A 72,089-nucleotide genomic window follows, 5' to 3' on the forward strand; every position below is an offset into this window, starting at 1 on the left:
AAAGTAAACCTCTGGGTTTTTAAATATTCATCTTTATTAATTTTGTCCTCAATGTGAATAAGAGGTGTTCTGGATCAGAGAGAGATTAGTTATTAGTATTTCCATAATAATAGCTGTATTGTTTCCTTTGCTCCACTCTTACCCCAAGACAATACAATGAAAGCCAGATGGGAAAACTTATTTGAGTGGTCAGATACTCCCTAAGCAAGAAATGGAGAAAAATGGATTTTCTCAGCTGTCTCATGGCTGTCTTTCTCTCCAGTCCAAAAAGAAGACAGAAAAACCTTTGTTCCTTAGAGACAGGATGGAAAAGTTTCTAAGTTCTTACTCTAATCTTTTGGAATATAAATATATCACTCCAAAGGCCAGAGATGCCCCAGACTTTCAGGCTTCTATGACCTATAGATATACCTCCAAGGTCCTGGGTCTCATTTTCCATTGAAATTTTAACTCATACTTGTACCTATGGAATTAGATAAATGTCACTGGAGTTCTCTCACTCTCTATACTGGTGTATTATCTTCTCATGGCTTATTCTTAGGTCAGAGTACAAAATTTCTACAAAATTTATTCAGAAGATCCTTGATCTGCAGAGACACAAAAACATTTTCTCTATATTGCACAGTCATACAATGCCAAGATCACAAAATGTATATGAACAGCGAAAGTAGGAGAAAGTAGCTCTAGGTTAAGTCCTTGAAATTTCTCTTTTAATAAATCTCAGAAATCAACTAATTTCCTAGTTAAGAGACTCTCTCTTTAGAGTAAAATACATATACATAAGTCCTGTGCATATACACACACAGAAAACAACCAAGCAGAAAAAAAATCCATTATTTTCACTCAAAAAAAGTGACTATGTTTTGTTTTGTTTTTGTTTTACTTCCACTTGGGAAATTAAAATAAGCTTCACAGAAATTAGAGAACCAAAATATTTTGTTGTAAAATAGAGAGAAAAACTCATTAGGTTGACGTAAATGTTCTTTTGATTTTACTTTTTCAGATAAAGGGCTGTTTGCCCAGGGCATGTTATTGAAGTCAGATTTCCTTATTAGGAACAGAGCACTTTAGAGCTAGAAGAATCCTTCAATATTTAACAGCCCTAATGGAATCAGAGCTAATTTTAGAAAATGTATGTCTAGGATACATATTGATTTGTAGTACTGATGAAGTTTGTGTTTCTTCAGAATTATATATTTCCAGTTACCTTTCTATGTTCTTATTACCCAGATGGGCTTTCTAACTGCTTTAAATCATAAATCTTTTAAAATTAGTATATCTTTTTAAAAATTTAATTTATTTTCTATTGGAGTATAGTTGATTTGCCATACTGTGTTAGTTTCACGTGTACAGCAAAGTGATTCAGCTATACATATACATATATCCATTCTTTTTCAGATTTTTTTCCCATATAGATTATTACAGAATATTGAGTACAGTTACCTGTGCTATACAGTAGGTCCTTGTTGATTATCTATTTTATATAAAGTAGTGTGTACATGTTACTCCCAAACTCCTAATTATCCCTCCCCCCCACCTTTCCCCTTTGGTAACCATAAGTTTGTTTTTGAAGCCTGTGAGTCTGTTTCTGTTTTGTAAATCATAAATGTTGACAGGAGGTAGATGCTTGGGATTTTTAAAAAAGGTATTGACCTTTATTAGAGTCAGTGTGATATCCTGAAAAGCACTGGCTTTGTAGAATATAGACTTGGTTGGAATCCTTACTCTGCCACTTACCACCTGTATGAAATTGGAAAGTGAGATAGGTTTACTCACCTATGAAATTACCCCCCATTAATACATGAGGACACAGGATGTAGAGGCACTGGATGAAGTATGGTTACATGCTGCAAACTTTTGGCAGTTTAACAGAGATATATAAATTGCTAGCTCTGTGTGTGAGACACAGTAAGCACTAAACCCATTTCTAAAATAGAAATCATTTTTCTCTTTGTTCAATCTCTGATGGACCATCTAAATATCTCTGACTTTCCATAGCTCTGCCTTCTTCACCAACAGGAGGGTAACTCAGGACACAGGTGGAAAACTTCTTGTGCATCTTTTGAGGACTGCATTCGTTTGCATCACTTATACTGACAAGATCATTTACACACTTTCAACAAAGAGTGGTGCCTCAGTGTCCAGGAAAAGAATGCCTAGAAACTTCATTATGAGATTAAATACTCTAAAAGACAAGTTTGGCTTTCTTTCAACAAAAAAGATAAAGCGTTATGTAACACAGTGAGCAAAACAATTGTTCCATTTTTGTTTCTTCTTGCTTTTCTGTTTTTTACTATGTGTGTGTGTACATGTCTGTGTGTATATGTGCAGTACTCTGTAACTTAGGCTATTTGAGAGGACTTCTATTCAACTCTTTTCTCCAGATTTCCATTTCAGTTCCTCTTAAGAGCTCTGATCAGTAAAATGTAATGCAGCAACCTCAATACTATTAATATTTATCTCCTCAATGGTTCAAAACTTTAAAAACAAACAAAGGAAAAATACACTGACAAAAACAACATTGCCTAAGACACAAGTTGGTATATATTTTCTGTAAGGGACTAGATAGTGAGTATTTTAGGCTTTGTGGGTCATGTGGTCTCTGATGTAACAACTACTTCTCTGCAGTAGCCATAGACAATACATAAACAAATGGGTGTGGCTAAGTTCCAATAAAATTTTATTTATAAAACTGGTGGCCCACAGACCATCATATCACAACCCCTGGCTCATAAAATACAATGGATGCAATTTTATTTCTTAATTTTGTGGAATATCACAGAGCAACCTTCCAAATAGTGGGTTACAAATCATTACATTTAATATTCCACACTAAATACAGCTGGAATATCCTGTCTCTAGCAAGGAAAACTCCCAGGAATAAAATCCCTCCATCTGAGGGATAGGATTGAAATTTACCAATGTGAGTGAAAACTAAATTAAGATAAAACTGATAAAATTCTCCTTCCTGGTCAGAAGATCTGGTACAATCAACACCATTTTCTCCTTTCTCCACTCCAATCCATCATGCCAGATGTCCTTATCATATGAGAAACAGGTCTGACAATATTTTTTCTGCGTTTAAAATTCTAACAGCTATTGTCTTCAGGATAAAGTATCATTCTGTTACTCTGGCAAACTGACTTCTTCATATTCCATCTTCAACCTACCTGGAAAGCCTTCTTTCATGGCACAATCCACCTCCCCAATCCCATTTAACATGTTCCATTGTTAACATCTCCATTGATCACCCAATCAAAGGATCTGTCAGAATTTTAGATATGAGTTGACTTCATCTACATTGTTTTTAAACAATTTCATTTAACTTCATAGCAATACTCTCCTAGAGAGTTCATACCTTTGAGCAAATCTCATCATTCCATTAATATCCAACTAATTTTTTTTTTTGTCCTGCTTAAAAGACTATTACAGGGCTTCCCTGGTGGTGCAGTGGTTGAGAGTCCGCCTACCAATGCAGGGGACACGAGTTGGTGTCCCCGTCTGGGAGGATCCCACATGCCGCTGAGCCGCTGGGTCCATGAGCCATGGCCGCTGGGCCTGCGCGTCCGGAGCCTGTGCTCCGCAACGGGAGAGGCCACAACAGTGAGAGGCCCACGTACCACAAAAAAAAAAAAAAAAAAAAGACTATTACAGTTTCTACAAGAATGTATTACTCAGTTGAAGCAACTGAGAAAGTTCAACAAAGGAATGGCAGAAGCAAAGATTAGAGGGGCTCCAGCCGTAACAACAAACAAAAGAGGAAAACATAACACAAAAACAAAACAAAAGCATACTTCCTCACTTCATAGGAAGAGAATGAGAGTAAATAATTTTCTTGGGTGAAGTCTCCTTAAGAATTAGGGAAAAATAAGTATGATTCTTAAAAGAAGAAACCAATGAAAAAAATTAAAACTCTCAATCTCAACTTTCTCTTTCTATTTCTGCTTCTAACCATGGCCACTAGCAGGCAGCAGGACCATCACCAACAAAGCACCGTGGAAAGCAAAGGCTCAAAATACTCCATATTTGTATGGCACGTGGCTAGAGTTTGAAACTGGAAGGGAATTTCAAACCTTATGCAGGGGCTGGTTACTTTGAAAGATTAAAAGTATTTTTTTTTTGAGATTATCACTACTGTAGGATTTCTCTGTTATGCTCAGAAGTGAGAGAGCAGGATAATGGGAACCTCACACATTGTCTAAGGGACTTGGGCATACACAAAGCTCCACCATTTGCTGATTACCCTTGAATGGGTGAATTTCCTTTTTGAGACTCAGTTTTTTCATCTGTAAACTGGCTAAATTATTATTTAACTACCACATACTGTTAACACTGAACGAGCAAGTGACTGACAGAGTGAATGCTCAGGGTGTAAGTTTTATTTCACCAAGCTTTTAATTTCAAGGCTGAATCAAGACTGTGCATTCTGAGTTAAGGAATATCCAGGTGCCAATACCCCTCCCTCCCTTAATGTTCTCTTTGTGAGGTGACAACTTTGGCCCCATGCGGAGCTTCTGGCACAGGTTTGAGGGCCATTCCCAGCCTCTGCCCCACGATTAATGAAGTGCTGCTGGTACAGTAACATCGAGATCAAGCTGTGCCGGAAGGTATTACTGTGGGTGAAAGCAGTCTACAGAGTTTGAATGGGCAGACTGCAGAGATGGTATCACATTCTTTCCCATTTTCAGAAGAAAGGCACGATCGATATCCAAGTTATTCGAAATATTACTATGACCCTGACTCCTACTACTTGATGGTCCATGAATAGCCCTTAGTCACAGTGATTAGGGGGCTTTTAAGCAGGCTTAGGTTAGCTACACAGAGACCCAAAGAAGCCCCCATTTTCAGGAAAATGAGAATTATTGTGAAATTTTTGTTCAGTCCCAGTGAATCCATAATATTTATCATCTGTTCTATAAAATGAGGGTAGCAATAATGTTATGATAAATTATAATCAAGTTCTTACATTACTATTTATTGAGTACCAACAACATGCAAGGTCTGGTCCTGTTAGACTCCGCAGGTGACATGTGAACGCTCACCGTGGTCTCTGTCTTCAAAGGGCTTGCACATATTTCAGAAGATAAAGTGAAAATTATACTAATAATTTCTATGACTGCGAATATTTGAGAGCAGTGATAGGCAGAGGGTAACTTCAGATATATCACTTTATTAAGAAATAAACAAACAAACTTACTCAATACTGTGGATTCCACTATATCTAGTCTACCATAACAAGCAGAGAGGAAAGACTCACTCAAAGGTACTCACATACCAACATGCAGACTGTAGAGCAGAGCTAGGCAGGGTATTAGGAGTCAGGGGAAGGAAGGAGCAGCGCGTGCTATGCTGGGAATAGGGGTAATAGAAGTATCATGAAGAATGTGGTACTAGATGTGTTGGGTTCAGGGAAGGTAGACAGGGGATGATGGCCCCTCACCCCAGACAGTGATTTATTATATTTGCCAAATTGGAGGCAAAGGGTGGCATAGAGTGAAGCATATGATGAAACCACAAAAGATTGACAAGTATACTCTGAGTTCTGTTTAATCAACCTTGAATAAAGATGTTTCAGCTGAAATTGTAGGCAGATGAAAGGAGGGCCAACTGTGTAGGAGAACTCCCACAGGCATGCTGATAAAAGGAGCAGGGGCACCAAGAACTGAACGGGCCAACCAACCAAACGGTCACTTGGCTAAAAGTAAAGTCCTTACACCGTTTTGCTGATAATCTTAAAATATTGTGCAAACAGTGGCTAGATAGGATAACTTATGTCTCCTTACATATGACCATCCATGCTACTAAGAAATCCTCTTCAGAAAGGCAGAAGAGGCCAGAATCTCAGTCATTCATTGGTAATACTCAGTTTCTTGAAAAGAAAATATAAGCTATATGGACAATACCCTGAAATAAATGGTTAATTTACACAAAAAGTTTATTGAGAGTCTGTTAAATGCAAGGAACAAGCCTAAGCATTGGGGGTATAGTACCAAATAGAAAAAAATCTCTACATTACATTTTAGAACAGGCAGAGGATGAAAAATAAATACATGAATAAAAGTCTTCACTGACCAGGTACTAAGAAGCCTTCATTCACCAAGTGGGAAAGGGGGGTACGGAGTGCTTAGATATTTGTTCAAAGAGAGGTGCAATCTAAAATAGAGTGAACAGAGAACGTCTTGGTGAAAAGGTACTGAGGAAAGAGCTAAAAGAGGTGAGGGAGGGAGCCATAGGGATGTTGCCTTGAAGCGACAATGGGCTAGCGTGTCCATCCTGGGTACAGGGAGAAGGACAGAGTAGCTGAAGAGAGCTGAGAAGAGCCAGTGATGAGGTCCAAGAGTAACAGGGCTCCAGACCATGTAGGGACTTGTAAATCTCCACAAGGATTTAGCTGCCACTCACCATCAGACGGCAAGCCACTGGAGGATACCAAACACAGGAATTGACATGGCATTGCTTCCATTTTAAGATGATCACTAACTACTTTTGGAAAAGAGACTACGAGGGAGAGGCAAGGATAGAAATGGTGAAACCACTGGTCAGGAGGTTACTGTAGTAACAGACTCTGGATTTGCTCAGAGTGGTAGCAGTGGAGGAGATGAGAAAAGATTAGATGCAGAGTATATTCTGAAAGAAGAGCTTCTGGAGCTTCCTGAGAGATGGTGCATGGAATGTGAGAGAAAGAGAGGTGCCCAGGCCAACATCAAGGTCTTTGGCTTGAGTAGCTATTTTGATTGACAGCATTGTCATTTCCTGAGATCAGCGGGATGTGCGGAGGTGCAGTTTTGGGGATGAAAATCAGGAGTTTTGTTTCTGTGTATACTGGATTTGTTATGCTCACTAGACATCAAAATGGAGATGCCCAACGGACAACTGGAGTCAAGGAAATAATTCTGGGACCTATGAATTTGGCAATCAACAGCAGTGCAACAGTTTTTAAGACATGTGATTTGCTGAGCTCTCCAAGGGAATAAGTATAGACAGAAAACAGAATAAGTTCAAAGAGTGAGACCTGAGACCCTCCAATGTTTAAAGGTCTGGGATATGTGGAGAAATGAGTGAATCAAAGTGAAAAAAAAAGCATCTAACGAGAGAGAAAAAGCAGGCCTTCCTTTCCAGTAAGGATAGTGTATCAAAAAAAAAAGAGAGGGTCAAATGACAAATCGAATATGACCAAGAAATGAAATTGGGACTGAAAATTAACCACAAATTTAAAATATGGAGATCACTGGTGACCTTGATGAGTAATTTCAGTACAGTAGTGGGTACAAAAGAGATTGTCTCTTGTACCTAACTGGAATGGCTTAAAGAGAGAATGAAGAACTGAGAACAGTGATTATAGATAACTCCTTGAGAAGTTTTTGCTATAAAAGGAAAATAGCAAGGTTGCTGGAAGGGCATGAGAGATCAAGAGAGTTACTATAAATTGTTTAAAAATGAAAATTACAGTTTGTTGAGGAGTGAAGTGAAGGTGTGACATAGTTCTGTAGGAACTGGACTTATGGATAGGATCATGAATGCTATCACTTATGCAACTGGAGAAAATCTAATTGCATTTCATTTCATACCCTGTCACCACTTGGCTTATCTATGTTGTTTAAACATTTTGACCTTCCTGAAGTTAGTGTATTCCCTAAAGCTCTTATGAAACAGTTAAATTGAAGGTGAGAAATAATGTCAACCCTTCAACAAAATTGAGAGTCGTATATGTATTATGCACTATTCATTAATTATCTTATTAATCTACACAGTGATCTTGTGTAGGAAGCACTATTATCTTTAATTTGCCACGAGGAAACCAAAACTCTAGGAATATTAAGTAATTTGTTCAATGTCACTAGTTAAGTAATGTGACTTTCAGAATTAAGAGGTGAAATTTCTATGCACTCTTTTTAGTCTGGGTCTGCCATTCCCCAGGAATAACCTTGTCCTTTTGGGTAGCAGAGTGAGTCAATTTTTTTCTGGCTCTTGTTGCATTTATAACATGACATTTACTATGCATATTAATTTGTGGAAAGTAGGGTAATGAAAAAAAAAAAAAAACTCCGAACTTGTCATTATTCTATCAAGTCAAAATTTCTACTTACAGTGAAGAGGTCTTGGAAAAGGAGAAAAAAATTCAGTAAAAGCATGGAAACATAGCATCCTGATGTTAAAAAAAATCTTAAAGATCAAATAATCTGATATTCCCAATTTATAAATAAGGCACTGGGGCCCAGAAAATAAGTGATTTGTCAGAGGTAGCAGAATTAGTCACAGGTGAACATAGAGTTCCTGATTTTGAATCTAGTGTTCTTTTCAATGCACTTAAAACACAATTAATGGGCTGAAACTAGCTTCTACAAAAAGAATTGCAAGTTCCCCTTAATTAATGTGGTTTTGGAGTACTTTATAATGATATTTCTTTTAAAGTCAGACAGAAAACGCTAACCTTTATTCCAGTATTTCTGTGTGAAGTTTTTGCCATTTCTATTGTAATTTGAATAAGATTTTTTTTTTTATTCACTTCATTCTCTTCATTCACTTGAATTTACTGCCCCTTTTCTTCATGTTTCTCTTGGCAAAGGACATACAAGAATAAGCATTTTGAGTCTGCAGAGTGCGCCGCCGTTTCTGACTTAGAATATATTCTTTATCATCTGTCATGCTTCCTGGGCCTCCACTATTGTGAATTCACTCTGTTAAGTCCTTAAGAAGGGGGGCTTCCCTGGTGGCGCAGTGGTTGAGAGTCTGCCTGCCAATGCGGAGGACACGGGTTCGTGCCCCGGTCCGGGAAGATCCCACATGGCCTGTGAGCCATGGCTGCTAAGCCTGTGCGTCCGGAGCCTGTGCTCCGCAACGGGAGAGGCCACAACAGTGAGAGGCCCACATACCGCAAAAAAAAAAAAAAAGGAAAAAAAAGAAGAGGTGAGGGATTGCTCTCTAAGTTGCTGGCTAGGAGAGGGGGAGGTGGACTGAGGGAAAGAAAGAGAGAAGGACGCTCAGGACGGCAAGGCTGAAGGGGTACCTGGATTGTGAGGGAGATCAAAGGGAGAACGTGGACATGCACTTCACAAAGCTGGGAAGCCCCCAAGACACATACTGCTTCACTACTTGTTAAAGGGTGATCCTAGTAATGATAAGGATTGGACACAAGAATGTACAACCTCCAAACCCCTCCCTGAAACCAAGATGGCATTCGATTGGAGAACCTCCTATGAGAGGTTGCTTCACTAATTTGCAGCTAAGATATGAGCGGACAGAACGTTCTCATATTTGTCTAATTTTTAAAATCTGCTTTTGTCTGATAAGCAGACTTCCCAGAGCCACTTTGACAGAAATCTGCTTCCGGGATCACTGATTGTTTCTAAAGCTTTATATACTTTAGTGATGATGTTAATTTAAACACAGAAAGCTGTGACCTGAGAGTGAGAATAAATTATTAACTAGTTATATTATAATATTGCACTATTCCACACTAGTCACTTGATAGAGCTTTATGAGAAAAAATAAAGTTTCTTTTCCCCTCAAAAAAAGCACTAGTGTATAATAAGAACACAGAGCCATGCAGAAATTTTATCTTAATGTCTGCTTTTCACTTATGGATTATGGGTCATGAGTAAGTTCCAAAAATTTTTCTTCTTTGAAAGTTGTTGGCTGTTTCACCTGGATTAGCCATGGATAATGTCACATCTCTAATCTTATAGACATGCTAGAAAGTTAGCTCAGCCATAACTAAAGGCATCAGACAAATGCCTTTAAGCCTTATCCTTTAACATGACACCATAAAAAATTGGGATTTCACAATTGGTATTTTAAACATTGTTTATTCTAGTTTCCACAATTTAGACTGTAATAAAGGCAAGCTCAATATAGTTCCAACCTATCACCCAATTTAAAATGCTCTCTTTAACTGTCGCTGTGAATGAAGCTGCTAAGTTCCATTTGGTATGTGGATGAGTATTTGTTTGGTGATGGGTCAGATATGCTGAGTACGCCCGTCAGTCTTCAACTATCTCTTGTAATGACCTGAAAGATTATCAGAAACTCTACTGGTAGAGATGCTCATTTGGATTAAAGTTGTTTCAATTACGTTCAAAATTTTTAGAAACACACGTGGATGTAGCCAGATAACAATCATGTTGCAAATTAGGTTTATTTCATTCAACAAATTTATATTGAATACAGTGTGTACATGCAAGGCACTGCTAGATTTGTGGTACCAGAGTAAGAAAAAGCCGTTAGTTTGGTTGAGAACCACCTTGTTAGTGACCGTATATAACATTCCAAGAATCGAGCCCTGGGGATCTGAGGTATTTAGATACTGGGGAGGGAAGGATGATGCAACAAATGAGACTAAGAAGAAGCAGTGAATAAGCATGGAGGAGATCCACAAATGAGCTAAACTCTTCAAAAGGTGAAAGTCATCAACAGTGTCAAAGGTTGTAAAAGGTCAAGTTAGTGAAGATTGAGAATTGACCACTGGATCTGGCAAAGGTGCAGATCATCGGGAACACTGACAAGAAGTGTTTCATTGAGTAAAGGATGAAAAGTATGTTTGGAGTAATTTCAAGAGCAAATGGGGAGAGAGGAACTGTACATTCGTCTTTCAAGAAGCTGTGCTATTAAAAGAAGTCAGGAAAGGAGTAGTAGCTGGGTGGAAGGTAGGGTGATGTAAAAGAAGAAATGCTTTTTGAAAAGATATAAAAATGGCAGCATATTTGTATATATACTAATTGAGAGTATTCAGTCTCGAGAAAGAACTTGCCAGAATGATGATATTGGGGCTAGGGGACAAGAAGAAACGGAATCCAATATATTAATGGTGGGTAGACCTTAGAGGAATGGGCAGTACATTTATAGAAACAAGAGAGAACTAGTCTCTTGTCTTAAGAGACTATTGTCTTAAGACTTAATCCAGACTAATATGAAAATTTCCAATATGAATCTACAAGATGAGCCTGGACAGGGCACGAAATATACAAAATGAGTTGGGAGCATCTTGTAGTTCTAGAAAGTAAGGAAGCTCTCAAACAAACGAAAAAACAAACCCAAACCCACATTGATGGGAATATGTCAAGAGAACACAGGGGGCCAGCTGAAAGATCTCTCAGTGGCCAAAAGGACAATTTGAGCAACAAAGGCAATAACATGGTTTTGGACCATAACACAAAGTATCAGTTAATATCCATGAGCCCATAATGATATAAATAAAAGACTGAACAAGTAAATTAATGAGGGAGAATAGACAAATCTCCCATAAGGAAGAATCAAAACACTGATGTAGAAACGTGCCCCCCGCCCCCGCCAGGAGGAGCCCTACCCTTTGAGCATGGGCTGTGCATAGTGATTTCCTTTCAAAGAGTAGACAGAATAATATGGAAGGAGGAAAAAGTATAACTTTACAGTGGAGAAAGCTGACAAACGCTACCTCAGCAAAGCAGTCCATGGTAACATCAGTAGTAAGTCGTGTTGACAGCATGTGCTCTTTATATGATGTGATGAAAAGTGGCACTTGATTGTGTTTTCTAACAAGTCTCCATAACTCCAGTCTAAACATGAGAAAAACATCAGAAAAACCGAAATTGAGGGAAAGCCTACAAAAAACCTGACCAGTATGCTTCAAAACTGTCAAGGTCATCAAAAATAACGGACGTCTGAAAAGCTATCACAATCTAGAGGAGCCTAAGGAGAAATGACAACTAAATATAATGTGTCCTGGATGGAATCCTAAAACAGTAAAAGGACATTAGACAAAAACTATGGAAATCTGGATAAATGTAGCCTTTAATTGATAATGTCAATCTTGGTTCATTAGTTGTGACAAATATACCAGAGTAATATAAGGTGTTAACAACAGGAAAACCTGAGTTGTGGGGTCCATGGGAATTTTCTATATTGTCTATCCAATGTTTCTCTAAATCTAAAATGCTTCTAAAATTAAAATGAATTCAAAATTAAACAAAAATAAATATAATTCTAAAATAAAAAAGTGAAAATTTTGTTTACTGACAGCAGAATGACAAGATGAAAAGCAATATTATCACATTTAACAATATTAACAACAGTTTCATTATATTAGCTAATATAAAATCCATATTCAAGCACTGAAATTTCAAAAGTTCCATTATAACATCTTGTTACACACACACACACACCCCTATACATATAGTTATGTCGTAAGATGGGATTCAACCCTTCTTATTTGACTGAGCACCTAGTTTCTTGTCTGGCCATCTATGAATTCTGCATCTTTACAATAAAGTTCTAATTTTATATTAAACTTGTAATCAAAAAAGTCCTAACTAATGCGTTCCTCACATTCAACAAACACAAACCTCCCCTCTTCCTCCCTCAAAGCTGCCCCTCCTTCAAAAGATCCACCTTTCAGGGGTGAAAAAGTTAAACAAACCAGAAACCTGGGGCAATCCTTGACTCTTTTCTTTTGCCTCCTCTATCAAGCAATCACTAAGCCTTGAAGATTCTTGTATGTAAATAGTCTTTGGAATCATCTACTCGTCACTATTCCTGCAGCCACTCCCCTGCTCAAATCACCTGTACACTGTCAATAACCTGTAAATTCTTTTTCTGCCTACAGTCGTGATTTCTGCTGATCCATTATCCATAGTAAGCAAGCCATCTAAAATACCAGACCAACCTCTGCATTCTTCTGCCTAAACCTTTTGCTTCTCTTTGCTCTTAGGCTAAAGTCCAAATCCTCCTAAGTGACTTAGTGGGCTGTACATGATTTGACTCTTTCCTAACTTTTCGTTTCTCATTTCTATTCAACTTACACTTGATTTTCTGGCAATATTAAACCTCTCTCTGTCCTTCAAATGTGTCAAGCTTCTTCCTACCTCAGGGCCTTTGCATGTGCTGTTCCTTGCCCCTGACCCCTCTTTTCAATATCTCTCACACAGTCACTGTATTTCTCGTATTATGATGCTTATAATACCCAATTACATTTGCTTGATTTTTTCTTTGCCAAGCTGTGGCTTCCTTGAGGGCAGTGACCTGTATCTTGTGCACCACTGTTGAATAAATGAATAAACATATACCCATAATCCCATCAAGACATACAAATACAAATATGCTCATTAACATTTCACTATATTTATTCCCTATCATATTTCTTTGTCTATCCATTCCTCTATCATCCATCCATCCTCCATCTTATTTTTATGCATACCAAATTATATTGCAGACATTAGTATACTTCCCCCTAAGTACTTCAGCAAGCATATCATTAGAGTTTAATATGTGTTGACAGTTTTTCTTTCGATGTAAAATTTCCATGCAAGGAAATGCACAACCTCAAGTGTACATGCATTGAATTTTGATGAATGAACATACCTGTGTTACCCAAATTTCTATACAAGTGAATTATAAAAGAACTGTCACTCAGAAAATTTCCTCCTCCTCCTTCCTAGTCAACTTCTCTCAAAACCTGTTCACAGAGATTTTACTCATCATAGATTATTCTGTCCATTCTGGAAGTTTTTATAAATAGATTTACACTGCATGTACCCTTTGTGTAAGGCTTCTTTATTTTAGCATTCCATAGACAGAGATTCATTCATGTAGTTCATGTATCAGAAGTGTGGTTCTTTTCCTTTCTGAGTACTACTCCATGATGCGTATGTATATGTATATATATATATGTGTGTGTGTGTGTGTGTATATACATATATATATATATGTATATACACACACACATATATATACACATTAGCATTTTTTTATCCATTCTATTGATGGAGACCTTGGCTGTTTCCAGCACTTGGCTATCATGAGTAAAGCTTGAATGAGCATTCTTGTATAGTCCTTTTATAAATATATGTTTTCATTTCTCCTTGGTGAACGCCAAGGAGTGAAGTTTCTGGATCACAGGGTATGTATATGTTTAGTTTTATAAAAGATTGTCAGATCATTTTCCAAAATACTGCGAACAATGTATGAGAATTCTAGTTGCTCCAAATCCTCTTTGTCATTTTGTGTTCTCGTCCCTTTTTAATTTTAGTTATACTGGTGGGTTTGTGGTGATATTTCATTTTGGATAAGTTTTCAGTTCCCTGTTGAAAACTTTTTTATGTGATTATTGTCCATTTGTATATCTTTTGTAAAGTGTCTGTTTAAATATTTACCCATTTTTAATTGGGTTAATTGTCCTTTACTGAGTTGAAGATCTTCATACAATTTGGAGATTAGCCCTTTGTCAGATATATTTCTTGTTAACTGTTTTCTCCATCCTGTTACTTTTTATATTCATTTTCTTAATATTCTTTTAAAAAGTAAAATTTATAATTTTGAAGAAATTTCAATTTACTAAATTTTCTAATGTTTTCAGGGTTTTAGTTTTGGTCTATTATCATCTTGAATTTGTGTTTGTGCGTGTGTGCCTGTGTGTGCGTGTGTGTGTGTGTGTGTGTGTGTGTGTGTGTGTGTGTAATTTGAAGGTGGGTCAAGGTTCTTGGTTTTGCATATACATAGCCAGCCTCTTTTGTTGAACTGCCTTTCTTTGGATTGGATAGCTTTTGCACCTTTGACCAAAAGCAAATGACTATTTCTGAGCTCTCTATTTTATCCTGTTCACCTCCTTTTCAATCCCCAAGCTATGACCACATTGTCTTGATTACTGCAGCTTTAAAGTAAGTCTAAAAGCCAGTGTGGGTAACTTATATAATTTTGCCCTTCTTTTGCAGAATTAAAAAAAATTCTAGATCCTTAGCATTTCTCTATAAAATTTAGAACTCACTTGTTAATTTTTATTTTTTAAAGAGCCTGCTAGAAGTTTGGTTGTGATTTTACTGAACTTATACATGAATTTAAAAGAATTGATATCAACAATATTGAGTCTTCGTGTTGCATCTCTATATTAATTTAGATCTTTAATTTCTATCAACAATGTTTTGTAGTTTACAGTGTACAGCTCTCAGATGTCTTTGCTTAGATGTATTTCTACATATTTAATGCTTTCAGTGCTCTTGTAAGCAGAATTGTTTTTTATTATTTCATTTTTCTATTGTGAGGTCTTAATCTACGGATTTATCTATTGTTTCATAGATTACTTAGAGATTTTCATCAGCAAGTATTGGCAGTTGTATATCTTTCTTTCTAGTCATTATTCCTTTTATTTCTATGCTTTATTGTAATGGCTAGGAACTCCAGTACAATCTGAGTAGAAATAGAAGAGTTGGCAATATCACAGTATCCCTGATCTTAAGGGAAAAGTGATAAATATTGAATGATTAATATTATATTGCCAATAGACTTGTCATTTGTGTACTTTATGAGATTAAGATAGCTTCCTGAGAAGTTTACTGAAAGCATTTCATCTGTATCCATTGAAATGTCCATATGGTAATTTACACTGATTGATATTTGAATGTTAAACCATACTTGCATCCCTGTGATAAAACTCTCTTTGCTGTATACAGTTCACGAAGATTTTCTTAAGGATTCTGACACCATGTTAATGATAGATATTATTCTGCATTTTTAGTTTTGTGTGTGTGATGTCTTTGTCACTTATTTAATATTAAGAGGTGAATTGGGAAGTGTTCTCAAAAATGAATCGGGAAGTGTTCTCTCTTCCTATATTTTCTGAAGAATGTTATTTTTAGACTGTTGAATAGAATTCACGAATGAAACTACCTGTGCCTTGAGGGACTTTTTGTGTGTATGTGTGTGGAGGAGGTTTTATGATTACAAATTCAATTTTATTGAGAGGGTTATTCAGATTTTCTATTTCATTTTATGTCAGTTTTAAACTGTAATTTACAAGGAAAATGTATATTTCATGTATGTTGTCAAATTTTTGGTATAAAGTATTTCATAATATTCTCTGATTACTCTTTTAATATCTGTGGTACCTTTAATGATAACCTTTTTATAATTTCTAATATTGGTAATCTGAGTTCTCCCTCTTTTTTTTCTTGACAAATCTAAAGAGGTTTATCAAGTTGTTGATCTTTTCAAATAACCACCCTTTGAATTTGTTTATTATTGCTATTATCTGTTTATTTCACTGAATCCATCTATTATCTTTATTATTTAATTTATTTCACTTATTTAGCGTTTACTTTTTTATGCAAACATTTGATCTTTTTGTCATAGTATTTAAAATATTTAAAACCATGACATTTCCTTCAAGCATTAATTTAGATGCAATTCAAACATCTTGACGTCTTTTATTTTTATTATCATTCCTTTCAAAATATTGTCTAATTTCTTTTAAGATTTCTTCTTTGATTCATGGATTATTTAAGAGTGGGTTATTTAATTTCCAATATTTGGTAGTTTTTACATACCCTTCTCAAGCTTTGTATGATATCATTTTTAAAAACATGTATTGCAATTTGTTTTATGGCCAAACTTATGTTCTAATTTGTTAAACATACCTTGAAAAGAATATGTATTTTGCAGTTACTGGGTGAAGTGCTCTATAAACAACAATTAGGACAAAGTGGTTGATAGGATTATTTAGATCTTCTATTTTTACTTATATTACTTGTTTATCTGTTCTGTCAACTGCTGAGGGAGGAATGTCAAGACATTCAATTATGATTTGGAATTGTTTATCTTTTCAATTTTTAAAATATTTTCTTCATGTTTTGGAAGCTTAGCTATTAGGTTATACACATGTACTATTATTTTTTCTTTATGGTGAATTTACTCTTTTATCATTATGCCATTATGGAATGCCCGTCTTTTTGGGAACTGTACTCTACCTGATATCAATACAGCTTAGCTCCGCATTCACATATTTACTGTTTCCATAATATACTATTTTTCATGCCAACCTACCTGTGCCTTAACATTTAAAATGTGTCTCTTGTAAGATGGCAAGTAGTTGGGTTCTGCCTTTTTAGTTGACAATCTGATTTCTAATTGGAAAGTTTAATCCATTAACATTTAATGTCATGAATGATATGGTTGTATTTAATATTGAATTTCTGTTTGCCTCTGATTTTGTTCCTCTGGTTTTCTCTTCCTGCCCTTCTTTGGATCTTTGAATTATTTGATTTCTTTTTTACTCTTATCTACTGGCTTTTTGTTTATCGATTGTTTTTATAGCAATATCTCTCTGCTTTAGCTTAAAGCTTTTGTTTTAGAGGTTACAATATTTACAGTTAATATTGTATAATTTCATGTAAAATGTAAAAACTTTGCAATCATGTTAAATCCATATCTATGTACATATGATACATATATCTTAATACATATTAACCCAACAGCTGTATATTTAGATAAAACATATATAGTATATATATTTATACATATGATACATATACATCACAATTTTTTGCATTAATTTTGGCGCTTAAGGCAAGAAGATTTTTACTTAGATAATATTTTCTCTAGGTTCTTCTCAAAATGATGCCTTGTTAAAACTGCCAGAATCTTTTACCATCTTTATCAAACCATGAAATCTAGGTAGAAAGGCTTTTCATGTGACTGGGATTGATTTTGCTTATTTGCTTTTAGCATAAGAGGATCTTGCTGAGAAGTGAAAGCAGCCTAGAGCCTTCACTCTCACATAATAGGTTTTATCTGCTAACTTTTTAGAATAAGTGAATCTCACTACCTCTCTGCCCTCTTTTCCAGGCAGTTCCTAGCCTCAGATTACAGTGAGACATACTACTCCACAAAAGGAGAGCAGATCACCAAGCATCCTCAGATCATGGTATCTTATGGGACCTTCCTATGTCTCTTCTCTGAAACTATTGTTTCCTCGTATGATTTTTAAATCCCATCCTAGCTTTACAAGCAGCTTCAGAAAGTGTTACATCAGAAATCACTCCTGCATTGACGACCATCACTGAATGATTCTAGAACAGAAACTATGACATTCTGACCTCTAAAGGAGATTGATCACTGCCTAACAAGCAAATCAATGACTGCTAATGTATTTTCCTTTACCACACTGACTTCTATGTACCCAAAATGGGGTTAAGTCTGGAGGAAGGGTAAAGCAGGACACCAGAGAAGTATAAGGTACCATGATGGAATAGTAATTAAGCTAAAGGATAAAACTTCAAGACATGAAACAAGTTTAAAACCTCCATCTAACTGACCCTTATGGGAGTCAAATCCTCTTGCCCTGTCCTTCTGATGCACCAACAGAGTCCTCTCCTTCATTCTCCAAATGAATCTTTGTTCATTAATCATGAATATTATTCCAATGGATATGAGTTCTATTTTTATATTTATTCCCCTTTACAGAACATGCCCACTGCAGCCTTCTAGCCAAGGATGACTTTATTCTCGTCTATTAAATGTATACTTTTAAACCATATTGCCTCTGTTTAAGGCAGCTATCAACTATGAAATCTCAGTCATAATGCAGTAAGTAAAAGAGTAAGTAAAAGAAATCTCAGTCATAATGCAGTAAGTAAAAGAGAACAGTAAGAAAACTGGGTAACATTCTTTTATACAGTGAGTGGTTGTTCGTCCGTGAGAGTCTGAGGTCCAGGACCATGGAAAGTGTCACACATAGGCAGGAGCTGAACATAAGGAACTGATGGAAAGAGAAATTATTTGGCGGAATCACCATGGATGGAACAGCCAGTCGGGAGTAATAAAGATACCAACTTGATCGAAGCAGAGAGGCAGGAGACATAGCCACGAGGGGACCTGGTTGGAGAGTGAGACCTAATTTCTGCAATCATCAAAAATTCTGACTTTATTTCATAGGCAACTGGGGGAAATTTATAATAATAGCACAGGAGGGGTAGTCTGATAGGATTTTAAGATGGATGAAAAAAGTAATATTTCAAAGGAAAAGGGTCACATTTCTGAGGTTAGCATCAACTAACAGACTCTTAAATTTGTGAGAGAAGAATTCATACACTGCTTCACACAAAGTAATCGTGCAATTAAAATAAAAGGCTTCTAAAGTAGCTTCGAAATTTTCCAATGAAAGAATGCAATGAATGAATGCATGAATGAATGCAGAAATGAACATAAGTGTAGTTTGTGAAAATGAAATAATGATGTATTGTGAACATAAAATATGTAGATATTAATATTTATATAATATCAATACATGTACTTACATCAGTAGCCTCTTCATCTATTTTAGGATCACTGTTTTTACCAAGGATCCATCATACATGAATTTGATTGTGCTGCCAGTATCAGCACATGTAACGGTCTGAGGTATGCACCGTATCTTTCTACCTTTATGAGTTTTCCTATGAATTTTCAAAGACATTCACTTCTCTTTTCTTTTTAAGACCTTTAAATAGAAAAATTAATGGAAAAAAGCTACTGTATATTTTCAGCATGAGGATCCACTCCAGCCCATTGTTTATGTTCATTTTTGACAAAAAGATGTAAAGCACAGCCCTAAGCAAGACAAGTTTTTCAGTATATGATCAAGGGATTCAGAGTTGGAAGGTGACTGGAACTCATCCAGCCTGCCCTCTCATGTTACAGATCAGGATACTGACATCAGAGACTTGCTCCTGAGCATTCATTTTGCTGGTGGTTGAACTCTGTCCAAACACCAGGCCTCCTACTTTGTGGGCCTGTGAATTCCCACTGCATCACACCACAACGCTTCACAGCTTTTTACTAAATTAGGCAGTGTTTCCAGACTCTGGAAAGTAAAAAATGTCAGAAGTGAAGCCTATGTTGTTGTCTCTAGATCTTGGGCTCAAGGACAAAGGAAGAAGATGTGGGGAGGCAAAGAGCAGAAGAGCAAGAAACCTGTGTCTTCATTTTTGAGGATTTTACTTGAGTAGGTCCCAGAATTTTAAAGAATGAGAAACCCTTTAATGACACAATTACCACATAATAGTGTCTGTACCTTCATATATTTACTCTGTAATTAATGAATGATGGACATGAAAATTCACAAAATTTTTGCAAGAACTCACACTTGCCAGAGGTCCTCAACCCCGGGTGGCAATTGTTACTCTACCTATGCTTCAAAGGAGAGGTTGGGCTGTTAAACTTCTGAAAATCCAGATGAGCTGAGTCTTAGAAAAGTTATTGAGTCAAAGGTTACATGCCATCTCACCTCTTTGTCTCTCAGAATACCTGGCTACATGCTTACATGAGGCCTTGACTCTGCAGTTTCCCTTTCTTGAAAAGGCAAACTCCATAAAGTGGAACAGAGAAATATTGTGTAAGTAATGTAGCAGTAAAATGAAAGAGATCTTAAAGAGACAATTGTATTCCCAATTTCCACAGGGGGTTCTTCAGGGTGAGTGACCGAAGGTACCTCATTGAACCAGTGAAATATTCAGATGAAGGAGAACATTTGGTGTTCAAATATAAACCCCAGATGCAGCAACCTGCCAATTATTCTTGCACAGAGCTCAATTTTACCAGGACAGCTGTTCCAAATGACAATACTAAATCCATGGGAGACTCCAAAAGGGAAGTGAGTGCCTTATTTTTAAATTATCTTTATCCCAAGTCAAATGCCTCTTACTTTCTTACTGATCTCAAGAGAGAGATTATGAGCCCAATTAATGAAGTGTATAGGCTGCCTGAATCTGAATCTTCATTGTTTGAAATCTGAAATGTCAAACTTTTGTTTTTGTTATCTATACAGAAAGTGTTCATTCCCTACAGCAAATCCCAGTTTGTCTCATCAGTTTCTAAGAAGGGGCATATCTACAATCCTACATATAGATTTATAGTATTAGGGCTATAAGTGGTTGGAAAGAATGAAATTTACATCTTGAAATCTCTCTTAGATATTGTCTTTTCTTTCCTTGTCTTTCCTGCCACTTTTTTGGGAGGAGTTGTTGATGATAAGCCAGGTTATCCCCCTTTCATCACGCCAAATATTCTAATTGTTAAGGTGGAATTTCTAGTAGAATGAAGGCACAATGATAGTCCTCTATATTTTAGGCTTTTCTATACTTGTTCATATCAACTTAAATCCCCTCTACATGTTAGCCTTTAAGATGTGTGAGTGTTTATTTTCTTCACATATCCATGGTGTAGACTGTGTCTGAAACTTACTAGATGCCTAATAGATGGGGTTTTTTGATTGAATAAATCAATAAATAAATGATTACTTAGTTCAGAAAAGAATGACAGTCAAATATTTGAACAATATGCCTCTGGTTTATATTCAAGAGCATATGCATGTACCTCAATGCATGACACTGAAAGCTGAAAACTTAGAATTTCTTGGTATTGTGTTTTATAAAATAAAAGATCTATAATTAACAACTTTCATATGTTTCCTTGGAATTGACACTCCCATAAAGGGAGATTGGGAGATAGAAGAGGAGTAGAAGGAATACAGTCACTCCTGTTGGCCAGTTATATGTCTTGCTCTCAACTGTAAATGGTCCTTTTACATGAGCTTACTTAGTAAGCATTTACTTTGTAAATTAAAAGAAACCCTAAATGTTAAAAACTGGATTCATGATTCTTTGTTTATAATCCTTATTTTACCTGAAAGACTAAACAAAAATAAAAAGGATAATAAAATATGGAATGTTGTTTCAGGTTTACTAGAATCTGATGCATAGAACCACACGTTTTAATAACATAGTGGGTTTTATTTACCTACATTTCTAGAATTATTAGATATACTCCTGCATGTCAACTTCCAATAATACTAACATTTCTCACCTTGAAAATTTTAACTTAAAATGTTAAGGTAAGAGACATTAACCGTACTTCATTCAATTTTCCATAAATTTCCAGAGTACGGAAAAAGAAAAGTATATTGAACTGTTCATTGTTGCTGATGATAACATGGTAAGTTTTCAGAGAAACATTTGCTCCCCATTCATTCTTATAAAACTATAGTTGTGATTTTTAACAAAGAGAAAGTAGTATTTCAATCAGAATTCCATTCCAGGTTCAATGTTCTGTTTTTAGCTTCCCCAGACAGTCATGTATAAGAGATGATAATGTCCTTTGGCAGTACAGCAGACTAAGCCAAAATAGAACCTCCCTCCACATCATGCACATATGGAAATGATGAACAAATTCAAAAAATCGAAAATATGTTCACCATCTATAGTTGAGCTAAAAAAACACAGAAAATCTCCAAGTGCTAAAAATGAGGCAGAGAATCTCCACCGAAACAGTAACTAAAATTCAAAGGCATGGTGACACAACACACAGTATATAGAATATATTGCATAAGGCCCAGAGCCACAAAGGGCTGTCCCATCTCTGAAAGGGAACTGGAAAAGCTCTCTAGGGAAACTGCAAAGAGAAAGGAAACGTTTTGTTTGTCTGCCTGTAGCAATGGGCAGGGAAAATGTTACGCATGGGAAAACAAAATCCTAAGCCTGTGTCCTGCACTGATGTGGAGCATGACATACTTTTCTTTAGATACAGAAATGCCACGCCAAGCTTTCAACAAAAAAACTGATCAGAAATTCGGTAAACTGCTAGACTCCAAGTCAAAAATGCCCTATATTCATAATCCAAGGTAAAACTAATCACACGAGGAAGAGTCAACCAACATAATGAAAAGAAGAATGAGCTCTCCAAGAACTGCAAATCATCCAACGATATTTCAGATTATACATCTTACAGCGGAGTATAAAAAGATATACAACAACAACAAAAAACATGGTTACAGGGTAAGAAGGGTTGTTTTTTACATCTCTATTAGAAAATTTTAGGCTAAGCAGGGGAAAAATTCAACAAAAATAGAAAAGATTTGAACCACATAAATATAGGTTTGATCTAATCAATTGATGGATGTATACTGCAACCAGAAAAAAGACAATATGTATTCATTTCAAGTTCAAACAAAACATTTTCAAGAATTAAACTGACATTTTGCCACAAAGGAAGTAAAACAGATAGGAAAGATATATATGGAGAAGATCACCGCTTTTTTTTAACCACAACCAAATTGGAAGGTATAACAAAAAAATTGTTAAACTAGACTACAAAACGAAAATTGATTTGGACACTAAAAGAAAAATACATTGCCAAATATTAATTGACTAAACAAGTCAAATCTGAAAGTATGAAATATTTATAATAGCAAAAAGAAAACATTAGTTGAGATAAATTTTTCTAGATGCAGGTGGCATAACAGTAATTAGAAGGACATTTGTAGACAAACATTTATATTAAAAAAGAAAGAAATTAAATGAATTAAGGGTCTAACTGGAAAAGTTAGAACATAAACACAGAATAAAACCAAAAAAGAGAAGGAAAAATAATTTTAAGAATGAGTAAAATTGATAAAAAGCACAAGACAAAAAGAAACAAAGTCAAATGCTAGTCCCTTGGAAAGATAAATGAAATAGAGGAACTTCTGACAATACTTATTAAAACAAAAATAGAAGTACAAATAAAATTAGGAATGAAAGAAAAACGTAACTATAAATATAGGAAAGGTTATATATATATCATTAAAAAATATATGTATGACCTTGTGCCAATAAATTTATGAGTAGAAGAATGTAGTACAATGTCAAGAAGCTGACTTGAGAAGAAATAGGAAACTCCAAAAAGAATGTAACATAGTTTTAAAGTTAAACAAGTAGTCCACAATCTACTGACAAATAACTAGGCTCAGATGAGTTTAAAGACAAATTTTACCAAAATTTATTGTAACAGAAAACCCCATCTTTTATACACTGTTTTCAAGAATAGGAAACATTCTTCACACATTTCATAGTTATTATAACGTTCATATTAGTTATCTACTGCTGTGTAACAAACTACCCAAAACTTAGTGTGGGTCATTTATACAGTTGCAGTAATCTGGTGGTTCCACTGGGCTGGCTGGATGGTGTAACCTGGCCTTAGCCACTTTTCTGGTACATAGTGTTGGGTTTGGCCCATGTGTCCCCAGTAGACAAGCCCGTTCTTCTGGTATTATAGCTGGGCATCAAAACATCATGAGAGACCAGGCTTCAATGTACAAGAGCTTTTCAAGCTTCTGCTTATAGACACTTATAAATGTCTTATTAACTAAAGTCATACGGCCAAGTCTAGAATCAATGGTTGAGGGAACCACACATCGGTGCAGATACCCGGAAGAGTGATTCCTTAAGGGTCATTACCATAACAACCTATGATGATACTGATAACAAATCCGGACAAGAAAGTAAAACTATAAGCCAATTTCACTTACAAATACGACTGCAAATACCCTAAAAATATTTGCAAACCCAATCCAGCACATATCAAAAGAAAAAGCGTGCATAACAATGAAGGTTTATTCTAGTAACGCAATGGATTTGATGATTAAAGGACATTTATGGGCCTATCAGGAATAGTTTCAGTAGAATAGAGGCATTTAAATCAATGAGTAGTAAGTTGAGGAGTGGGTAGGAAATGAAAATTAAAGGGATTCTAATGTAATATCTTTGGGGGTATTCAGATATTTAAGATAACAGGCGAGCAATGGAATGTTAACTATAGGATAATTGCAGCATTCAGAAAAGGCATTTTTTAAATTATTATTATAAAAGAAGCTTGACCATTTGCATGTATCTCTACGGGACACCTTATGTTATTATTAAGTGTATTTTATTAGGTCTAAACTGATAATGTTGAGAACAAGTACAAATAGGGAATCCATTTGTAAGAAGAGAACAACATAGAAAATTAGCTGGAGCAGGAAACTGCTTTGTCTTCTTAGCCTTTTCCTGGAGAGAAAGGAGGGGAAACCACAATTTCTTGCCCCTCTCCATCCTATCCCTGGCTCCAGGTCCTTGATTACATGCTCCTTAGTTTGTAGCCACCATGGATACAGGAGTGCGGACAAAGTTGTTTTTTGCAATATAATGGTTGCTGTGGAGCTTTAGTAAGTTTTGTTACGAATATGGACTCTAAAGCACACTTATCAGTTGGTTTAATAAATCAACGTAATGTAATATATTTAATGTGAAGAGGAAACAGAGTCATAAAGAAAACCTTAAAGTAGTGCCAAGGTGAAGCATGACTTTTGAAACTGCTATATCTAGTTATTTTATATAAATCATGTACTTCTGCATAAGTTGCCCAGATATTTTAGCCCTCTGGAAGGAAAGCCAATGAATTTTTTTTCTTCGAAATATCTCATGATGTTGAATTTTTATTCAACTCCTATGATTAATGAGTATTGATTTGATGTCTATATTTCCAGTATCGCAAGAATAATCACCCTAACAAACTGAGGAATCGAGTTTGGGGAATGGTCAATTTTGTCGACATGGTAAAATTTGATACAGTCTGAATCAAGCCAAAAACACAAATGGAAAGAAACTCTTAGGATAGATCTCTGCTGGATTTTTGTAGTAATACTGATATTAAGACAGCCCAAAACATAACAGTTCACCAAGTAGTCTAGCAAAATTCCATTGAAAAAAAATCACAGCAACAAATGCATCATAGCTCTAAGTTTTTGGTTTTCTAAGTAAATGACACTTAATATTTACATAAGTTTGAAATACTGGTCACTATCACAAAGTTTATAAAGCAATGTACAAAGATTTGAATACCCATCATGAGTAGATCAAATCCACTATTTTAAATCACTCTTCCATGACCTCTGCATAGCAAAAAGTCTTTCAAGCTATAATTTATTGCCCATGTTTAGACAGAGAAATCAGGGGAAATATTTCTGTAAAATTCACTAAAATGATTAATTCGTCTAACATGAAATGAACTAGTATCCTGTCAAAGAAGCAAGACTGTGAATTATACACACCTTTTTAAAGCTGACTCCTTCCGACCAGCTCCATTACCAGGATAAAGAGGCCCCAAAGAAAGACACTGTAAGAAATCGCTCCTTTAGATCAGTGGTTTTTGCATTCACCAGCTGAAGGACATTCGATCTTTTTCTAGTTTTTCACTAGGATGTTTGGGGCCTGAATCAGACCTGAGTGCACTGAATTCCCAGGGTAGATGAGGCCACCAGTTTTGCTCTGCAGATGGGGGAAGCCAGGGGCTGAACTCTGTTCAAGTTCCGCAGTTGAATGGGCTATGTAGCATCTCACAGTGAGGGTCCCTGGTCAGACAGGCTGAAGTCTATATTCAGCAATGAGCAGGGCTGCAAATTAAATTCCCTGCTTGGGCACAGCAGGAGAAGCAGCCCTGAAACTGGTAAAGCTCTTTGTTTGCTGCCTTAACTCAAGCTGACCCCAAGTTTCCCAGCTGAATAGGAGTACTGGCTTTGCTTGCAGACTACTGGCTCTGTCTGCCCTTCTCTCAGCTTGAGCACCGCTGGGATGCATATCTTTCAGGTGTTCTCACCAGCCCTTCGGGTCAGATGGGGCTGGAAAACACTCTCCACAGTGCGCGGGGCTGTCTCAGCCCCCTAGCATGGGCAGGAGGCGGAGGAATTGCTTCAGGGTACTCTCAATTTCCCAAACAGGATTGGAGGGGCTGAGAGCTACCATTAGCCTTGGATATAAATGAATCCCTTTCCTGGGCATAGGGGGAGCTCCCACACCCAGTACTGGCTTTGCTCTGGGGGTGATCTCAAGTGCTGCTTCTCCTGTTTCTTATATCTTGCAATTGTCTTTATTACTCCTCTAACAGTGACCCAAATATAAGACTCTAACTCTCTCCTTGGGGTCCCATCTCCAAGACTGTTGCACATTGCTGAACTTTTACTAAAGATTTTCAGTTCAGACTGGGGGCTCATACCACAAACAATTTAAAGTAGCACAGTCTAAAAGTCCTTGACTCTTCCCGTCATATCTCTTCTTACTGGCCCTTTATCCTCCACACTCATTATTTCACTGCATCCTTTCTCACTTTACTTTCATGTCTTCACCTCTTTTGTCTCAGAAATTCCAAAGTTCTTTCTCAACAACCTTCCAAATATGTATATCCAAACCCATCCAAGCATTCTGTAGATAAAATATGGCTTTAAAAAAAAATATGGCTTTATTTTATAGGATATTTTTTCACTAGAAGAGAATACATCCATAGACTAACAAATAGTGTTCCCATTTGCACTTGAATCCAGTTTTATGGACCTAAAGCCCACCCATGAATGTAGAGAATTCAAAGGTTAAAAAAATTATCTTGCTTGGTGGGACCTAATTCATAAGGTTTATTCCACAATACGATCAGAGCCAAAAGGAATGGACATCTAGTTAGGTTTGAGATCATGATTTAACTAAAGGTCTAACTTTATAAGAGTTTATGAGAACCATAGTTCTCACGGTTATGAAATGACTTAAACTCTTAAACTCTTTTGTCGTGGCATCAAAGTACCTATCAACTAGGTGTTTACAAAAGCAGATGGGAATAGGGGTGAGAATCCTTGGGCTACAACTATTTCTGTCTGTTTTGAGGCTTTGAGCAACCCCCAATAAGATTTCTTACACAACAAAGTAGTTCCAAAAATCAAACATGGGGAACAAACATGAAAGCTAAGCTATGGGTTTTTGAAAACAATATCAACTTTCTAATCTGCTACAGAACAAACTCATGACCTAAGTAGAGAGATGAATAAAGAACATTCATTCCATTATGTGCCACTGTTCATAAATTCACATTTTCAGGCCAGGTATAATCTCAGAGCTTTAGTAAATTATTTATTTTAGACATATCCTGAGCCCAGTGTATGTAACGATTATAATAGTTCAAGGAGATTCAGGTGTTTTTGGTCAAGTTTCTTTGTGGGTCATGGCAATTCACCCAGTATTCTGGACGATTCAACTCTACATTCTGTTTCAATACAACTGTTTGTAAAATGAGGTCTAAACTTTTGCTTATGTACTTCACACATTAAAATTACTTTTTTTAATGTAAAGGAATATAGTCATGATAAAGGATCCTTCTGCAACTTGACATTGTGAAAAATTATTTCTCCTTTGAACAGATTTATAAAACCTTGGGCATTCAAGTGACAATAGTTGGCCTTGAAATATGGACAAATGGAGACAAAATAGGTATAGATTCTAAAATAGAAACTACCTTATTACGTTTTTCGGCTTGGCAAGAAATAATCCTCAAGAAAAGGAAGAATTTTGATCATGTTATGTTACTCAGGTATGTCGCTGCTCTATTTTCCTGCATATCTTAGGTGGATTATTAAAAAAGAAAACAAAACAAATAAACCAAAATACTTTTTAAAGCAGCTGATTTTTGGATAAAAGCCATAGGAACAAAAATGTTATGTGTAGCTATACAGAAAATTTCCAGGTGAGCTTGTAAATAACCTTTCTTCCTAATAATGATTAATATCAGAAATGAAAACCCTGAAATATTCATGTTGCTGGGCAGAGTTGAAAATGTCATTAGGTAAGCAAAGCACCCTTAGAATCCATTTACTTTACTTATCAGCATCCAGTTTGAACTCTCTTCAGCCTTCCATGCCATGCCATTTCAACACTGCACCGAAACCCACCTTTCTGAGAAAGCACTTCATTTTCTGGACACTTTCCCTCAACAGAGTGTGCGCATCCAGACCAGCTCTTCAAGAGCATCTATACTTAAGATAACAGATTATTAATCTGATAAATTAAACCTGCCACAGCTTTAATGTTCCTAAGTAAAGGGTTGGATTTTTCTGTAATACTAGGTCATTAATTCCTTAAAAGGGGGGTTATTTTTACCACTTTGTCATTCAAAATACCTAGTACACTATTCAGCCTATAGGAAAATGATAAATTATGGTGGAACTGATCTGACATCAACTTTGTGTTTCACATAGTCCTGTCATCATAAGGAATGTGAAATTAGGGAAGAACAAATTTGAAGCAGCGGAGTCTTTTAGCATCTCTTTTGATGTCCTTAAAGCTACTATATGAGTGGTATCCACTTTAACTATTTCATCTACCTATACTGCCAGTATTTCTCCTAAAGTCTACAAACATAGCCTGCACATATGCTTTCTATCGTTATCTAAATGTTAACTTTCAGTCTGAACTCAGAACTGTGAAGCTCCCAATGCCCATAGTCAGAGGTCAGGTTCAGCCCTTTGGCAGACTGATGAGTGAACCAGACCTCCAAATATCATTTCTGATTCTCATATCCAGGATGGTCCACAACACATATCTCCAGGGGAGTAGTGGTTGGGTTCAGATATTCACGTACTACTGTGCCCCCAAATTATGGAGATACAGTAAAATATTATCATGACCTTCACAGGCAAGATTATCATGACCTTCACAGGCAAGATTAGCTCTATTTGCCTACTCCTTGGATGTATGTCTTAAAATACTTAATAAATTAGCCTAGGAAAATTAACTTGGTATAAGTAGACAATCTTTTACTTCCATGTGTGTCTCTTACTCTGAACAGTAGCTTCACACACCAATAGTATGTCTACAAATAGAGATATGGGGGAGTGCTACTAAATGACTAACTGGGCAGCATATTTAGAACTTCTTATGTTGGTTTCTTATATGTCTTCCCTCTATATCCACATAGATCTAGAAGTGATTGGATACCATATATGATATTATCATGGTGTGACTTTTGGTTTTCAGTGACCATGAGCAAAGTCAGAATCCAGACTGTGCTTCCTCTGGTGCTTCATCTCCATAGCTGGTATTCTCCCAAGATCTCCAGAGTCTGGGAAGACCAGAATTCTAAGTTCTTCCAATATGCATAGTCAAATACTAAGACTTCAAAATGTAGGGACAGAAACATATCAGTAGTGAAGAAAGAAATATAGCATATCTTCTTGATCAGAAAAGTTAAACACTGAAAGGGGTCATCTAGCCTGACTAGCTTTCTTGTATTTGAACTGTCTCTATTATACTCTACGTATGGCCCTTCAGCCTATGATAGTTCTTTTTAAAGTGATCCAACTCTAAATGTTCTTCTTGAAAGCATGTCAAATTTGGCTCCCTTTAATATACACATGTACATCTGTCTTTTTAGATAACCCAGGAATAGACCTGTTTTCACATGACAAGTGTTTTAAATGTTTGATTATACTTATCAAATCCTCTATGAGTTTCTATGTTTGATTAATTTTTTTGTTTTAATTTTCCACCACGGCAAATTAATCGTGGTGTTGAGTCCATTCACTATGTTGCATTTTACCCTCTGAACACTTTAAACTTTTTTGGTGTTTTAAGTGGTTTTATCCAAAGTTGAGTGTAGGGCAAACTAAAGTCAAGTCAAATGGACTCTGACCTTTTTATTATTTTTTGGGGGAAAGTACTCTTTTATGATTTCAAGTCAAGACTACATTGACTTTCTCAATGCCTCTAAAATACCACAGGTTTAAAATATGCTTCATATCAACCAAGGTCATCCTCAATTCCAGAACTCCAGTGCCAAGGCACTAGCATTGGGGGGGTTCACTGCACTTCAGTGTTTGTGTTAACTGAACTACGAGTTTATTTATATCTCGTTCATAGTGGAAAGTGGCTCTAAGCACATGCACAAGGAACTTCCTATTCAGGGGGTATATGCCTGCCCTATTATTCCTCCAGTGTCGTTAAGGTGGGCTGTGTTTTATTTCTGTTGTATTACTTAATCAAAATGCTTACCTTAGATTTCTATAATCTTCTGTGTCCTATTGAAAGGGACCATGTATGCATCCTGTCATACATTCCCACCAAAATGTCACGATGAAACTGTCATGTTTCCGTTATTAAATGGGAAATGTTTTATTAAAAACTATAGATAAATAATGAAGATAGACCAGTGTTTTCCGAGTTTATATGAATGTCATACACAAATTAACCTACAAAGATTAGGAAATCTCTTTTGCATATTAAATATAGTTATTTATAAGGACACGTGATGTACATAAAACTTGATGGCTGGTTTAGCAAGTAAGGATAATTGCTCTTATGTGGAAAATATCATACCTAGATGGCTTTACCATTCACTTTCAAAAAGCCTAAAACCTACATACTGCTGACTCCCCTTGTTTACCTGATCCCTTCCCAAGTCACTACACTTCTAGTAAATGCTGCCCAAATAACACTATCTAAGACATTCTTTAAGATATCAAGGTTTGAAAAAAAAAAAAAAGGATATGCGCAAAGACTATGAAAATACATTACAAAATTTGTTTAAAAAAAAAAAAGATATCAAGGTTTGGGTTGATTTCCTATAGTGTCTCTGCCTAATTGTTGTTATGCTTAAGCAAGTCTTGTAAGACCTTGAACTTAAAAGCCAGTACTTATTAAAATGGCTACCTGATTTATTATTCCTATGGTTCTTTTTATGATTAAGCCTTTGCCCATGGTATTTTAGAAACAAAATTTTGCATAATAGAGTCAAATTAATCTAATATAGGCTGTCCACTCCAACTATGACAGTATAACCCATCCAGGACACATTTTAAATGTCATATGAGTAAGATGAAATCACCAAATTAGGGGTGTTTTACTTTTACAATAACCTGATATCCCACCCCTTTGGAAATTTAATTTTTTTCATTAATATAGAGATTAAAACACGAAATAGAACTAAGAACAGAGATAACTATCAACTCTGTGTTGGATTTTACATTACTGATCTTCTGACTTTTTTCATAGTGGTAACTGCCTCTTCGTGATTGTATAACATTACTGCCTAATGTGAGACTATAAATTGGAAACCCAAAACTCACATATTTTTATTTTTACTCCCTTTGAATATCTAATAATAGAAGACAATCAATAATGTTTATTTTATTGTGTAGGATTTTAATTAATAAATTTGAGCTATTTGTAAAAATGAGTCTATATAAAACCAACAATGACTGCACCAAAAAAAAAAAAATTTTCAAAGTGTTAGTGTTAGAGACATCCAAACGGTTACTTGTCCAACCTCATTATATAACTGAAGAAACTAAGGTGCAAGAACGGAAGATAACTAAGTCCACGACCTCTTAGATAAAATACTAGTTAACCGGAAGCTAGAAACCAGCTCTCAACCACTAGTTCAAAGCTTTATGTACTGTAGTGTACTATCTTACAGAAATTTCTAATGCACATCTTTTTTGGCATCAGGATCTTTTACCTGTGACCTAAATGCCATTGCAAGCAGAATGGCACATCAGTTGGGGCATAACCTTGGGATGCGGCATGATGATTACCCATGTACCTGTACTTTGGGAAAATGCGTGATGGACAGTGATGGAAGGTGAGGCTTAAACAACATAGAGAATATATTTCAATATTGGGGGAGTGGCTTTGAGTAAAACTCCATATTGTAGGGACATATGGTTATTATCTGGAATTTTCCTAATATCTCCTGGGTAAGAACTCAGTAACTGATATCTAATTTTACATCACTATCTACATAATTAGTAATATTTTGGGGGGACCATAACATCCCACTCAAACGTATCCAAGACTTTAAAAGTCCATCTGTATCCAATCATTGTATCAATAATAATAACAAAGGAGTCAAAACAAAAGGAAGATGGAAGGGAGGCAAGTTTCAGCTTAAAAAGAAATATATCACATTCCTAAGATGTGTAAGAGCGTACTATATATTAATAGTTTGTTTCAGAAAATGTTTATAGAGAACTACTTTGCGCCAGGCACTGTGTTAACTAGTGCTTATTTTTAAAAACTCTGAACACGAGTCAGTCCCTGTATTGAGAAGCTTGTATTCTTGCATGGATGGTAGACAAATATATAGATTATTTCAAGTGGGGCAAATAAAAAGTGATATGGGAGCAGCAGGCACAATTGGTCGGAACCATGGGCTTCAGGAAGGATATTCTGGAGGATATATAGTCTGAGTATTTTCACTAAAATAGTATGTGTTGGCTGTGTTTCAATAAGACATTTTCTATAATAAAGAGCCCAGCTACTACTCTGCTGTAACAGTGAGACAAGAGTAAAAAAGGTAAATGGACCTTGAGTCTATCATTTACGTATGTTTTTTTGTTCTAAATTCTTCATAGAACTTTCATAGCTGTTCTACCACTATGCATTGATATGATTAATCTTTATTTTTAACTCTTCCTATCTCTAGCATTCCTGCACTAAAATTCAGTAAATGCAGCAAAACCCAGTACCAGCAATATCTCAAGGATTACAAGCCAACGTGCAAGTTCAATATTCCATTTTCTGATAAGTTAAGTGATTATCCATATTGTGGAAACAAGAGGTTGGACGATGGAGAAGAGTGTGATTGTGGCCCTGTTCAGGTATTTGCAAATGATGTTGCCTTTACATTTACAAAGTGTAACCTCAGCTAGAATCTAGACAGGGATGTAGCCATTAATCAACCATGGTAATTCTTGTAAAGCTTTAAAAACTGTGCTTTAAAAAAAAAAAAAATGGAAACAAGTTGTTGGTGCAGCCTCAATGCAAGGCTTCTTACCAAGTCATGTAATGATCTTGCTGGAGATTCAAAGCATCACATTAGCCTGGTTTATACATTAATTGGCTCTTCTTGTGAGAAGGGCTCATAGGTGTCGTTAAGTCTGATCTCTCATGCACAGTAGGAATCTGTTCTACAAAATCCCTCACAGTCAGTCAATCGAGTTTTACTCAGGGTCTTGTGAGGTTAGTCTATATCCCTGTTGACCAGTTCACATTATTAGAAAAGTTAATTGAGCAGAAACCTTCTAAACTTACACATATTCATTGCAGTCTCTGGTACATTTAGAATAAGCCTTGGAGGCATATTTTAAATTAATTCTTATTCTGCTTTTCTCTAACATAGGAGCTTTTTCTTTCAAGAGGTCATCATATAGGTCTGTGTCCTAGATAATGACTTCTCACATTATCAAGTGCTCATAAATCACCTGGGCATGTTGTTAAAATGTGGATTCTGATTCAGTAGGTCTGGAGTGGAACTGAGATCCTACTCCTACCAACCTGCAAGGTTGTCTAAGGCCGCCGGTCCAAGGACCACATTTTAAGTAGCTATTTTCTAGACACTGCACAATTCAAAATTCACTCTGGCTATGAAGAGACTCCAAGATCAGAGCGGAGGCAGCGAAGGTCCAGAGGTTACAGCTTCTATTTTTCAAATGTCTCAGATTAAATGGAAAGAGAATCCTAACTTTGGAAAGTGATGCTTTTGCCTATGTGCATTTTTTGGAATAGTTCTACAGTTTCATTCCAACACTTGAAGTACCTTACATGACAGGATGCAGACAATATTTTGCAGTCTTAACTTTGTTTCAGCAGATAGGGTCTAAGTGTCCATCCTGTTATTATTATCTAACGATGCATTTTGTTAAAAGTTCAGCCATAAATATTTAGCATCTTGAGGAAAATATAAAATCAGAAGTTGTATTATCTCACACCCAACATTTAGCATGAGAAGCAGCAGGACTCTTCCAGAGAACAGAAGTCATCAGGAGAATGGAAGGTCACAAACTCTGGGCTTTGTATGCTACCAGTGAGAATCATTAGCTGTGGAGTACTGAACAGCACAAGGGAAGGAAACAAAAGTCCCAAACACCAGTTGCACGCAGTAGTCTTTGTATACATATCATAGTCAAGGACCATGTATTGGATTTAACTCTGAAAAACAATTATGGCTAAATTGCATAGAAGCACCACAAATTAACTCTTCAAACAGGAGCCAAACTACAAACTGCTTCTAATTTTTCATTTTTGATTATTGCCAGGAATGCACTAATCCTTGCTGTGAGGCACACAAATGTATGTTGAAGCCAGGATTTAGTTGTGCAGAAGGAGAATGCTGTGAATCTTGTCAGGTAAGATCCTTTGCTAGGACTGGGTTTCTCTGTTTTCAGTTTATTAAGTATACATAGAACCAAAGAGTCGTCTGGCCACTGAATGACCTTCCACCACTAATCCCAGATTGGAGCTAAGATTGCTCGTACCCAATACAGCCTCTTCTGAGATGCTCAGACTTCTAAACACTAAGCAGTGTTATGGTCTGGGGAGTGGAGAAGCAGGTAAGCAGTGTTTGGACTTTTAGGAGTGGAGTTATACGGCTAACATGATTCTTGCTTTTTTTGTCGATCATTACCAACCTATTTCACCTCAGCTGAGGGGGAAAATGGCATCCCAACAACAGTGAACTGAAAGGGAAAAGGGTTATCCTGGAATTGGAAAGTGACAGTGACTAGTAGCTGGAGATATATTCCTAGGAAAGATGACCAAAAGTCCAAATGCCTCTGTCTAAGGGTTTATTGACACTTCTTTCACGCCACTGGATTGCGAACTGACAAAGGAAAGGAAGTGTGTTTTATTCATCTTCAAATCTTTCCAAAACCCAGCACAAATTAAATGCATATTGAATGGCTGAATGAGAGAGAATATTTCCATGTCGTGCCCTCCAGCAGTGAGAGCCTGGGTATGTTTTTAGTTCATCTGAAAAGATCTGATTTATTGGGAGTGGAGATTCCTCATTAGACTCAGGCGTTCCCAGTTGTGCGTGTACGGTGGGGTGGGGTGTGAGAAAGGGATGTACTAAAGGGATGAAGAAGGCAAGATGAACAGAAGATATGCTTCATTTCTCCATTTTATGTCCATTCCAACTCTTCTCAGTGCTGCTCTAATACCAAATTTCAAAAACACCAACTTGTCGTTCCTAAAATTACATAAAAACCAAGAATGCTAATAATTCTCAGTGGAGTGGAGAGGGAAGTCATGATCCATCCTTAAAACTTTTTTAGATAAATTAAATGGGTCAACCTCCTTACTTCCTCCTACTTACTGAACCTTTCCTAACCTACGGGTGTCCAAGATTCAATCTATTCCTTTTTCTTCAACAGTTGAAAAAAGCAGCGTCTATATGCAGACCAGAAAAGATGAGTGTGATTTTCCTGAGATGTGTACTGGCCACTCTTCCGGGTGTCCTAAGGACCAATTCCAAATAAATGGATTTCCTTGCAAGAATGCAAAAGGCTACTGCTTCATGGGGAATTGTCCCACCCGGGATGATCAGTGCTCTGAAGTGTTTGATAAAGGCGAGAGACAATTACAGTGAATGACTGATAAAGATAACAGCCGTTATTTCGGTTACTGTCCCTTAGGAATCTGGGGACAAGATTGGAGATAATGCCATTTGTGGCAGATATTACCTGGCACCTTTCTGAATAATACCTTTCATATTCATTGACTTTACCTCTAATATTAATTGACTAGCTCAGTATGTGGGTTAAGGTATGTTTCTTTCTTTTTTATATTCATATTCCTTCCTAAAATATCCTCCTGAGGCAATAGGATAGTATTTAAGTTATTTAGTTGTCCCATTCTGCTTCACTGCTACATGACACTAAAATTTCAATTATATTAGAAAAGTAAGGCATTTTATGATTTGTCATATTCATGCTTTCAATGTTTTACTTTTATCATACCGTTTTTGGGTCCCAGAGGCAAAAGACAGTTCTGATATCTGCTACAAGATGAATAAAATTGGAAATAAATTTGGATACTGCAAACACAAGAAACATGTATTAATTCCTTGTGAAGAAAAGTATGTGCCCTCTGAGAGTGTTTTGCAAAATCAAAACAGCTCTTGTTCTGACAGCTGCCAGCCTGTTTTTACTGAGGAGATTAGGAAGAAAGGGAAGCAAGAAGGGAGAGAGCACACATCCCTGATGGAATTAACGGGCATTTATGTTCTGTATTTTGTAACTGAAAGCCATGGAACACAAGGAGGAAAGATGGGAAAGATTTAAGATTCTTAGGAAGAAAGGGAGGAAAAGAAGCTACAAAAAAAAGAGAGACAGAAGCAAACAGAAGGAGGGCGAAAATAAGTAGAAAAGGGGAGAAGAGGAAAAAAGAAGGAAAGCCATCAGAAGAAAGAAAGGTAGACGCTGAAGTTGAAGACAGAATGGGACAATTGGATGTTAGATCTGATTTTTAAAAAGCATGTGCTGACCCCCACTTCTGGGTTTGTTTCTGACATTTGGCAAGGCTTTCTGTGTGCCCCCAAACAGGATTTGGACTGAAAACAACAATAACAGAAACCTAGAATCAACTTCAACTTTGCTTCTAAATATAATCCTAAAAATGGGCAGTAGCTTAACTTCTCTCACTTCCAATTGCGGCCTAATCTGTAAAGGAGGGGTTATAATGATAGCAACTTCATAGATTTGTTGTGAGAATCAACTGATGTGCTCCACGCAAGAAAGAGTAAGAAGGAAATCTTAATATCCTGATTCAAGTTATGTTAATTCAAATTACTAATAAGAAATATTCTCCTGTAAACTTGAGCTAATATTGCTTTATGAGAATTACATAGATATCATAAAGAAATACAATCATTTTACATCTTTGTCTACTCATCTCAGTTTCCAGGGTCAGGAAACAGGGTCCAACAGTTTACCCAGCCTCTCCTGGGCTCTGACAAGCCTGGTTTAGAAAAACCTGACCGGGCCACTTCACTTCCAACCTAGTCTCTAAAGTTCTATTGTATTTTTGGTCCCAAGTGTGAGAATACTCTTCCTTTCCTTCAGAGGTATCAAATGTGGAAAGATATTCTGCACAGGTGGGCAGCATTCTTCTGTCCTTGGAGAAGAAAAGATCTATCACCTTAAGAAGCCTCTGAAGCAGAATGCCACTGAATGCAAAACTTTTTTTTTATACCACGATTCTAAGGATTTTGGCCTGGTTGCTCCTGGAACAAAATGTGGAGATGGACTGGTAAGATGAAGGCCCTTTGTTTTATTAAAACTGCTTGTCCAGTCACTTAAAATCTCATTGGATCCTATAAATGGTTCCAGAGGGCTTATATATGGGAACACAGAAAAAAACTCTGCAGTATTTTTTTTAATTGAGCAGAGTAGCAATAACACTATAGTAAATATTCATTTTGCTTAATATTTGTTATACAAATTATGAAAATATTATAAATGTGCTTAATTAGCGTCTTACAGTAGATGCTCAATAAAATTATAGACTGATTTTTTAAAAAAATTTATTTGACTATGAAGTAGCCATAGAATCTTCATTTATTTTATTCATTCAGACGTATTTACTGGGCACATACTATGGTGCCAGTGTCTGTGCAGGACACACTTGATGTAAAGATGAGTGTACTTGAGAATTTCGTAGATTAAATTAAGTGTATCACTACAATCCAACTCAACTGTTTTCATGGTGATGTGATCAATGTGCACGAGTCCAAAGGAAGTGACTGACTTTACTTGTAGAACACAGAGTGGCATCTTCTGATGCCATTAAATGAGCGACATTTCAGCTTTGACTTTATGAACAACATTTTTCAACACACAGAAGATGAGAAAAGACTTTTTAAAAAGAAATATACCTACATAATATGCAAAGGTACAAGTGTATGGCATAGACAGGTAGCTGACAATTTCAGAGTGACTGGCACTCCGAGTGAAATGGCAAAAAATTAAATTGAACAGGTAGAGTGAAGCCTGATTGGAAAGGCTTTATCACTCCAAGATGAAAACGTGAGAATGTAAACTAAAAACAGTAGCCATCTCATCAAGGTTTATAAACAAAAGAATATTTGAAAAAATATAACGCCGTAGAGAAAATCAGCAATTTTGAAGTTGAGCAGTTTCTGTGATATGCACCACCCCCTGACACTGCCATCCACAAGCATTACAGTATCATTCATATAATGAGATAGATAAATGAATTGGAAAGTAAAAATTCAGCATGTAAAAGCAGAATCAGAATTTAATAATTTCATAGAGACCTCTATTTCAAGTCCATAGATTTAATTATACAGTTTCCCATTGAAAGACTAAATAAACATAAAAATGGCGAGGAGTTAATACCTGTGAAAATTTGGGTATGTGTACCAACCACAAACTAGAAAGTTCAAGGACGTTCAGTAAGATAGAGTATATGAGGCATTGGTTTGAAGAAAATACCGAGTAATTTTCTACTCACTTCAGGTAAGGAAAATCAGCCAGAGGTACAAAGCAAACGTACGACATCCCTTTCACAGAATGGCAGGAATTAAGCCAAGAAAATGATAGGGGAGCAGTTGTTAAGGAACACTTCGTGATTGTGCAAACACATCACGACCATGTACCACCACACTGAGTGCCTAATTCCTTCTAGAGAAATCTTAGTACAGAAGTGCGCCACTCAGAATGGTACCAATTCTTGAACCAATTCCTATTGAGGGAATCTATGCATAGCAAACGCTGGTCTGTAGAGGTATCACAAGGACACTACTGACAGAATTTGTCATTTTCATATTTATTCTGAGATACTATTTTTTAGACTTGAGGAACTTTAAATGTCTAAAAACATTCTAGTTTCTCTTAGTAGTTATTCTTTCTGGCTAAATTTTAATTTGGCATGGGAAAAGAGGACAAACATATCCCATTAACCCTGGGTGCCCTTTTCCTTAGTTATACTATAGAACTTACAACATAGATAAGAAAAAAAGATGAAAAGTAAAAGACGAGAAACAGTAAGAGAGAAAGATAGTAGACTGCAGAGAGAATGACAGTAGAGGAGAGAAGAGAAGAAAGAGAGGAAATTAGTTAATTCTTTCATTCTCTACCAGAGAAGAATTGCTCAAAAATTGTCTCTGTAGTTATCTCTTTATTAAACATACAGAACAGCAAAATCAAAAGAAAATACATCTCAGTATTTTCCTTTAGTTGAGCCTGAAATACCTGAAGTGAGGTCTACGTGGGTTTTAAAACAATGTTTCTCAGTGTTTAATCATGTATATAGAAAACCCATTCTAGAAGCATAAGGAAAGAAGATAAACAACAGACATAAGAGAATTCAGTAGTGAACAAAGGAGACCAGTCTGAGATATCAAAGATGATAGTCTCCTGTGAAACAGATGCATTTTTAAAAAGAGGAAAATCCTTTAGAAATAAGTTAAATTTATTTTATACTATTTAGAAGGATATTAAATCTATAAAAATGATATAATTTGAAATCAAGAAGCACTGCCTTCAAAGTGCAAAATGAATCGTGATTGCCTGTTTATATGCAATTTATGCAGTAAGCCATGGAATAGAAACTCCAGGAAAAAAAAAAAAGGGAAATTGGAAGCTAAACTTCTTAACACAGAAAAATAAGATAAGGAAATTTTTTAAAATAAAAGAAAATGAATAAAAGCAAGAGAAACAGTGCTAAGAAACCTGATACAGTGTTAATAGGAATTCTAGATAAAGGAAACAGAATAGAGGTAAAAAAATGTAATTAAGGAAATAATACTCAACAATGTCCCTGAGCTTAGGAATGCATAAAGTAAAAACTCAGTACCGGGAAAGAATCATAAAAATAAATGAGCGTTTAGACTTATCTTCATACCATGAAGTCAACAATAAAGAAAATGTTCTATGAGCACAAAAGAAGGCAAGTATTATTTTTCAATAGGAAAAATTATCAAGTTACCATTATATTTATCTCCAACAAAAAATGCCGGAAGATAATGCAGCAAAATCCACAGTTTTGGGAAACAGATATATGGTGACCCTAAAACCATATATATAACCAAGCTATTATTCAGAGTGTAAAGTAATAGAACGACACCCGCACAACCTTATGATTAAGACAATATACAGTAAAATTAGACAGCATTTATTTTCTGAAGAGAAGAATAGTCAAGTACTCCAGCCAATTGGAAAATGAATTTAAATTGAAGTGATATCTGCACTTTCGTATTCACTGCAACATTATTCACAATAGCCAATGGAAACAATTTAAATGTCCTTGGACAGGTGAATGGATAATGAAAATGTGATTATATACCTAAATATATATATACACATATATGTGACTTTATATATATATGAATATTATTTAGCCTTAAAAAATAGAAATCCTTTTTAACAACATGGATGAACTTGGATATTTCACTTATGCTAAGCAAAATACGCCAGACACAGAAAGACAAATACTGTATGATCCCACTTATATGTGGAATCTAAAAAAATTAAAGTCAAAGAAGCAGGAAGGAGAATGATGGTTGCTGAGGATGAGGGGTAGGGAAAACAGAGAGACATTGGTTAAAGGATACAAACTCTCTGTTATAAAATGAATAACTTCTGGAGATCTAATGTAAAGCATGGTGACTATAGTTAATAATACCGTAATGTGTACCTGAAATTTTCTGAGAAGTAGATCTTATGTGTTATCACAAAAAAAGTAACTATTTGAGGTGATGGGTGGGTTAATTAGGTTGTTTGTGGTCATCTCACAATGTATAAGAGTACCTAAAGTCATCACGATATACACTTTAAATATATACAATTTTTAATTGTTAATTATACCTCAACAGAGTTGGAAAAACATTTCCAGATGTAAGCTTTTTTCTAAAGAAACAGGTAAACCTAAAAATAACAGTTGACAAATAAATGAGCTAAGATAAGCCAGGCAATAACCACAAGCAACACAACAACAGTAATTTGGTCATAAAACCTACCCCCCAAAATGAGCATAATTTAAAACGAAAGTAATAAGTATAAATAAGAAGATTAATTGATTTTGACAAAATGCCCAACCAGCAACTGTGAAATAAACGACCATAGATCCTTATCAAATCAGAAAAAAACCTCATAGAAGTAATAGAAGAAATTGCTGCAGTTACAATGGTGGAATCTTTGATAGATTAACATTTGAAGAATTAATAAGGGCATAGACATTATAATAATTAATGTTTGTATACAACAGTATTTGAATGTGCAGTACACATTTCAAATAACCATTGAATATTTATAGAGGATTTCTTCTTCCACAGAAGATTCTACACGTGGTTTTTCACAACAGAACAAATGATGCAAATTCTAAGAGCAAGTAATTCTAATTCATCTTGGTGACTTCATTTCTAGGTGTGCAGCAATGGTGAATGTGTGACTACTGCACAGGCCTACAATTCAACCAACTGCTCCTCTCAGTGCAATGAAAATTCTGTAAGGTTTGACTCCTTTTAAAATTAGTGTCTTACCAGTCACTTATTTACACAAGACTTCATTCCTGAGCCCATGTATAAGTGCAGGTGTGCACATGAGCGTGTATGTATGTATGTATGTATGTATGTATAGTGATTTTTAAATAAAATATGCATTTGGGATCCATTTTTTTCATGTATCGTCAATAATATTGATCCAAAAGCCAAACCAAGTATTATACATAGATAATGCCCGTGTTGCAAGTATATGTCTTATCATTGGACTGGTAATCTAGAAACCCAGGAGCTTACATATGAATGAAGTTTAAACCTGAAGTTTAACATTGGATCTATCATAATTTCACTTACAGTTAAATTACACCAATATCAACATTAGCCTAAAGCTTTTGAGAAAAAAAATAAAAGCAATTTTTTTCACTCATTTAACACTGTTCAACACTAGCAGTTTGCATGTGTGGGTAACATCTTTCCTAAGCCAAATTAATCAGCAACACGTATATAGAGTTGTACTCTTTCAATTATTTTACATATATATTAAATTTTAAAAGCTTCATAACAACATTAAAAGACATGTACTATTTCTATGCCCACTTTTAGAGATGGCGAACCAGTCGCACTGATGGTATGTGCAAGGAAAAGCTGAGAATTCAATACAGAAAGAGTGTGTGTTCTTAACCATTACACAATGCTCTTTGATGAACTAAACATTATGCCATCACTCTTTTCCCACATTAATATTATCTCACTGTTACTAAGCCTAGTTAGAGTCTCCTCTTTGGCTATGACATGTCCAGCTCTAGCCGGGCTGTTCATTTAATAAGATTTATGGCTTCTGGAAAAATAAGTCAAACTACCTGGCTCATCTGGTTTTGAATTTGTCAGGATCATTCTCTTGTTCCAAGGCCATCTTCAAAGACAGCTGCTCCTTGTATTTTGTTTGCTTATTTTTCCCAACGTTGATTTTGGTATGTTTAGTTAATTAATCAATAAAAAGTTCATGAGTGCGTGGGTGTGTGTATTTTTGGGTGTGTGTGTTTGATGTAGAGCTGGCACTAAGCTAAATGAGCTTCAAAACACAACTTACCTCAGTCCTTTGATGAATTATGATTTACGGCTCTTCCAGGTGGATGACGGTGAACTTGAGTGCCAGTGTGAGGCAGTACAGGCATCTGCGGAATGGGAGGAAACCTTAAATGTTACCAGTGAGCATCCTAGATTAATATAATATCTTTCCTATATTAAAAGCCTCACCAGTGAGAATGCTTTTTGCTTATATTCTAAGTCTACTGCACATATGTTGTATTTCTGTATGGATTTGCATGGTCTTCTTGGTACATTGGATATTTAAAAACCCAAGTTTGAATTTACTAAAATTTCTTTTTAGAATGAACGTATCTCCTTCTAGTTAAATTTGGATGAGTTCTTCTAAGAACCCGTAACACAGTAAGGCCTTTTCTATAGTCAATAACTGACAATCCAACTTTTCCTGCTGACTGTGATTCCCTTAAACACAATGGAATCTTGGGTGGAGTGTTAATTGTTAATACAGATAATAATTTGTGCAATGTTTTGGTCTTTTACTTTATTAAAAAAAATAACCGGTGGAGGGAGAATTAAAGCCCTTTAAGGAAGGAATAAGCAGAATTGTAACAGCTCAGTTAAGTGTTAATATTCCATCGTCCTAAAGTTGATGTCCTGGCTGAAGTTCATGTGTCTTAATGTTACAGATATCTCCATCCTGGTGGTTGGGCTCATCCTGGTTATTACTGGTGTTGTGGCTGTCATAGTATTAATTCGTTACAAAAAATGTATTTAAGTTGAAGCAAGTTCAAAGGTATGTCTGTATTCTCTGTGTGTTGAAGGGGACCATGACTGAGACTATGTAAGCTTTATGGCCATAGAGATGGGAGAAAAGTATAAGCCTCTTACTGAAGGCCAAGTAGATTAGTAATAAGTCAAGCTTTTACACACTTTGCTCTCCTTGAAATGTTTATCCCAGTGACTCCCAAACTTTGCTGCACACTGGAATCAAAAGGGATTTAGGATTGACATACATATACTACTATGTATAAAATAGATAACTAATGAGAACAGACTGTACAGCACAGGGAACTCTACCCAATGCTCTGTGGTGACCTAAATGGGAAGGAAATCCAAGGAAGAGGGGATCTATGCATACACGTGGCTGATTCACCTTGCTACACAGCAGAAACTAACACAACACTGTAAAGCAACTATACTCCAATTTTTTTCTTAAAGAGGGATTAAAAAAAATACTAAATTTGATTCCTCCATCAGATTTAATTGTTATAGAGTGTAACATGAGTGTCAGTCTTTAAAAAATCTCCGAGATGATTTAATATTAACCACTGGCTTACCTCATACTTTAGCTGGTATCAACATTCAATTCCTTTCTTGACAGCCCACCGAGAGAAACCCTAGGAGTGGAGAATAAAGGATACTTTGGTGATGAGCAGCAGACAAGGACTGAGTCCATCTTACCTGATATTCACCCCCTACATGTAAGAAAATATCATTCGCACTAGTTAATCAATTTAAAAAGTAGTTGTATGTATGTTTGAAGTGGAACTATCCCTAAGCTAAGTGAGGTGGGAAATGCAGAATGGTCTAACCTGATTCCACACCAATAACCTTCCGTTGACAAGTGGGGAAGGAGAGGACGGCAGGACTCAAACATACCAAGACACTATTTCAGAGCAGAATGGTTAAATAAAATACTAATTTGTGCATGACTGGAAAAATGTACAAGCATAAACCATATTCTGGGATATGAAACAAATCTTAATAAATTTAAAAGAATTGGGGTCATACAAAATATGTTCTCAAAATAAAATTCTATTAGAGATCAGTATCAGAAAAATACTGGGAAAACATCTTTTTCTCGTAAAAAATTTAAAATGTACAAGACTAAACGATGGTGTTAAGAGATAAATATTTGGGGGTAAAAGTGTAATCACATGCAAGGAGGAGGTCATTATTTTAAGTTGGGAAAGTGGCTAATTCGGGGGGAGGAAGTGGGTGACAGTAATGATAGGAAACTTGAAATGGCAAAGTTTTATTCCTTAATCAGTGCAGTGATTGCAAGGATATTTACCTTAAATGGTTCATTAAGCCATGAATCTGTTTTGTGTGTGTTTTTTATCTGTATTGTATTTTCCCAAGAAATGACTAAAAATGAATAAGGGTAACAATGCCAACTATTAGTGGGGATATAGAGAGTAAAAACTCTCATAAAAGCTAATGAAACTTTAAATGGTACAACCAATAGGTAAAATTCATACTACACCCTAAACGTGATCATACACATTCGCTGTAATCCAGCAATTCCTGTCATTATGAACACACCGAACAGAAATGTGTACATGTGTATATCGGAAAACATCAACAATAATGTTCCAACAGCATTATTTGCAAAAAGTGAAAATAATACGAATGTCCAATAACGCTACAGAGAAGGAAAAATGAACAAACTACTGACATTTACAACATACTATTGTATGTGATATCTTACTGTCACATACTCTTAGACAACACACCGAAACTAAAAGCAAACTGTATGATTCAACTTATATAAATTCAAACTGACAAAACTACTCTATGGTATTAGAAGTCAGGGTAGTCGTACCACAGGGAAGATTTTCAGAGGGAACGGTTAAAGTTTTATGTTTTGATCTGGGTGGGGTTCGGTTACCCATAGGTGCTCATTTTTAAAAATTCACCCACCTCATACTTTCTGTTTGTACATTTCTTTGTGTATCTTTTACATTAAAAGAAAAGTTTATTAAAATGACACCCATAGCAATATATGAAAACCTAATAAAAACGCTGACAATCCTGTAAAAGTCCCTGCAAGCAGTGGCTTGTTCAACACCTTTAACAACAGCTATGATTTCCAAAGCATTTGATTCAGTGGAAAAAAAAAAAAATGTGAGTGCTGGTTAGGAAGCTACAAAAGCATTCCTTTTAAAAAAGTTAACCAGTGAGGAAAGAATTTGCGATAAGATTATACCGATGAAACGGCCCACTAGGACCTAAGTCTTGAAGGAAGTATGAACTGATCATTGTTAGATGCAAATGCCAATGAAAATATAATGGTGCTAGTATTTTAAAATTAGGATTTTTTTTTTTTTTTTTTTGGTTTTGCTCCACGGCTCCAGAGATTTTGAATGCTTTACCCCAACTCTCCATGTCCCAAAAGCCCTGTGCTTTTTACTGTACAATATTACAGAACAAGCTCCCACCCTACCCCCAGGAACACATATATGACATTATAGTAGAAAGGCTTTTACTGAACTTCTCTTACTTATGTCTGTATAGTTACCCTTTCTCTGGTAATATGATGGTTGATCATTTTTATCCAATCATACATTTTATTATGCCAGTGGTGACCCAAATCAACAAGTCTACATTGTCCACGCAAATGAAAGGAAAATATTGTGTAATCATTTTTTAAGCTTACACTGAGATTTTCTGATATGAAAACACAGGATGCTAATATCAGGTTTAAATAAGAAACTGAATGTAAATGCACTTAGCACCGTGTCTGGTATATATTTAGCACTTAATATGTGTTAAGTGTCTACTATGCCTCATGCACTGTCGCAGTATCTTTGCTAATTACATTTTCTTTAAATTAATGTGCAAAACAGTTGCACTCCCAGAGAAAGAATTCAGGTGAAGTTAGCCTGAGCGTATGATCAATGATAGTCACCAGAGGTTCAAATAGAGCCTGGGGCATATTTATATTGAATACAAAATCCTTAAGGGCTTTTTGGATTTTTAGTTAAATGGGGGAACTTAGAAGAAGAGCTTATATTTGTTAAATATATGAATGAATTTAATTAACCATATAGCATAATATATTATAAATGTAGATTGTATAGGACAGTTTGGGTCCTTGAATCTCTTGTTTAGGTTTTTTGTATTATTTGTCATAAAATTATATGAATAATAATGATTTAGCTGACTCCTGTCTGATACATTAGTTACCCATCAAAGGCCAGTTCTCAGCAAAATTGTGGTTTGGAAAAGATCTGTGTTTGGTGTCCTTTCCCAGTCACATTAATGATATTTGGTTAGCTTTTCTGTCTGGTACCCAGTGCCTCTCCTAGATCCTGTTTCCACTGAACCATGCTGCCTGGTTGTATTAATGTCCACGGCGGGCGTGGGGGGGGAGGTTTAAAAGAAAGCACTTCAAAAAAGGTAACTTCCGGCAAGGCACATCTGCATTACAATAGTAAGCTCTGGAAATCCTCACAGACCTCCAAGGTCCAAAGGGATGTGCCTGGTTGTGGAATTTCAGGCATGCAGACAATTAGAGACTCTAAGATTTGGAAGTTAGTAGACTGACCTTGAACTACTCATATCATAACACGTAAAGAAACTCCCACTCTTATATGTATGCTTGATTTACAGATAAGTTGTTAGACTCATCCATCGCAAGAGAACAACCTAGGCAAGAATATGGTCTCTGTGTGTTTCAATATCTGTACATTTACTAGGACTGTATCCTAGAGACGACTAGCAAATGTATTTTGTAGGCTCGGAAAACAGTCATAGTTGTTTGAGCCCTAACTGCAGGTTAAGAGTATCTCTTTTCGTCAGCCAAGAACTGCAGAGTCCTCGGAGAGACGTCAACCAGTTTCTTGAGTCCGCACTGCATCACGCTGGTATGGTCCCTTGGCTCTTTTCTGTTGGTTGTGCTGGTCTGTGTACATTTCACTAATAATCTTGGTACCACTTAACCACTCATTGGTCCCTTGAAAATTTCCAACAGTATAACATGGCTCTCTGACTTGAGGCAGAAACAGGAACGTCCTACTTCTCAGCAGGGCTGGGATTAGGGTGATAAAGAGCACAGAGACTCTTGTAAGTACACAGTCAGATACCGTCATTATTTAAAATACTGACTGTGCTCATCATGAATTCTTGGGAATTAGTTCTGATTGTTTTTTTAAAAAACAACACATTAACGTATTATTGATTGTGATCACAGAGTTTGTTGGTACCCCTTAAATGCTGCTCCTGGGACAAATGCCTTGCTCACCTCGCCCTGGTCCCAGCCCTGGTTCTCAGGGATCAAACCCAATGACAGCTTCCAGAGAGGCCTTGATCAGCAGAGGGCTTTCCGCTAACTGAGGAGATGTCTTCCCTGAATAAATATTGATGAGAAAGAAACAAATTAGCTAAATCAGCCCACACATGCACGAGAGACACGGAGCCAAAAAAGAGATATTACCAGGTCTCTAAGAGCCCCTGTACCTTTATCTACACCTGTATCCTCAAGGTCACACAGAACACTTCCTATTCAGAACTGGACGCCGAAATCGAGACTCTCAACTACATCTTTGTAAACTCAGCAATTCTCATTACGCATTGTTCAATGGCCAGAAGGGTGTGATTAAGGTAGTGTTCAGTCTGTGGCTCCACAGAATCTGCCTGTCACACAAAAGGGTCTCAGAACGCGCTGTATAATCAGGGTGGCACGGAATGAGCATATCTCCCCATGCCCTGCTCCACCAGCACAGTCCCTATTTATAAATTGGTTTTACTGGGATTTCAACTGAGATTTTTTTTGAATGAAAGCTCTAGTACTTGAAAAATGTTTGGCAATCTTCTTACCAAATATATTGTTGGAGAGAGTTACAACCAGGATAACAAGGAAACATGGCTTTTGATAAAACTTCACTTATCCTGAACTATCATTGCCTCACCCCACCCCCATCCCCTCCATTCCCTAGCGATTTACAGTCTTAGGTTTTTCATGGATCAAAAAGAGGTGGTCTGTGTGTATATGTGCTCATGTGTATGTGTGCCTGTGTGTGAAATCTGGTTTGGTTCCTGACACAGATTTTTCAAATGCTAGCCTCCTTTTGTGTTCTTTGTCTACTCATTGATTGGAGAGATCCTCTGTTCTTATCAAAAGATAAGGAAGGTTGAAATTGTTTCCCCTGATATGTTTAAATTTCTAACTGATAATTCAGCAGTGCATGTTTTAGTCCAAGAGTTTTCAACCTGACTGAAGGAACAAGCTAGAATTCAACAGTGTCAGAGTCTGAACACATTTTGGAAATAACAACAAAAACAAAATTTCTTTCTCAAACTTTTCTTGGTTAGAGTATACATACCCATGGGTTCTCATGAGGTATTTTAAAGGACATAACAATACTGGTAATCATAGAAAAGGTATCCTTTCTAATGGAACAGTTTTTTTCATGATTACTTTGTCCAAGTTTTCACTTACAAATCAATAACTGACTATGCCTGAGGGATGATTTCACTTTTGAATTATTAGGTCTGATGTCAGAATATTTATCCAAAAATTGTGATTTTTGCCAAAGGGAGACAAAATAAGCATTCAGAGTTTTTGTTTTCATTCCTTCATTCATCCATTCAGTGACTTTTGTTGAGTCCCTACAATGTACTGGGTTAATGTGAAGCTTTCCCCAAGAAAGCATTCTTACTAGAACTACTGCCCAATACACTTTCCCTGTTGGGATGGAGAAGAAAAGACTTTTCTAATGGCCCCTCCACTCCACAAGGATGAATCTGTCTCATACTGGGGAGTAGAAGGAGATGCTCCTTAGTGCAAGCAAACTGGCTTCTTGTATTGAAAAATAAAATGATTTTCTTTCTTTTGTGATAGGCTTGTTGATTTTATTTTATAATGACGGCTTAATTAGCCATGGCTAAGGTGATCTGGGAAAATGTGAACAAATGAAGTACAAGAGAATCCAGAAAGGTTACTGTAATTAGTAGATATAAATGAAATATAACATGCTTATAGATTCTGCAGAAAACAATTTACTTTTAACCATCTCTTTTTATTTAGAGCTTGAAATTGGATATCCAAAACGGCCGTGCAAGGCTAGGCTGAGGATTCCGGATGCAAGATCGTCTTAACCTTCCCTAGATGTTTGCTACACATATTTCTGGTAGTTTTTCAAATGTTTTTTATCCAGACAGAAGACGGTGAAGAGAAACAACATCTTCTGTAATATTTACCTGTAGAATGGCATAGACATAGGCTACCAAAAAAATCTACCATTTTTCAAATGCTCCTTAGTACAAAAAATAGTCTTCTTGCTCTAGGATTTTCTTACAAACATTAATCTAATTACTTAAAAAAAAAAAGTCAAAACTTAGAGGACAGTAAATTACAACGCTGAGTCTAAGAAGTAAAACATCTCTTATAACAGGTTATTTCTTTGGGAACATAAAAGTACTTATCTTAATTTGAACCTGACATAATTACCATTAATTATGGCTTAAATGAACTTCTCTCCTGCAGAGATGCCAAGGAAATCTGTGCAGGAAACATCAGATTCCACTAGTTAATTAAAAGGTGAAAGAGGGAAAAGAATAGTCACTTTAACTACAAAAATCCTTCTTACACTTGTGGTGGCAGCCAAAGAGGACATGAAATGCTCCTGTTAATTCTAAATGACTAGAAGTTAATTCAAAATCCCTTATTTTTTAGAATTCCTTAAGAACTTGACAGAAAAGTCAGAGCATTACAAAAATTTCAGAAAATTGACTCCAACAGAGAAGAAAGACAATTCCCACGAAGGGCTTTTGAGATCCTTACAGTATAGGGGTTTGAGCACTTCCTGTGCAATTTCTGCACTGTTTCCTTCCCTTCCTGTCAGTTGACGGTGATGCGCGGGATTGTCCTGGGAATGATTTCAGCTCCTTCTTATATGGGGGCTCCTCAAAGTGTTCTCATGGGTTCTCTATTTTCTTTTTTGTTAACTGCTAAAGCTATCTGCAATTATTTTTTCACTTACTGAAATAAAGTTTTCAAGGGCTAACTGCAAATTTTCTGATTCAATGAAATAAAGACTGCAAATCAAAGAAGAAAGCTGACGGTTCTTGGTGAATTTCTGTGGCTCTGCTGACTGGTTGATGGGAAGAGTGAGTGAAATCAGCAAAGGACAGCAGTGACTCAGCACTTTGTACCTAGTGTGCTTTCAAAAAGCATCTGTTTTTTCTAATCGAAGCTATTCCTTTAAGAAACAAAACTGGCACCTTGGATGGGCAATGCGTTCATGCACCGAGGGCATTTACCAGCCTGTAGTAATGAAATAAGGTTTCACAGTATATATTGATAGGTGTTATAGATTTAATTTGTCCCATTTTCCAGAGTGACATGAGTCTGGTCTTGGTAGGAGATACAGAGTCTGCCTCCGTGCTCTGACCTCCACAAAAGTGCCTGTCTCCTGCGTATCCTCCACAGGATAAGTTGGACACTTAAAAAAGAGATGATGAATACTTACCTGATTAAAATAAATCTTTATATGTAAAAAGAAAGAAAGAAATAAACAATACCGATAAAGGCATGCTTAATGCAAAATATACTAATTGAAATATTTTATGTAAATTTTTGAGAAAAGAGAAATTCCATATCATATACACTAGCCTCATTAAAGCAAACAAATAATCCTCATGTCCAAGACAAATATCATATGATATTGCTTATATGTGGAATCTAAAAAAGAAATGGTACAAATGAACTTATTTACAGAACAAATAGTCACAGATGTAGAAAACAAACTTATGGTTGGCAGGGGAAGCGGGGCGGGGGGGGGAGCAGGGGTCAGGGGGAGGGTTAAATTGGGAGACTGGGATTGAGATATACACACTACTATATATAAAACAGATAACTAATAAGGACCTATTGCATAGCACAGGGAACTCTACTCAATACTCTGTAATGACCTATATGGGAAAAGAATCTAAAGAAGAATGGATATATGTATATGTATAAATGATTCACTTTGCTGTACACCTGAAACTAACACAACACTGTAAATCAACTATAAACAATTTTTTTTTAAAAGACAAAATGAAGGGATGTTCACATATCCATATTTGCCTGAACAATACATGTTGATGAACAATATACATTTTGGTGATAGTTCCCCTTTAAAAGAACCATTTTCTTGATTTTTTTTTTTTTTATTGTTCCCATATCTCTTTCAGAAAACTCCCCTCATGGTGTCCTTTCCGAGGACGTCACTCATGTCCTCTGTCTTGGGCTCCACATTCAGCTAACTACCAATTTCTAGTGATTTTTTTTTTTTCAAATTTCTTCTCTCCAATTATAAATATGTCTGGAATTCCCTCCTGCTTCATTGCTTCCTGCCTAGATAATCACTCTAGTCTTCTAATCTGCTTCCCTGTTTTTCAAATAACCCCAGGGGCCTTCTGACAATCGAGCCTCTTTTTAATTTCAGGTGGTATTCACCATGCTTGCCCATACTACTCAACCTGGGCCTTAGAGACTTTACCTATAGTCCTTTCAAATGCTGCCTCTCTCTGCTCTATTTCTTAGGGATCTTCTTCTTCCAATATTGTCTACAGATTAGGAAGCATTTTCACAGCCATCCCCTACTAGTGGGCCCCTTGTAGGCCCAGTTCTGTCCCTGGTTATGGAGCCAGTTATGATTTCATAGCCTTGATATTTCTAGCTCTTGTCACCTCCCAGGGTTTGAATCCTTTCCCTTGAACCCACAGGCACTGACAGAACTCCTGGTGGGAATGGACGTACCTGCTAGACCTACTGTCCGAGCACCTCTGCCTCCCACCTCAGCCCCGTAAGTGCCTTGCTGCCCTGCCACGAATAAATAACCCTTCCTGATGCTAGTACTTGCCTCAATTTAGACGGAGCTTGCTACGGGTCTGGGACGTTGTGTCTTGGGATGCTGGGCTGTGCTTACAGCTAGGTCATGTGCCCTCTGCCCTGGACAGAGGCAGATTTATCGGCAAGCTCATGAAGCTCGGGCTTCAGGGCCCATCACATGCACTGCTCCTTCCAAGACCTTTTATATAACTTTGTATTTACATTTTTTAAGGACATTCAGTGGGCTGGTTTGGGTTGGTGAGCAGGAAGTCAAACGATTGATCAGCAAAAGCGCCGACAGAAAACAAATAGGACAAAGATGCATCTTAGTTAGGCTGAGGTTTAGTCATAGGGAGGGCGAGAGTGGACCGACCTGAAATGGGAAGAGGCGGGTATGGGCATGAGAGAAGCATGGCAGGTTTGACAAGCCCCCCACACCATCCCACCCCCACCTGGGGGGTGAGTACCTGAGAGAGCACCACAGAGGAAAATCCAAGGCATGAGTGAAACCCAGCTGAACTTTGACGATGCTCCCCAGCCCAGGCACAGATCAAGGGCAGAGGGCCAAAGGTATATCGGCTCCCAGAATTTGAGCAAAACTGCTGCCCAAACCTCTGACCTGTGAGTGATACAGAACCAGGGAACCCCACAGAAATCAGCAAAATATAAAAAGAAGTCAAACTGAGCAGAGACGCGAGTGGCTGTACATTGCAGGGGGTGGAGGGCAGTTGGGGGATAGATTCTGCAGTTTAACTTCACACAAAATCACTTTAAAAAATTCTCCAGGGCTTCCCTGGTGGCGCAGTGGTTGAGAGTCCGCCTGCCGATGTAGGGGACACGGGTTCGTGCCCCCGTCCGGGAAGATCCCACATGCCGCGGAGTGGCTGGGCCCGTGAGCCATGGCCGCTGAGCCTGCGCATCCGGAGCCTGTGCTCCGCAACAGGAGAGGCCACAACAGTGAGAGGCCCGCGTACCGCAAAAAAAAAAAAAAAAAAAAAAAAAAAAAAAAAAATTCTCCAAAAAAATAAATCAGAATCCGTATTTGTTATAATATATTGTCTAAATGCTACAGTGCCAAGGAATCTCAAGTATATTTTTACATCATTTCTGCCAGGAATGCAGTGATGGTGACCCAAACGAAAACAAAACGAAACCAGCATTGCCAATAGCATCCATTACAGTCCTGCCTCGGTATCTGTGGAGGATTGGCTCCAGGACCCCCCAAACAAAACTCCTCCCAAGCTCAAGTCTCTTACATAAAACGGCAAAGTATTTGCATATAACCTAAGCATATCCTCCCAGTATACTTTAAGTCATTTCTAGATTACTTGTAATACCCAATACAATGAAAATAGTAGCTTTGTAAATAGTTGTAAATAAAATGTAAATGCTATGTAAATAGTGGCCGGGATGTGACAAGTTCAAGTTTTGCTTTTTGGAACGTTGTGAATTTTTTAAAAAATATCTTTTCATCCTCAGTTGGTTGAATCCCTGCATGCAGAGCTCATGATTACAAAGGGATGACTGTATTCTCAAATATCAACCAGCTCCATATACCCAATTTGCCTTTTTCTCAAAGCATCTGTACTGACACGAGATTGTGAAATTAAAAAAAAATCCACACATTTTAGCACACACATGTGCTAAAACTGGGAAATATATTCTAAAGAAAGGTAATAGGGCTTCCCTGGTGGCGCAGTGGTTGAGAGTCCGCCTGCCGATGCAGGGGACGCGGGTTCGTGCCCCGGTCCGGGAGGATCCCACATGCCGCGGAGCGGCTGGGCCCATGAGCCATGGCCGCTGAGCCTGCACGTCCGGAGCCTGTGCTCCGCAACGGGAGAGGCCACAACAGTGAGAGGCCCGCGTAGTGGGGAAAAAAAAAAAAAAAAAAAAAAAAGAAAGGTAATAACCTCCTTATAAACGTGCATATATATATGTGGCAGGTCTGTCTGTACCTGACAACCCGTCAATGAAGTTCTTAGAATGGTCACTAGGTGGCGACATAGGAAACTAAATCTCCTGTGAGCCGGCAGCTTGCTGGACGATTTCATCCCTTTGTCAGACACCACCAGGCCGTCAAAATCATGACTTTAAATAAACGTACTAAGAAATGTGTTAAAGTCCTGTTCTTGATTATTAAGGAGGTAACTCTGTGAATTTAGCCAGACACAACTTCCTGTCTGCCAGGGTCGTGGGTTGAGGTAGAAAAATAGGGATCATTATCACTGAACAAAAGGGGAGCTGGGCTGGCAGCCTGAAAGCTATGATTGGAGATTTTAAATTGGAAAGACAAATACCATTTATTCTCAGTTCTGCAATCCAGTCTTCTTGAAGCTGACCTGTCAATAGTCCCAAATAACCCAGTCTCCTGAAGACTCCTGTGAGGTTTTGCTTTCGTTTTTAAATTTTGTATTATCTGTGTACTTATTTTTTAGAAGGCCGGCAGATTAGCCACTTCTGCCATGGAAACTTGAAGAGCTCCCCCTTTTCCAGGGACACCTAATGGATAGAAAATGTCCGGAAAAGCCACAGCCTGTGTGACATGACTTTTTGGTGGACCCTTGATGACAACTGATCATCACCAAAGACTGAGAAATATTGATTAGACTCCTGAGCTCACTGGAAGCTTCCTGATCACTTTCTAACTGAAGGTCAGGCTTTTAAGAAACTCAAAAGCCGTTCTGTAAGGAAGTGGCTGCCTCATGGCCTTGACAGAATCCATTAACATCTTTCTCCAGGAAAAGCGGTAACCGTGAGCTATACGTAATGGATATTGATTGCTAAGGAAAGAAGATACATATAACTTTAAACCTCAGAGGTCTCCAGGAATGAAAGACCTAGAAAAAGATGTCTTCAGCGTCACCCGAGTGCTAGCTCAGAAGAAATTATGCCAGAGCTGTCTTAGAGAATCTTAGATAACTGAATGTAAAACCTAGTGTTCTTGCCATGGATACCAGCAATTTGCTACAAGGAGAGCAAGTACGGCATTTACTGAGTGCACACTCTTTGTTAAGCATTATTCTAAGCACTCCATATGTATAATTTCATTTTAAAATTAAAACAATTCTGAGTGAACTAATATTATTATTCTCATTTTATAGTTTGAGAAAATCAAGGTCAAAAGTCAAATAATCCACCCAAAGACAGACAGCTGATTCAATTACATAGTCAGGACATCAACCCAGGAAGTCTAACTCCAAAGAGTATGCTTTCAATCACTCCCACGCTGCTGGTGTAAATATACTTTTGATTATATTATAGGGAAAAAGCAGAGACCTCCCCCAAATTCAGACTCCTGGAAAGGAAATTAATATATCTCACTCCCATTCTCATTTTCCATCCTCCAAACTTCCCACCCTTTGCAGCCTCAGGGACAATGATTCATGGGTTAACACAGCAAGGAAAGAAAAGGGAAGCCAGGCAGCAGAGTCACCTCACGATTTAGCCGATTTACCCTAGTTGAGATGCTGCTGTCCACAGAGAGCTGTGTCTGGGGATACAGCTGAGGCTCTAATACCTTTTGCCGTTCTCCTGGCCACTCCCTAGGGGGTGCTTGTGATCCTGGAATCTTTTCTGTGTTTTACAACTACTTCAGGTTCTGGACGATGCTTTCTCAACAGAACGGGGCTCTCCCTGGGTGATGTTTTAGTTCAGTTTAGTATGCCTGGGGAACTGTCTGATGCTGCCTCCACCATCTGTGTTCAGGGAAGGAAAACCAGCAGAATTATTGACACTTAGCAGCTGATGGGTCACGGGGTGGCAGGCATCAATAAAGAGGCAGAACCCTCTGATGAAGCCTTCTTCCTTGCTTTAATAATAATAAAAAATGCCCCAGATGAGTGGTCACCTTTCACAGGTAAGGAAAGAGAGGGTATCTGTACTGCACCCTTTCGGACTCCAGGCACCTGCTAGACCTTTACACACTTCTCCTGGGATGTCCACTGCAAAGTTCTGTGACAACTATTATTTTATAGACAAGGAAACTAACGATAAGTGGTCCCCAGACATACAGCTGTAAATGGGCCTCAGTCTAAAAGCATGATCTGAACTGTCACCCATTCCAGTTTTGAAGCTGGAGTGGGTAACAGTCAGGCACCAATATAACAACAACATAACAGGTCGCCGGTGAACGACCTAAGAGTTTATTCCTGGGGAGCGCGACTTTGATCTAGAAAGGGGTTGCCCAACGAAGAGCAGTAGGTGGGCCTGGGTTTTGGCCATAAAGCAACAGATATCAATTTCATTTTTCACACCTTCTCCAGGTTCTTTGAAGTAATGATTAGAGGGAAGAAAATATTCAAAGGTCTGTCGTCATTCCAAAAGGACTCAAAAAAAGGACTTGCTGGATAGAAAAACATGAATGATTTTAGGCAAATCCTCCAGCATTTAAAAATCATTCTCATCCCATATTTAAACTTTTCCATTCCTCACTTTATCAGGATCAGCTTCTTGATATAAAAGTTTATGATGATGACCAGGGAAAGGTGACATTTTTTAAAAAAAGAAGAAATCTGAGGTCCTGACTCTGAAACATGCTTCTTCAGGTCCACCCAGCAAAGTAGCTGGAGATTAGTTTGATCTCAGAAATGTGTGTGATGCTCTCTCTGAAGAGGGACTTAGATTTAGATATCATTATCTTCTGCAGTCTTTAGGCTGCCCAGGAAAGGAAAAGAAATGATCTTCTGAGATTGGTTCAAGATGGCGGAGAAGAAGGACGTGCGCTCACTCCCTCTCGCGAGAGCACCGGCATCACAGCTAACTGCTGAACAATCATCGACAGGAAGACACTGGAACTCACCAAAAAAGATACCCCACATCCAAAGACAAAGGAGAAACCACAATGGGATGGTAGGAGGGGCACAATCACAATAAAATCAAATCCCATAACCACTGGGTGGGTGACTCACAAACTGGAGAACAATTCCACAGAAGTCCACCCACTGGAGTGAAGGTTCTGAGCCCAATGTCAGGCTTACCAACCTGGGGGTCCAGCAACTGGAGGAGGAATTCCGAGAGAATTAGACTTTGAAGGCTAGTGGGATTTGATTGCAGGACTTTGACAGGACTGAGGGAAACAGAGACTCCACTCTTGGAGGGCACACACAAAGTAGTGTGCACATCGGGACCCAGGGGAATGAGCAGTGACCCCATAGGAGATTGAACCAGACCTACCTGCTAGTGTTGGAGGGTCTCCTGCAGAGGTGGGGGGTAGCTGTGGCTCACCGCGGGGACAAGGACACTGGCAGCAGAAGTTCTGGGAAGTACTCCTTGGCATGAGCCCTCCCAGAGTCTGCCATTAGCCCCACCAAAGAGCCTGAGGAGGCTCCAGTATTGGGTCGCCTCAGGCCAAACAACCAACAGGGAGGGAACCCAGCCCCACGCATCAGCAAACGGATTAAAGTTTTACTGAGCTCTGCCCAACAGAGCAACACACAGCTCTACCCACCACCAGTCCCTCCCATCAGGAAACTTGCACAAGCCTCTTAGATAGCCTCATCCACCGGATGGCAGACAGCAGAAGCAAGAAGAACTACAATCCTGCAGCCTGTGGAACAAAAACCACATTCACAGAAAGATAGACAAGATGAAAAGGCAGAGGGCTATGTACCAGATGAAGGAACAAGGTAAAACCCCAGAAAAACAACTAAATGAAGTGGAGATACGAAACCTTCCAGAAAAAGAATTCAGAATAATGAGAGTGAAGATGATCCAGGACCTCAGAGAAGGAATGGAGGCAAAGATCAAGAAGGTGCAAGAAATGTTTAACAAAGACCTATAAGAATTAAAGAACAAACAAACAGAGAGGAACAATACAGTAACAAATGAAAAATACACTAGAAGGAATCAATAGCAGAAAAACTGAGGCAGAAGAACGGATAAGTGACCTGGAAGACAGAGTGGTGGAGTTCACTGCTATGGAACAGAATAAAGAAAAAGAATGAAAAGAAATGAAGACAGCCTAAGAGGCCTCTGGGACAACATTAAATGCAACAAAATTTGCATTATAGGGGTCCCAGAAGGAGAAGAGAAAGAGAAAGACCAGAGAAAATATCTGAAGAGATTATAGTCGAAAAATTCCCTAACGTGGTAAAGGAAATAGCCACACAAGTCCAGGAAGCACAGAGAGTCCGATACAGGATAAACCCAAGGAGAAACACACCAAGACACATAGTAATCGAAATGGCAAGAATTAAAGACAAAGAAAAATTATTGAAAGCAGCAAGGGAAAAATGACAAATAACATATAAGGGAACTCCCATAAGGTTAACAGCTGATCTCTCAGCAGAAACTCTACAAGCCAGAAAGGAGTGGCATGATATACTTAAAGTGATGAAAGGGAAGAACGTACAACCAAGATTACTTCACCCAGCAAGGATCTCATTCAGATTCCATGGAGAAATCAAAAGCTTTACAGACAAGCAAAAGCTAAGAGAATTCAGCACCACCAAACCAGCTCTACAACAAATGCTAAAGGAACTTCTCTAAGTGGGAAACACAAGAGAAGAAAAGGATCTACAAAAACAAACCCAACACAATTAAGAAAATGGTCATAGAAACATACATATCGATAACTACCTTAAAGGTGAAAGGATTAAATGCTCCAACTAAAAGACACAGGCTCACTGAATGGATACAAAAACAAGACTCATATATATGCTGTCTAAAAGAGACCCACTTCAGACCTAGGGACACATTCAGACTGAAAGTGAGGGGATGGAAAAAGATATTCCATGCAAATGGAAATCAAAAGAAAGCTGGAGTAGCAGTACTCATATCAGATAAAATAGACTTTAAAACAAAGAATGTTAGAAGAGACAAGGAAGGACACTACATAATGATCAATGGATCAATCCAAGAAGAAGATATAGCAACTATAAATATATATGCACCCAACATAGGAGCACCTCAGTACATAAGGCAACTGCTAACAGCTATAAAAGAGGAAATTGACAGTAACACAATAATAGTGGGGGACTTTAACACCTCACTTACACCACTGGACAGATCATCCAAAATGAAAATAAATAAGGAAACAGAAACTTTAAATGACACAACAGACCAGATAGATTTAATTGATATTTATAGGACATTCCATCCAAAAACAGCAGATTACACTTTCTTCTCAAGTGTGCACGAAACATTCTCCAAGACAGATCACATCTTGGGACACAAATCAAGCCTCAGTAAATTTAAGAAAACTGAAATCATATCAAGCATCTTTTCTGACCACATCACTATGAGATTAGAAATGAATTACAAGGAAAAAAACGTAAAAGACACAAACACATGGAGGCTAAACAATACGTTACTAAATAACCAAGAGATCACTGAAGAAATCAAAGAGGAAATCAAATAATACCTAGAGACAAATGACAGTGAAAACACGACAATCCAAAACCTATGGGATGCAGCAAAAGCAGTTCTAAGAGGGAAGTTTATAGCAATACAAGCCTACCTCAAGAAACAAGAAAAATCTCAAGCAAATAATCTAACCTTACACCTAAAGGAACTAGAGAAAGAAGAACAAAGAAAACCCAAAGCTAGCAGAAGGAAAGAAATCATACAGATCAGAGCAGAAATAAATGAAATAGAAACAAAGAAAACAACAGCAAGGATCAATAAAACTAAAAGCTGGTTCTTTGAGAAGATAAAATTGATAAACCATTAGCCAGACTCATCAAGCAAAAGAGGCAGAGGACTCAAATCAATAAAATTAGAAATGAAAAAGAAGTTACAACAGACACTGCAGAAATACAAAGCATCCTAAGAGACTACTACAAGCAACTCTATGCCAATAAAATGGACAACCTGGAAGAAATGGACAAATTCTTAGAAAGCTATAACCTTCTAAGAATGAACCAGGAAGAAACAGAAAATATGAACAGACCAATCACAAGCAACGAAATTGAAACTGTGATTTAAAATCTTCCAACAAACAAAAGTCCAGGACCAGATGGCTTCACAGGTGAATTCTATCAAACATTTAGAGAAGAGCTAACACCCATCCTTCTCAAATGCTTCCAAAAAATTGCAGAGGAAGGAAAACTCTCAAACTCATTCTATGTGGCCACCATCACCCTGATACCAAAACCAGACAAAGATACTACAAAAAAAGAAAATTACAGACCAATATCACTGATGAATATAGATGCAAAAAGCCTCAACAAAATACAAGCAAACAGAATCCAACAACACATTAAAAGGATCATACTCCATGATCAAGTGGGATTTATCCCAGAGATTCAAGGATTTTTCAATATATGGAAATCAATCAATGTGATACACCATATTAACAAATTGAAGGTTAAAAGCCATATGATCATCTCAATAGGTGCAGAAAAAGCTTTAGACAAAATTCAACACCCATTTATGATAAAAAAAAACTCTCCAGAAAGTGGGCATAGAGGGAACCTACCTCAACATAATAAAGGCCATATACAACAAACCCACAGCAAACATCATTCTCAATAGTGAAAAAATGAAAGCATTTCCTCTAAGATCAGGAACAAGACAAGGATGTCCACTCTCACACTACTACTCAACATGGTTTTGGAAGTCCTAGCCATGGCAATCAGAGAAGAAAAAGAAATAAAAGGAATCCAAATAAGAAAAGAAGAAGTAAAGCTGTCACTGTTTGCAGATGATATGATACTATACATAGAGAATCCTAAAGATGCCACCAGAAAACTACTAGAACTAATCAATGAATTTGGTAAAGTTGCAGGATACAAAATTAATGCACAGAAATCTCTTGCTTTCCTATACACTAGTTATGAAAAATCTTAAAGAGAAATTAAGGAAACAGTCCCATTTACCACTGCAACAAAAAGAATAAAATACCTAGGAATAAACCTACCTAGGGAGACAAAAGACCTGTATGCAGAAAACTATAAGACACTGGTGAAAGAAACTAAAGATGATACAAACAGATGGAGAGATATACCATGTTCTTGGATTGGAAGAATCAATGTTGTGAAAATGACTATACTACCCAAAGCAATCTACAGATTCAATGCAATCCCTATCAAATTACCAATGGCATTTTTTAGAGAACTAGAACAAAAAGTCTTAAAATTTGTATGGAGACACAAAAGATCCCGAATAGTCAAAGCTGTCTTGAGGGAGAAAAACAGAGCTGAAGGAATCATACTCCCTGACTTCAGACTATACTATAAAGCTACAGTAATCAAGACAATATGGTACTGGCACAAAAACAGAAATATAGATCAATGGAACAGGATAGAAAGCCCATAGATAAGCCCACGTACCTATGGTCAACTAATCTATGACAAAGGAGGCAAGGACATACAATGGAGAAAAGACAGTCTCTTCAATAAATGGTGCTGGGAAACTGGACAGCTACATGTAAAAGAATGAAATTAGGACACTCCCTAACACCATACACAAAAATAAATTCAAAATGGATTAGAGACCTAAATGTAAGATGGAACACTATAAAACTCTTAGAGGAAAACATAGGAAGCGCACTCTTTGACATAAATCACAGCAAGATTTTTTTTGATCCACCTCCTACAGTAATGGAAATAAAAACAAAACTAAACAAATGGGACCTAATGAAACTTAACAGCTTTTACACAGCAAAGGAAACTACAAACAAGATGAAAAGACAACCCTTAGACTGTGAGAAAATGTTTGCAAATTAATCAACGGACAAAGGATTAATCTCCAAAATATATAAACAGCTCATGCAGTTCAATATTAAAAATACAAACAACCCAATCCAAAAATGGGCAGAATACCTAAACAGACATTTCTCCAAAGAAGACATACAGATGGCCAAGAAGCACATGAAAAGCTGCTCAACATCACTAATTATTAGAGAAATGCAAATCAAAACTGCAATGAGGTATCACCTCACAACAGTTAAGAATGGGCATCATCAGAAAATCTACAAACAACAAATGCTGGAGAGGGTGTGGAGAAAAGGGTACCCTCTTGCACTGTTGGTGGGAATGTAAATTGATGCAGCCACTATGGAGAACAGTATGGAGGTTCCTTAAAAAGCTAAAAATAGAACTATCATATGGCCCAGCAATCCCACTATTGGGCATATACCCTGAGAAAACCATAACTCAAAAAGAGTCATGTACCCCAATGTTCATTGCAGCACTATTTACAATAGCCAGGACAGGGAAGCAACCTAAGTGCCCATCGACAGATGAATGCATAAAGAAGTTGTGGTACATATATACAATGGAATATTACTCAGCCATAAAAAGGAACGAAATTGGGTCATTTGTAGAGACGTGGATGGATCTAGGGACTATCACACAGAGTGAAGTAAGTCAGAAGGAGAAAAACAAATGTCGTATATTAACGCATATATATGGAACCTAAAAAAATGGTACAGATGAACCAGTTTGCAGGGCAGAAATTGAGACACAGATGTACAGAACAAACGTATGGATACAAAGGGGGGAAAGTGGTGGGGGTGGTGGTGGTGGGATGAATTGGGAGATTGGGATTGACATGTATCCACCAATATGTATAAAATGGATAACTAATAAGAACCTGCTATATAAAAATCAATAAAATAAAATTAAAAAAAAAAAGAAATGGTCTTCCATGTAGCACACTGAGCACATCTGATGCCTCAGTACTGAGGCACTGCCAAGCAATTCAGAATAGAAATCAATTCATCCCATCTCATTAGCAATGCTTTGGTGTTTTAACAGGTTTCTATGCTGAAAATCTCACCAGCTAGACCCTGTGCCACTCAACATCCCACCTTCAGAACTGAATTATCAGACACAAGGCCAATGTAATGTCATACTCCTGCCTGGGTTCACTTGGATCTTCAACTGAGAGAACGCTCAGAAAGAAGAGTGAGAAATCTAAAAAAGAGTGGATATATATATATATATATGTACATGGATAACTGACTCACTTTGCTGTACAGCACAAACTAACAAAATATTGTAAAGCAACTATACTCCAATACAAATGAATTTTAAAAAAAGGGAAAGACGGGGCTTCCCTGGTGGCGTAGTGGTTGAGAGTCCGCCTGCCGATGCACGGGGCGCCGGTTCGTGCCCCGGACCGGGAGGATCCCGCGTGCCGCGGAGCGGCTGGGCCCGTGAGCCATGGCCACTGAGCCTGTGCGTCCGGAGCCTGTGCTCTGCAACGGGAGAGGCCACAGCAGTGAGAGGCCTGCGAACCACAAAAAAAAAAAAAAGGAAAGAAGAGTGATGGAATGAACATCATTTCAGGATCACAGAACAGCCAAAATACGACCTTCTTCACTAGGAACTCCCCCACTCAGTGACACTTCTAAAAGCAAACAAGCAAAAACTAGAAACAGAGACCAATAATCCTTGTAAATTTCAGAGGGGAAAAAAATGGCATAAAAATAACAAAATGAATCACAAATATGGATTGATAGCATTTAGGTTCTTCTTGTTTCATTATCCATTTACTTCATTATTCAACAAGGATTCATTGCACACTTGCTGTGTTGGAGGTATTGTTCTAGGGACATGAAGATATACAGGTGGATAAAGCTCTGCCCTAAGAAACCCAACCCTCACGGGAAAGCAAAACAGGCCTCTAAATGGATGGTCATAAAATAGTGTGATGAGAGGCACAAAGGAGGAAGGCAGTAGATGGGGTTGCCCAGGGGAAGGAAGAGGAGGTGTGTACCATTTGGCAGAGTGGAGAAGCCTTCAAAAAGGCATGTGAGTTTCCAGATAGAAAGTACCCACCTTAAAAGTTACAGTGTAATATAGCTGATTCACTTTGTTATACAGCAGAAACTAACACAACATTGTACAGCAATTATACTCCAATAAAGATGTTAAAAAGGACTTCCCTGGTGACGCAGTGGTTAAGAATCCGCCTGCCAATGCAGGGGACGCGGGTTCGAGCCCTGGTCTGGGAAGATCCCACATGCCACAGACCAACGAAGCCTGTGCACCACAACTACTGAGCCTGCACTCTAGAGCCCACGAGCCATGATGGTTGAAGCTCGCGTGCTTAGAGCCGTGCTCCGCAACAAGAGAAGCCACCGCAATGAGAAGCCCGCATGCAGCAACGAAGACCTGATGCAGCCAAAAATTAATTAATTAAAAAAAAGTTATAGTGTACTGAAATTTCAAATCACCAGTTTTAAAAAGAAGAACTCAAAACCTCAGAGGCAAGTTGTAGGTTATAAAGAGGAATCAAAATCAGGGATATCATTATATTTCTCAATACCGTATAGGAGGTTCGGAGAAAACAGATCAATGCCTTCAAATACTGAGGAAAAATGTTTTTCAAACCGGAAGTCTAAACTCAGCTAAACTTCATAATCAAGTATGAAGGTAGAATAAACATTTTCACCATGCAAGCTTTCAAAATTTTAGCTGTTATTCACCTACTGGAAGTTGGTAGAGGAGGTGCTCCAAAATGTAAGAGAATAAAAGGATAAAGAAGACAAAAGATTTGAGGAACAGATGATTCAACATAGTAGAAAAGTAAAGGAAATTTCCCAGATGTGGGTGGAGGGAGGTCCCAGGATGACTGCTGTCCTAGGGAGTCCCAGAAAGTCGCTGGTCAGATTGCAGAAAGGATAGAAAGCTCCAGAAGAGATGTCCTCAAGAGGAGATAAACAAAAACACAATAGTGGACCTGGCTGAGAACAAAGTGTCTTTACCATCCTGAGATGTGGTTTCCAGTTCTTCTAGAGCAGTGGTTCTCAGTGAGGGTGATTTTGTTCTTCAGGAGACATATGACAATGTCTGGAGACATTTTTGGTTGTTCCAACTGGATGGAGGTGTTAGAAGGAGACCAGTGACGCATCTAAATATCCTACAATGCACAAGACAGCCTCCTGCCCTTTACCATCCCATCCAAGAATTATCAGACCAAATTATCAATAGATCCAAGGTAAAAAAAAAAAACCCTGTCCTGGAGAGTTTAATACAAAAAAATTTTAATGCGGCTATTTGAAATCCAAGGAAAAAAATGTACAAGGAAAGAAACATAATCACCTATACTGTGCTGTTCAACTGTGAGCGATATTTAAAACAACTGTGCTATACCTATTTTGGAAAGATTAGGAAACAAGTGGTAAGAAGAAGGAGATAAAAGAGTGGTGAGTCTTTATCGTTCTCAGATGGAAGATGGTAGATAATTCCTAAATTGACAAATGTACCAATGGAAACATAAGTGACTTATTTAGAAATATGGAGGTATCTGGTAGTGGAAATAACTTACAGTACTGGTTGTTTAGTGTATAGTGACTGGGAAAGTATGGGGCAGGAGCTCCTATCTTTCATTATAAATCTTGAATATCATTTAATATTTTAAACTATATGTATGTTTCATGAAAAAAAAATACCTTTAATGGACATAAGTTCTCTGTTCATCCTGAGACCCAGTAATCTAATTCAGAAATTAGACTTCTGGTACATGTAAATGAGTAAATAACTTAGACAATTTCAATGAAAATGTAACATTTTAATTTTCTGATTGAGACACCAAAAGATGCAATTTTTCTGATCTTTGCAATATATTTTCCTTTATATTTCAAGTTGGTTTCCCCCAGTGGAGAATTCAGGCTGGGCAGACTAAAGGGAGTGTATAGAGGGGCTGATTCATCAAGCACCAAGATGGTTCCATCAACATCCTGCCAGAGGGTCCATGTAAAATTGTGATTAAGAGACATAACTGAGGCTGACCCAAAGAGACATGCGCAGAGTGGGTCCTTAAACTGCAATACAGGAAGCATCAAGAGCCCACATAGTGAAAATCAACTGGAATTGGAGAGCTTGGCAATTTGGAGAGAACTGGCTGGAATGAGAAGACTAGGAGGTGTCCTGGAATAACTAGAGGGGTGGGAGCCCATGACCGCCACTAAGGTTGTGCAAATTCTCCATAGACATCAGCATCTGTGAGTTCACCCAGTAAAGAGGAGGGAGCAGAGAAGAATGTCACACTATCTCATGAAAGGAAGACTCAAAAATTGAACAAATACACAAAGGGTAAATTGTTCTCTTACTGTGAAATTCGATGCATGACTTCTGTAAACCACCCTAAATTAATGAAATAGATGAGATTACCAGTCTTCAAGTGATCAAGACAGAACCCTGCTTTGCTGCAATGCTGAAACAGCATCACTGGATGACAGTGTCACTAGAAATCTGATTGACTTCACAAAGCATCCTGCTTTTGACTAAGGAGTCTAGCATTGAGGGCTTGTTTCTTCTGGGTAACGGGTTTACTTACCTCTTTGCTTTAAGGGGCACTGCTAACATAGGCCTGTTATAATCAAGTCTTCAATAATACACAAGGATTTTTTTAAGTGATTTACTATTTTAATTAGATGTGGTGGTGATTAAACTATCTTGCATTACACTACAGTAGTTAGAAGATGACAGTGCAGTTTTCTTCTTATTACTGAGAATAATTTTTATTAGCAGATTCAGAGGATGCACGCATGTATAAGTAGAGATGGTTTTTAAAAGAGGAATAGCTATGTCACAAGAAAAAGATTAAAAATCCACTAAGCTAATGATGCTAATACTTGCATTCGTGTGGTTAAAATCCTTGTCTTTTTCATACCAAATTTTTCAGCTATGCATATTGTTCAGTATATAATTTTTCTCTTAATCACAGGAGGTACAAAGTTGCTCCTTAAGACAATTGCATTTGGGCATGATATTAGAAATAGAAGAACTACAAGTTTGGTTTTAGTTAGTTTTTTATAAAGCCAATGATAACCAAGGAAATTATGGTATTTCTAATGGCAACCAAAGTAGGGTAGGAAGCTCAAGACATGGTCTGCAGTACACCTTGGTGCTGTGTGGGTTTGGGTTGGTTTGGGAGGTAAGGATGTATCTGATAGGAAACAAAAGATAATTTAAATCATCCTTGTTATCAAGTCACTTATATCAGCTTGGGAATAAAGGCTAATTTGTTGAGAAAAAAATCCCGTGTTAAGTGTCAAGCACTCACCTCAGATAGAAGAGGAACACAGTGTGAACTACCTCACGTGTGAACGTCTATGGGTTTGAACCCCAAAGACCTTGCAAAAGACTGTCTTTCAGGCTCCAAACTTTGGCCATTGCAGGGAAGAGAAAGTAAAGGAGGCAAGGAAATGAGTAAATTTCTCTCTATACGTTTGCATAATCTAACTAGTTAAAAGCAAAGGAGATTACTTTTTGTAATTTAAAAAGAAATAATGTGTTTTTTAAGATAGATAAATGAGTCACGCCTGATTTCTCATCTCCATTCTCAGCATAGAAAATGGCTTGTCGATGTTCCTAAACAGAGTCAGAACCAGAACAAATGATCTTCTGTAATAAGGGCATCGCATCCTCGGCCTCTGCTACCACAGAAGGTGGATTGTTAAGTGCATTTTCAGCCCCACTGCCCACCCCTCTCCTAAGTAAAAAGCCACTCAGAGTTCCCCGTCTACCCTGTGTGCTACTGGGGGAGAAGCACTTAGGATGAAGATATTTGGTCATTCTTTACTTCAATGTGGCTTCTATACTGAATAATATGAGAGAGAAATCCTAGTTTTAAAAAAACTTGGGAGGACACTACGTATACTTTAGATGCTTTACCATCTTTTTTTTAACATATTTTTTGGAGTATAATTGCTTTGCAATGGTGTTTTAGTTTCTGCTTTATAACAAAGTGAATCAGCTACACATATACATATATCCCCATATTTCCTACCATCTTTTTTAGACTCTCCTGAAACCCTAATCACACATTTTTCCAAAATAGCAAATTCTCTTCTTGCTACTCTTTTCATTGACATTCATCAATTACCCACATTGAGTGCAGCATCTGTGATCTGCCTAGACCCTGTTGGCTACAACATCAAAATTCTGCTTAGTTTCACGCAGAGGTGGGGAGAATATTCACCCTTTTTCCTGGTTTGGTGCCACATGCAATTACATGAGCCCTAAAACAGATCAGTTTCTATACAGTTAAGTCATGAAAATCTCATGAAACTCAGTTTCCTACGATCTTAGGAAACAGGCAAAAAGAAAAAAATTTAATAATTCTCTCCATCCTTCTCATTAGGCCCTGCTCCTATTCACAGCACCCCTGTCAGGCATAAAATATGGATACCAAGAGACATGGCTGACAGGGGCATGAGGAAGGAAGGCTTGGCCTAGAGGGATTGAGTTCCAATACAGAAGCATGCACGCTGAGGGGGTAGGAAAGGGTGTAAGCGGCAGAGGTAAGAAATTCAAAATTACAAAGGTTGGACTAATCAGAAAAGCTTTTATGGAGAAGATAAAGCCAACTTGACCTTGATAGAGAAGAAGGATTTGGGACTAGAGAGATTGGAGTGCATTTCAGGGGTGGGTAACATTTATGTAAAGAGAACGAGGTAGAACATTAAAAGACTGTGGACAGCAGGTGCTGGGGAGTCAGGGGAGATGCGGTTGAACGGGTCAACAAAGCCATTCAATAGAAGAGCTTGAAAGCTAGTTAGAAATATTTAAATTAAGACTCCACAGAAAGGGTACAAAGGAACTTATCTACAAAACAGAGAGTCACAGATGTAGAAAACAAACTTATGGCTATCAGTGGTAAGTGGGGGAGGGATGAACTGGGGGACTGGGATTGACACATACACACTATGAGCTAAAAAATAGATAACTAACAAGGACCTACTGTGTAGCACAGGGCACTCTACGCAATACTCTGTAATTGCCTATAAGGGAAAGGAATCTAAAAAAGAGTGGATGTATGTATAGGTATAACTGATTCCCTTTGTATACACAGGAAACTACCACAACACTGTAAATCAACTAGACTCCAATAGAAATTTTTTTTAAAAAAGAAATATTTAAATTAGATGTAGTCAGCAATAGGAAAACATTAAAGTTATAAACTAAACATGACCAGATCACTGGGAGGAATTGTTTCAGCAATTTGGGTTAATTTAATAGGATTTTGGAGTTTTGAAGGTGCTCTCCTCAGAACCACCACGTTAGACTTTCAGGAAGACGTGGGAACCAATAGAGCCAAGACAATTCTTCTATAATGGCCCATTTGGAAATCCTGAAATCTTTAGTTAAGAGAGTTATGGCATTTTGCTAAATCTCTGCAAGGAGGAGAGGTGACAGATAAATAGGCCTAGGACACAATTCTGAGTTTGGAAACTGCAAAGCTGTCCAAGTGTCCAGAAACTCACCCAAAAGTGACTGCCACACAGGAAAGTTTCCCTAATTTCCATTTCTTAAAAAATGAGTCAATAATTCTTTAGGTTTATGCTACATCTGACACATTGCTTGATTGACAGTCTAAAAGAAGCAACAGTGTAGAAAAGGGCAAAGAGATAAAAATGACCAGAATTGGCTGCAAGCAAAGTCAATCTATCATGGATGGACTCCAGTAAGATTTCAGGTCATAAAATGCCCTATGCTTTTTGATCATCTAAACGGCTGCACATGACTTTTTCTTTATAATCTCATAGAGAAGAATAAGAAATACAAAATTAGTGGCGGGGAATAAAACTAACATGTTTCCAAACATTTAAGAAGGGTCGAGGTCTGTGCTATGTTCTTTGCATTTCCTCATTCACTCTCAGTTTTATTAAGCCTAGGGGTGTTAAGTAGTTTGTTCAGGATCACACAGCACCAGGTTGTAAGTTAGGATGCACCATCTTCAACAATCAGTGACTTCCACGTGCTTCTCACCTGGTATAACTGAGCAGAGGTAGTTTGTTTGAATCTATATATACTCAACCCAATAGATTTGATTTTTTTCTTCCAAGTATTTTCAACAGGTGTGCTGCAGAGCTAAGACCCTGCCTGCTTGCAATCACTCCTATATCTCTCTGATCTGAATTAAGCCTCTAGTTAAAGAAGATCCACTCTCTATTCCTTTCCTGACACTTTCATTGGGTTTCCTTTTTTTTTTTTTGCTCCTTCATTTTGTGTTTGAAAAAAAAAGATTTGATGTCATTTATTCATTTATATTTTCATATATTTTAGCACCAGCTATATGCAAAACATTCACAAGAACTAAAAGAAAAATAAAACTTCAATCCCTTATTCAAGGAGTTTTTACAAAGACTTAAGGAATGGACAATTGTGGCAAGAAATATTATGGATTCTCTAAAATTGTATATGTATATTGAGTAATGTATGTTGAAAGTGACCCTGGAAAACATACCATGTTGAATTGATAAATTGTATGTTGTGAAGGATCTGAATGCCAGGTTTCAGGAACTTGAAATTTAGGCACTGAAGAGTCATTTTATATTTTTGAGGAGAAAAGTCATTTTAGTATCCCTTAAATCTGTGTCATTTCCAAATACAACTGTGAGATTATCAAGAATCCATGATGTATGTAGAATAAAAATATAGAATTTAGAAATGGAAGATGCTTTTAAAATTACTCTGTTCCACTCTCTCATTTGTCAAAGAAGATGTTCAAGCCAAGAGAGGTTTTTCTTTTCTTTTTTTTAAAAAAATTTTTCACTTTGTTGTAAAATCCCCAAGGTCTGGAATAACTCTATAAATGATACTGGTTAGAAAAATGCTGCTGCATCTACAAGTGACATTTCCCATTTGGAATAAGGTCATTAGTGCTTTACTCTTCAGTGACTGAGCCCACGGCTTTGCCAACAGCCGGTGCTCCAGAGACGGCTGAAACTAAATTTCCATCCTGGAAATGATAGAGGTAGGTTTCTTTCCTGCTCTAAAAGCTTATAGCTCTTCTTTAGCAGCTGGCCTATTTGTTGAGCTGTAGAAAAATCTCTCTTTCATGAAGGAATTTCATTTCACAGATTCAAAAAGTAGTTCAAGGCTATCAAAGGTCATTGGGCCATTTTCCTCATTTTTTTTCAGGTAAGGAAAGTGATACCCACAGAGCCTGGGGGACTGGCTAGCTAGCAACCAGGTGGAACTAGATCCCTCCACACCTAGCACGTGTCCAGGATTGCTTCCACTGTACCATGTTTCTTTGATACCTTCTCCAATGTAATTCCACCATCATTAAAGAACTTGCAATGACCCATTATGGAGCAGTTTCAGGAAGAGTTCCATCTACTCATTCAATGTCATTCTGGGTCCCCATGGATTTTTATTCCAAGCAGACCAGCTAGGATGAGAAAGAATGAGACTCCATCAGGGTTTCCTCTTCTTTTGTGGCAACTTTATTGAATGCACCACTTGCTAGCCTGTCTTCTACTGAACGCCGTTTGCTCTAGTGATTTAGCATTGAAAACATTAGGAAAATTTGTAAGATAGATATTCCGCTAGACACTTTGCCTGTTATCTCATTCAGTTCTCACATATCTCTGAGGGGCTGTGTGTACGTATGTGTGTGTGTGCATGGGTGTGCGTGATTACCTTTATTATGTAGATTACAAAACTGAAGCTCTGAGAGATTAATCTGTCCAGGTCCCACACCTAGTGCATGGCAAAGCTGGAAGTAAACTCTGGTCTCTCCAAACCCAAATCCATGCTCTTTTCACTGCACCAGTTTCCTCACCGAATGCATCAATTCTGCCCCCTAAATTAAGTAAAAGTAATATTTGCTTCCATGCAAGGTTTACAATGAACAGAACTGCACTTGAATTTATATAGCATTTTGCATTTCCCAAAGGTTTGGCATCCTTTTTTATTGCTTGCTCTATGGGGAAAATGTTTGTAAGTGATTTTTGCAAGTCATGGTAGTTAAAAAAAAAAAGCAAGGAGTTAAGGCCCTGAGCAGCGATGGTTCCGGCATTCTATGCCATCAGACTCGAGGAAGGATTACAACTTTTGAAGTTCCCTGGGTTTTGTTAATGTCCTAGATTGATAAGCCCATCAGTTTCAAGTCCGGAATTGGTATAGGATTGATTGCC

General features: G+C 37.3%; 1 protein-coding gene across 1 annotated transcript; it reads left to right on the forward strand.

The window, feature by feature from the left end:
- Positions 1-4,559: 4,559 nt before the first annotated feature.
- On the forward strand, positions 4,560-48,049 carry ADAM7 (ADAM metallopeptidase domain 7; the record flags this gene model as incomplete). Its single annotated transcript, XM_082843711.1, is given in 26 exon segments — positions 4,560-4,607; positions 6,496-6,662; positions 17,587-17,665; positions 19,064-19,140; positions 20,179-20,371; positions 21,658-21,711; positions 25,061-25,129; positions 27,752-27,921; positions 30,246-30,258; positions 30,262-30,330; positions 31,833-31,844; positions 31,847-31,965; positions 32,809-32,983; positions 34,421-34,510; positions 35,537-35,564; positions 35,567-35,731; positions 36,138-36,240; positions 37,226-37,412; positions 41,549-41,629; positions 42,752-42,830; positions 43,356-43,441; positions 43,443-43,462; positions 44,051-44,150; positions 47,254-47,278; positions 47,281-47,318; positions 47,936-48,049. Coding segments are annotated over 26 exon segments (2,361 nt in total).
- Positions 48,050-72,089: the final 24,040 nt, after the last annotated feature.

This window comes from Leucopleurus acutus, assembly GCF_964270905.1.
Source record: "Leucopleurus acutus genome assembly, chromosome: 7".
In the NCBI taxonomy this organism is placed as follows: Eukaryota; Metazoa; Chordata; class Mammalia; order Artiodactyla; family Delphinidae; genus Leucopleurus; species Leucopleurus acutus.